The sequence below is a fragment of the Coffea arabica genome, chromosome 1e (assembly GCF_036785885.1).
Source record: "Coffea arabica cultivar ET-39 chromosome 1e, Coffea Arabica ET-39 HiFi, whole genome shotgun sequence".
In the NCBI taxonomy this organism is placed as follows: domain Eukaryota; kingdom Viridiplantae; phylum Streptophyta; class Magnoliopsida; order Gentianales; family Rubiaceae; genus Coffea; species Coffea arabica.
In genome coordinates, this window is record NC_092311.1 from 5,043,223 (window position 1) to 5,115,311 (window position 72,089).

Sequence of the window (72,089 nt, forward strand, 5' to 3'; positions counted from 1 at the left end):
TTTGATTATAAATGTCCACAACTTGTTGGAATGACAATTGTCGTAAGATTTTCGACTCTGTATAAGGAAATATTTGACAAGAATGCTTGGAAGGAACTTAAGTTTGCACCTATTTCATACCAAAATCAATAAAAAAAAACTAGATTTTTTTTTCTACTCTGGGCTCTAAGAATTGAATTAAGGGGCATTAGAAAGGTACAGTGTCAGATGAAAATCTATTCTTACAACATGACCAATTAACTTACTTTAGTGGGCAGTTATTAATGCACTTAATTTATATCCAAGTTAATATTAAATGCGAACATTCAAGTTAATTACATTACACTTGAATTTAAATAATTTACCAATTTAATTTCACATGTACAAATACATTTGATAATAAAAAATAGAATATCTAAACAAAACTTGATAATGAAGCGACACTAAATTTTCTAAACAAAATTTGATCTAAAAAATAAGTGATAACCTATTCCCTTATCACTTAATGTGATATACACTCAAATATATCACATTTAGTAATTAATAGTTAAGTAATTTAACAAATTTAGACTTCAGATTTCATATTTCATGTTTCAATTTTTAGACTTTAATTTTATCAAATGCACCCTAATTAAGACCCCTCTTAATCAGTGACTTTAAATAATTTACCAATTTAACTTCACGTTATAAAAATACTGACTGAGGCCCTTCTTAATCACTGATGGCTGAACAAAGACTCACTAGTTTCCGTGTTTTACATTGCCCCCACGCTAGGGCCGTGAAAGTTGCTTTAAAAACTTGCAATACCAATAATTTTATTTAGGGAAAATCGTTCAAAATGTCTCATATATTTTGCTAATTAATTTTTTCATTCTTTACTTTTAAATATTAATTTTACATCCTTACAAATTCAAATTAGCAAAATTTAATCCCAATCTAAGTTTTCGATCACTTTTTATTCTAAAATCACTATGCTATCCAATACAACCATTTTTTATTTACAAAAAGGTCAAATTTCATTTTTTAATAGTAAAAATGAATATAGATTGAGTCAGATGTCACTTTTTTAGGAGAAAAAATGAATATAGTTCTAGTTAGATCTTACCTATTTAAGAACAAGATGAATAAAAATCGAATCATTTGTTTAACTATAATAAGATTTAACATTTTTACCGCCAAAACAAAGGATCATATGTGAGTCACGTAATTGATTTAGAGTAAAATGTAGTCAAAAACTTAGGTTGGGATTAAGTTTTGCTAACTTGAATTTATAAGGAATTTAAAGTTAAAACTTTAAAAATAAAGGATGAAAAAATTCATGTGGCCAAATGTGAATGACGGTTTGAATAATTTTTCCTTCTTGCTTAACATATTGTTTGCTTGCAAAAATAGATTATTTTACTATTTTGTTCGTATTTGTGTCGCAAACTAAGACTTTGGCATTGACCCATGATTAAAAAGTTAAATGTGCAATATGCCCATTTGACCATAGTAGCAGATAATTTGGGGCACGCACGATTATACATCCGATGGGCAAACTAAAGTCAGGAATATTAATTGAATTATTGAAAGGTCAAAGTAGCAACATAAAATGGATGGAGACTTATTATCAAAAAAAAAAAAAAAATGGATGGAGACTTTTCTTTTCTTTTTTTCCGGTGATTGGTTTAGGTGAGAAGAGAAAACTGAATGACAAATTGCATGGGCCGGCCATAATGGTGCATTTCGTTTGTCAACTTTCTTCACTGCTTCCAAGGGGCCTTCTCTTTTGATGTTTCTTATCTTTGTCCTTAAATAAAGAAATTAATTTATGAAATCACCGTTTTGGCTGATCAAGTCCAGTCCAATATTTCTTTCTCTGCATTTTCAATTCAAAATATCTTGTTGAAATTTCTGGTACTTGGACCAATCGGTGACAAAATATCAGTCAAGTCTTCTTTTTTATTATTTTTATTATGTGCATAATGCGGCTAGCCAATCATGCTTTGATCTTTGTGTTAGAAATGACGGAGAGTGAGTTCGATTCCAACCGCATGAAGAAAAGGATTTTTGTCTGCCTAAGTATACTACAAATTCCACAACGATGTTGGTGTTAGTTATGCATTAATTAGAGGTGGCAAAATGGGCGGGATTTGCTTGGGTTTGAGATGGAACCGAGTCATATGGGTTTGGGCCCAACCTTACCCATATGTGTTTTGGGACTAACTTGGGCGGGATCATTTTGGGATGGGTTTAGATTGATCCCGCCCAATACCCAAATCCATTTTCTACATATTTTTTTTCCTTTAATTCATTTTTTATTTTTATATAATTTTAATATTTTTTATTTATTAAATTTCTTTTAGTTTTATTAAATAAACATGCAAGTGCTTTATACTCAAGATTCCCACCAAAAATTGGATTAACAAATAAAGGAAAAGATAAATATACAGCCATATTCCAACATTTATCAAGATGGCCAAGGTCCTTAGGATGTTGAATATTTATCCTTATCATTGTCCAAGGATGACAGGTCTAAACTAACTGAAATGCTGAAAATTCTTGTGGATAATGACTAGGAAGACTACTAGATTATATTCGCTGGTATGACTATAAAAATTGTTAAAGATAATTTTTGAATCTAAGATTCCGTTTGGATTGACTTTTTTTTCAAAAAATAAGTTTTTCAAATACAATGTTACAGTAATATACAATAACTCAAGAAACATCCCATCCATATTAATATATCAAATATTTCAAAAAAATTTTATAGTAAAAATTTTTCATATACACTGCTACAATAAAATATTTCAAAAACACCTACCAAAAACAGCTAATCCAAACGGAGCCCTTGCCATTTGAGCCCAATGGGTACCCAAGTATTTCTCATCCTTTCCCATTCATTAATGGGTATAGTTGGGATGTGTCCCAACTTAAACCCAATACCAAATTATAATACCCATCCCGCCCAAAGTTCCTTTGGGCATGGGTAGCCCATTGGGACTTGGGACAAATTGCCAGCTCTAGCATTAATGATTGTCACAATATATGTGGGATTGCACCTTATACTGGAATTATTTTTAAAAATATAGTATAAAAAAGTAATGGGGTTGGGTAGTCCATTGAATAGGGCTACCCTTTCTTCCTTTCCATTCAACATGTAACTGTTTTACGTTATTGTTCCATCGCAGTGGGAAGAAGATGACATGAAAAATGTCAGTTTCTGATGCACAACTTGTAATAGAAAATGGGTCGTTTAGACAAAAATGTCTTTTTGTTGGTTATTACTAGAAGGTCATTTTGTCAAACGCATGTAGCGGACAATCTAGACAGATGTGGAATCAAAAGAGGAACGTGGCAATAGTTGCTTTTTTTTTTTTTTTACTTCTTTGGTAAATGAAAATCATCTATTTTCGTCCTTCACATGTACAAGTTGAAGCAAAGTGGCGACTGATCTAAATTCGCAAATAGCTAGTTACAAACCTGTATGAGGCATGAAAAAAATTTTCAACTAAAAAAAATATGCATAGGTACATGTATTTAAATTATTCTTCACCAATTTATAAACCACTACTAAGTTCATGATTCAAATTTTGGTCTTAACAGTTAGAGCTGAGAAGGCTGGCAGGACAGATGTGAGGATAAAAAAAAATGATAATGACAAAGTGCTACGCAATGAACCATTTCTGCTGGAATTATGAATTACAGCTGCGTATTTATTGCACAAGCCTAAATATGGCCAGGCACGTAAAGAGAGAAACAGTCATATGAACATGAGCAATCAATTGGTAACACTATGAAAAACTATTGTAAGCAAAAGAATTATCAAAAGCATGAAGTATTGGATTTGGGTCTGCACAAAAACATTAGTTTGTAATTCCACAGTGATATTAGTGTTAGCATTATTAATGCTCGTCACAAATGTTCATATGTGGGATCATTCTAAACAAAACTAACAAATAACTATAGGTTAGGTAGTCGATAGCAAACGTTTTAGGATATATTATACTTACCCTCTTTATGATTTATTGTTTTTTTTTTCATAATTTTCCTATGATTTTAAAAGATATACATAATCCTTCAAAGGTAGAGTTTGTATGATGAATTATTCCTCACTTTCCATTAAAAATTGAAACTATTTTCCGTCATTCTTCTAATGCTATCAAAAATGTTTTTAAACCCAAATCGGGAAATGAATCAAAAGAGCTTTTAGTTCGTGGTTCGATCAGTTTGGCCAGTTCAATTTCGATTCAAAGGTTTAATAAGTTTTATTTATTTTAATGTTAAATAATGTGAGTAAAGCTAAATTATTTATTCTAAAGAATAAAAAAGTTAGTAAATTTGGTTGAACCACCCAACTTTTATTGATTTTTATTGGTTTGATCGATTCAATTAAACTTTTAAATCAACTATTAAACTGAACCGAAAACATGGCCTTAGCTAGTCAAACCAACTGGTCCAGCTTGGTCTTCAAAACACTAACAAGAAGAAGACGAAAAAATGGTGGTGTCCCCCAAAGGTCTTCTTAAATTTTGATTTTACCTATTTCTTTCTTTTCCCCGTTTATCACTTTAAATTTGGTGAAAATGAAAACTATAGAAGCAGTTATGGGCTCAGTGATTTCTTTATAGACCAAATAGCTGAATCTATATAACCTGGAGTCTGGTCCATTGTTGGCTGTCCACACACCTGTACGAGTAGCCTTGGGCCTATGGCAGCCCATCATCCTTTTTCGTCCTACACTTTAACTCTGCTTTGCTTCTTAGGCAGCGAGCTTACGGGCTTCTAAGTCCAGGAACCACTACAGGGCCCTTTGCATTCAGAAATCTGCCCAAAACTAATTCAAAAATGTCCTTACATTCATTAAATTCGTGGGTCTATTTGTGAGGCCGAATGGCTAAGAAACCTACTTTTAGGTATCAAGTTGTGGCCAAAATCGATGCCAGCCATTTCTTTGTATTGTAATAGTGAAGCCATTATGTCTGGAGCGCTAAATAGAATATATAACGGCAAATTTAGACATACAAGTTTAAGACATGAATATGTTAGACAACTATTGAATAATGACAATGTCACAGTGGTGTATGTTATTTAATTCAACAACTTGGCAGATCCATTCACTAAAGCTCTCTCAAGAGATGTAGTGAAAGCAACGTCGTTGGGAATAGGATTAAAACCCTTTGTCTAGAACCACTAGTAATGGTTTCTTTTGTAAATGATCATGAATCTAAGATGGAGCATAGGCCAATAAAAGTGCTAAATCATTTCGTGAACTATTCTACGAAAGGGATATAATCTTGTGTGTGCTATTTGTATTTTAACTTTAAAGTCATGGTTTAAGCTATGTAGCCACCTGACTTGTTAGAACAAGTGAAATATTTGCACTAAGAAAAGGGTTTAAGTTCACAAACACCTTTCTCTATGCAAGACAATGTCAGTGCTGATTTAATTTCATTACAAACTAAGTGGGGGATTGTTGGTAATAGTTTGTAAAGAGAAAGTTGAAGTTCATTGTTCCACATTGAAAGAGGATAGAGTGCTCATTGTTTAAATATGTCTTTGTCTTCTTTCTTTAACAAATTTGTTTCAAATATTAGTTTGGAGGAAAAGTTTGGTGGAAAAGTTATTTCAATTTATATTTCATTCACTTGAATATAAATTGAAAGATATATAAAACGTCTTGACAAGGGCACTTGGGGCTTTCTGATTAGGGAGGGGTGCTAATTGATTGTCTGAAATATTTATTTTAGGTAATTAATTAGAGGTAGTTAATGACAATTACATTTAACAGATACATCTGTTAAATGGTTAACTACCTAGACAACTCTTCATTAAGAGTTGCATCTTTAATGGTGTCTTGAATAGGTGCTTCAATTCTTTAAAATTGTAGAACTTTGACAGAATTAAACTACTTTTATTGATAGTTCTTAAACTTTGTTGTATCCTAGAGGTAATTTGTCTAGTATAGAAGCCAATAACACTTTAAGGAAAGTGTTTTTTTTTCACGCCTCAAAGTCTCAACGTCTGCTTAGTTTAAATCAGATCTTTACAATATTTCTATCATGTCTTCCTTAGAGATCGCCACTATTATTCCAACCTCATGAACTGGTGATTTGAGGTATTGATCTTGGGAATGAAGGGGAAAACATGGCAACTTTGAAAGTGGAGAATTAAATTAGATGCCACGTGATGAATGCAGGGTCCAGGATTAGCACCAATACCATTAAATAATGTAGTTTCAAGGAATAAATGTACGCATAGGATCTGTATTGCTGCTTTGGGATCCTCTGTACCACTATTTGGTCCAATGTCAAATTCAGTGTCAATCTTACTTATCACGTGAGAGTAGAAGAAATTTAAATAAATTGCATATGACAAGTTAAATAAACAGGACATTTGGCATAAATATAAAAATGTCACGGAGTTGCCACTGAAAAGTGACACCAAGAATCCCATATGGGGATTTGATACCATAATGCACCGGTACATCTCATCTAATTACTTAAGGGAAATTGAAGTTTTGATCCCAATGTTTGGCTTGGCATAATTAAAATGATTTAAGATTAATATAATTAAAGTTCCATAATAAAAATAATTTAAAATTAAATACTAAAAAAAAATAACAAAATTCTTGCATAATTTAAATTTCACATTTATTACAATTTTGGATACTTTATATTTGTTAAAGCATTAGTTCCAATTGGTCGTCAAAAAGATTTAAAAAAAAGGAATATATTAAGCTACCGTGTTTGTACGACAAACAAAAAATTTGAAACGAGCACCCATTGCGTGCTTCTTTTTATTAATTTGTCAGCGGGCTCTTTTTATTAATTGGTCCCTGCCAGCAGACTCAAACACGACGAGTTTTATTAATTTGTTAGCGGCCTCTTTTTATTGGCAGGGACCAATTTGTAATTAGAGTCCACTATGTTCCTCAAACACTGCGAGTTTCCTTTTTTTAACAAAAGAAAATCCAACTAATAAAATAGTCCGATGTGTGTCAGAGACACGACAAACATAGACAGAGAAACAAACTTTTTCTCAGCTACATTTTTGGAGTTTTTAATTTTTAGACAATATTTTCAAGAAATTTGCCCATATGCAGGCTATAAATTGAATGGATTCGTAAGATTAGGTATTTTTGAAATATTTTGCAAAAAAATTTACTATAATGGTGTATGTTAATCACATTTTTGTGTTGATAGTCCATTTAAATTAGGTGTTTTTAAAGATATATTTTCAAATATTTTTAAAATTTTATTAGGATATTTTTAAAAATTTATTAAATTTTCATCACCACTACCTACCACTGCCCCTCTCTCCTCCACCGTCACCATCTTTTTTCCCTCTCCTTTCTCCTCTCCTTCTCCCTCCTCCTTTCTCCTCCCTTCATATTCCCCTCCAACACACCCCCCCTCCCTCTCTCTCTTTGGTTGAGCGAGCCATAGGTGTGGAGGAAGCAAAGAGGAATTGTGTGATGCAGAGAATGGGAGGAAAAGGAAAATGGTGGAGGGGAAAGAAGAGCAAGAAGGAGGAAAAGGGAAGAGAAAGAAGGAATGAACAGTTGACGGCAGTGGAGGGAGGAAGAGACGGCAGTGGGTGGTGGTTAGGGGAAAAGAAAGAGGTGGTAGATTTATTTTATTAATTTTATTGTGTTTTTGGAGTTCTTTTAGGACATATAAATGTATACTCGCAAATTCACAATCGACCATGGTCAAAACAAATTTTATCCAATAAAATTCGATACATCCATTTCTTGAAAAGACACATTCTTCAATGACTACATCTTGCTCATCTTTCATCAAGAAAGCATTCTCTTGAAGTAAATGCTTATTAACTGAAATCAGATGGCGTTTGCAATAACATTTAACACTCGAAAATTTTGAATTCTTAAACGATCTAATAATTTCATACCCATCTCCCAATTGACTAGAGAGGCTGATAGGATATCCACCTTCCAAACATGGATCTACATTCCGCTGGCTTTTCATATGGAGCAACATGGCCTGCTCCCTGAAAAAAATGAAGCAAGATATACAGTCAAATCTAACAGTGTTCTTAACTTAATACAACCTGAAAACCTACACTAAAGCAAGAGAAAGAGGGATTTCTTGCCTTTACAGTTGCAAATGTCATCTTATTTGCATAAGTCCTTGTATAACTGTATGTAGAAAAGAGAATAAATTTGTTAACTTCATGTTAAAGGTAACTAGGAGAAATCTTCAATTTACAACCAACCCTGCAACTTGGCCTTGATGAATCCATTGTCTCCAATCATCAATAATTGGGTAATTTAGAGATCTTATCCATTCTTCAGTTCCCAAATATGGTGAGATCATATCATAGTCACCACTGAAATTAATACAAATATTGTGCTTTCAACATATATAACCACTATTAATCCGCAAGTTTGATGACATAAGCTCTACAATACGAATATTTTGTTACCAAACCTGTATATTAGGGATCTGTAACCTTTAGTGCTGAGGTTTGCGTGATATGGTACAACGCTCCCTGCATCTCTTGTGTATGGTAGGCTATGGTTGCATCCAACCCACACTTTAATAGTCCCCTGTCATGTAATCAAACAAAATATATGCAGAACCACATGAAGACAACAAGAATATTTAGAGAATTATGGTAGGTACAGTTGTGTTAGGTGCAATTATTTCTTGATATTGTATTTGTTACAAGTTTTGATGTACACTTACATTACTTTGTTAAACATATATATTTTGCTTTATGTAACTGTACATCAATTATTGTAAAAACTACAATAATCAGATACAATTGCACCAAATCATAACTGTACCTGTTCGTGCCCAATTTAGGGAAGCTGGCTTCAAATGGAAAATCAAATTTTGACATGCCTTTCCCACATGGAGGGCCTCTTGGACACTCATGTCATTAGCCCAGTAGTCTATAAGCTCTTCTCCGGTTGCATCCTACGATAACCATGTGGGCAACAATTCATCACAATGTTGTGTTTGGATAGAAAATCATTTACATAAATTTATCTACTGAAATTAAAACACATTTTTCAATCATTGTTTTATCTTATATATATGATATCAAAAAGTGTTATAATATATTTTTAAAAAATTTATTCCGAATAATCTCCTATCCAAATTTATTGCTTTACACGCGATTTCGGAAAGATAATAGCAGTATCTTACACGACATTCAACTGGATTAAATTCCAAAACGTCAAGCTCCTCAAACTTCTTATATAACGTTTCAACAGTTGATCTCCTGCCACTGAATAAGTTATTTGGTTTTGGTGAAACATCAGGACAAGTGGGCTTCAGCACATGCTCAGGGTTGATGCTATCAATCAGCTGCAGAAGCACATATTTTACCAAATTATTTTAACAGTATAAGTGTATATATCGTCAATATATAGAAGATTAATCGTTCTTTTTTTAATTTTTTTCCAACCTTTGTAGGAGGCATAGGCGCTTTAATTTATAAAGTAGGATAATAGTTTACAGAAACACAGAGGAGAGAAGGATTGCTGACCTTATTGTATGCCTGGATATTCTTCAAGCAGGGCGCATTGCTGGGGTCTATATTTACATATTCTCCTTTACAGGTAACTTTCAAGGACTGTAAAATTATAATATAGGTTAGTTAGCAAATCAAGGGTAATTGTACAGTAAAAAAATGTGTGACAGAATGTTTTAAAAGATCGTCATTCAGCTCAGCAGCGTGTAATTAAAGAATATTCAACCTCATAGAGTTCATCAGAGATTAGCGCCGTCCTATGAGCAAATGGGATTGCATGGTTTCCATCGCCTTGAGTGGTCGGTGCTGGGTTTCCAAGTATGTATCCCTGAAGCCATTGATCTTGAGAGCCGTGAGTGACATGTTATCAGTGAAGCATAAATATGAACAATCTAAAAAGTGATTATCAGACCAGGATTAAAAATGATATTTTGTCCAAGTATGTAATGATCTAGCTAGGTAGACTACAAAGAGAGAAGATTATGAAAGTTACAGGACCTTGAGATGAATATGCGGCTCAATCCCAGCATCATTTCCTACAAGGACACCAGATTATGGAAGTTTTAGGGTCAAGAATTCTTGGAAATTAATCTTTCCTGTAGTTTTTACCTTGTCGCAGAACGCTCTGAACCATTAAGGTCCAACTTGAGAGAGTAATGCCATCATGAGCACTTGTTCATCAAATATAACAAGGAAATGGAAAAAGGAATATATTTCTCTTAGAATTAATATAACCTAGAATTCCAAAGCAACAGTTTCTTTCTTTATTCCCCAAGCATCTTGGAGTTAATATACTCACAGAAAAGAATAAAAAGCCTGCAAAACTTGAAGGAATCTTTGTATTTGTTCCTCTTAATGCTCAACCTATTTGGAGTAAGCGGGCAAGACCCCTAGCTAAAGGGGCTTCAGTTGCAAGATTATGGAAGGCAATTGTAATATATACAATTTGCTTACAAAGGCGTTGGCAATCTCCACTATCAGATTATAGCATTCGCAGGAAACTTGCCTAAATAAAGAACAACTTCATACCATTTGAGACGAGTTGAGCTAAAATTGGAACAGTAATGCCTGAATAGGAGTCTCCTCCAATGTAGAATGAATTGGATATGTACTCGGGGTTATCATGTAGCCACTGCAACACAATCAACAATTAAAAGCAATCTTATGAAAGGTAATAATCTCTCTTATGATTTTTTTTTCTATTTAAAGTTGAAAGTCCCAGGTCCTTTCCTTTTTTTTACTAATAAATGAGCTATGGTTGACAGTTTAGCTTTGTTTTTTGTGTAGGCTAGGTCTATGGGTGGGCCTGTAGGCGAAGCAGTCCACAATTTACCACATCATCATAAGTGCATTGAATATTCATAGATCTAAACTCTTATTTTCTTTTGTTTCCTATTTTTGCTTTGGTCTTTTACTACTATTAAGTATCAAAGAGTTTTCCCTTTGCAACCATATTCATGCTGTACCAAGTCATTGGAACTGATTCTTAAGGACGCAACTCTGTAGGAACAAAATGGTGGCACTTCCATTTTCCTTTTAAACAAAGAAAGCAGGCGAAAATGGAAAAAGAAATAAACTCTGGGTAGGAAATTTTGGGAGAGGAAAAGAGGAAGAAAACCCATCCCTGTTCACTTCTATCTTTCTTTGATTTTTACATCTACTAGAAAAAATCCACTTAACATGCTAAATTAAATCAAGTGAGACCCTTATATATTCATGTGCAACTTTTTCATTGGTCTAGAAACAACTATTAGACATGCCTAGTAGTTGTTTCGGACATGCCTAGTAGTTGTTTCGGACCGATATAAAATTTTCTATTCCGCACACCCCATAATGGAGGCAGATTTGTTGGGTTAGAGTTATGCAGAATCCTAGATACAAAAGGAAAAGAATTAGTGAGACTATAAACCAATGATCAATTTGCTAAAAAGGGTTTGTCGACAAATATAGCAGTTTTCTAGTTCGTTTTAAGGATCAATTTTTCTATAAAACTACCAGGTTTGGATGTATTGTATCTGTGACATCCATACAAATTTGCTAGCATATATGAACACAAAGCCTTCTGATTCATTAATTAGCTGAGTAACGGTACATGTGTACCTTCCTAAGAAATTCATAGTTGTGTTCAGAAGCTTGCAAATCTGTAGACTGAGAGCCTTTAGCAGTCCTGGCATAAGAAAAGCCAGTTCCCGCCGGCGAATCCAGGAAGATCATGCTTGCAACCTAACAAATGATAACAAATTATTCTGAATCTTGCACTCAATTAGGTTCTTAAATCTTGGAAATTACACAAATGAAACACTTCTGTGAGCTATGATATACCCTGTCAATTTAAACCTCTGTTTGCCTTACAAAAATAACATAAAGAAAAAAAAAACTCAATTATTGTGTACCTTGGTCCAAGAATAGGGATTTGTCACCAACTCGGTCAATGTCTCATTATACGGTACTGGCTGGAATTTCACTGGCCCTGCAAAAACTCACAAATCAGTGATTTGGTTGAATCCCGCTCCAGTTCATCATCTATTCATCACTTGAAGATTTGAGACGAACAAGGTTAGCATAAAACTTCGTCAAAACTATAGAAAATCAAGATCAAAATGCAAAGGAGGTGAACTTGGGGGAAGGGAGTTGACACGTAAATGCAAAGGCTGAGGCATAAAAGCCAACCTATCCCAGAAGCGAGCCCACGAATTGAAGAGCAGCCAGGGCCTCCAGTTAACCAAATCAAAAGGGGATCTGTTTGAGGATTTGACTCTGACTTGACAAAGTAGTAGAAGAATTGCACATCCTCTGATTCACCAACTCCAATGTACCTGGAAATGTCAGAGAATGAATCGACTGTTTCTTGTAAATTTGATCAACATTAGTTCAGTATCAGTGAGCTGCATATCATGTTATCCTTAGCGACTCACCCTGTTTCGAGCTCAAACGGTAGAGGGCCTTCAAATCCTGGAAGAAACTTAACCACGGAACCAGCCACAGCAAGGTTTGGACGTACTAAAACAAGAACAAGCAGCAAGAAAAGGTTGCCGCAGAAAGAACTGAAGAGCCCACGCACCTTATCCATTGTCTTGGCAAATAATCAGAGCACCTAATTGGTTGTTTGGGTGATTTGCCGTGCATAATATGAAGAGCAAAAGGGACAGCCTTTTTGGCAGCCATCCCTTTGACCGTACCTACCATAGGCACCCGGTTCACGTTTGACACGTGTCCGAAAGATTGTCAGTGTGGACCATGCGAGGCAAAATGCACGTGGAGAGTCCCTCGCGCATGAAATCCATTTTACCGCGCATCGAATCCATTCTACCGCTTCTTTTTTTTTTTTTTTTCTTTTCATTTGAACAAAATTTGGATTTCACTAAATCACTCCTTCCAGCACAATTTATGACAAAGTTTTTGTTTCTCTAATTTATTTCAAGTATAAATGTTAGTATTATAATATTATTTATTATTTTTATGACACGAAAATAAAAACGTTCGTTATGCTTCCAAAACTTGAAAAATTTGTGCAACTCCATCACACAATTTTTATTCAACTTATAATTGTTGTTGTTGCAAATGTTAAAACCTATGAATAATTATAGAGTAAAAAAAAAAAAAGCTCCCTATGGTAAGTCTAATATACAGAAAAGCCCCCTATGGTTTCAAAATATACAATACAACATCTTATACTTGAAACTAAATTGTAAAGGTGACGGAATCCGTTAAACTTAACGGAAATGATTTATTGGAACCTAAAAAAAAATTATACATAATTTTTATCAAATATACCTATTCTACCCCTTAACCCTCAATTCTCTCTATTTAGAGAATAAAACAAATGATTTTTTTGAACTGTCTTTTGCTTAATTATATCAGGACATTTTGGTCATGTCGTCCATTTCCATTAAATTTAACGAATTCTGTCACTTTTACAATTTAGTTCAAAGTATGAGAAGTCGCGTTGTATATTTTGAAACCATAGAGACTTTTTTGTATATTAACTTTTTCATAGGAAACATTTTTGTTTTTTACCCATAATTACATTGTGCCGTTGACCCAATCCAATGTGAGCAGGTCCCCGTCCGTCTTACTTATCATTTAATTTTTTTGAAAAAAAGATTTATAGGTTTTGCGTTTGCCTGTAAATTTGGAGATTTGTGTGTCCGTTTATTAATGTTTGGAGGCTTTCTTGTAATTTTGACCACGTTTGTGCCCTTTTATTGTTCTTTTCCGGACATCAAAAAGCTGCCAAAAGTTTCGTTTTCTTCTCTTTTTTTTATTCTCATTCATTTCTTATGTTACAATTAATAATGATATCTATCTACAATACATAAAAGGGGGAAGGGGGAAGGGGGTTTAGCTACAGTGCGGCCATGGCCCGGTTTCGATGGTAATTCAGATGACTTCATGGGGTATTTTGGTCTTTCTAACGTGGCACAAAAGTGAAATTTGCGGCTCCTGAATTTTCTGATATTGACTTTGCATTTTCTTTCTCTATAATGCCCTTGGTGGTCCGGTTTTGCCAGTAAATTTGGAGATTGTGTGTCCGTTTATTAATGTTTGGTTAGGCTTTCTTGTAATTTTGACCATGTTTGTGCCCTTTTATTGTTCTTTTCCTTAACGTTATCGGCATTAGGACACCTTATGGGATGGAGACCGAGGAATCAGAAATGCCCACTTTTCTTCTCTTTTCTTTATTGTTGTCTCACTCTTCACCTCATCTTCCCTTCAATCATCCTCTTATTTGTCTCATCTTCTTGCTCTTTTCTTTTCTTGGGTTTTTTTTACGATTCTGACCGAGAGCAACAACAAGAACAATAATGGTCTGGACTTTTTTTTCCTTGTAAGACTGTTTTTCTTTCTCATCATCAAGACTTCTCTAGCCTTTTGGATTTTTTGGAGGGTTTACCAGTCGAATTTTAACATATAATATGTATATATTTGTGATGTTGCAAGTCCAAAAATTTGGAAATGTCTTCCAACAGTCAGCATCCTCATGAGAGTCAGATTGTGTAAATTTTTTCCCCCGGTGTAGAAGAAATTAGAGTATTACGGGTCTCCTCTGGCCTCAAGAGGGTTAAGGTTGGACTTGCATTTTTTCTCTCTCGACTTTCTTCTCTATATTTTTTTTGGGTTTTTTTCTTTCCTGTCATTTTGGCCATGTCTGTGGCACTTATATTGTTCCTTTCATTTTCTTTATCGTAATAATACATCCAACCAACTCGATATAGAAAATGGCAAAAAAAAGCACGAGAACGGAAAGCCAGCGGTCCAAGCAGAAAAGATGTTTGTTTTTAAAAAAAAAAGAAAAAAGAAGAGAGAGGATACGAGGCTATGATTTCACTTTGAAAGTGTGAGAGCATTATAATTCATAGCATCAGTGGTGCAGAAGAAATCAGAGTATCAAGAGTCTCCTCCGGCCTCAAGATCCTTAAGGTTGGAGCTAGATTTTCTGTTTCTTAGCTGTCGCCTCTATATTCTTTTTTCCATTTTTTTCCCGGCAGAAGCATCAATCTATGTTGTTTGCTTTCATCAGAAAGGTGGAGCATCAAAAGTTTTTTCCCTTTAATAATCAGTTCCTAAATTTTTCCTTGAATTCTTTCCTTGCCATCTTTTTTTTTTAAATAAATATCATTCTGTATATATTGGCTTTCTGGATTTATTTTTAGAAGTGTAGTTGAAAATTTAGATATATGTTCCCTTCAAGTGCAATCTTGGAAATTTTTTTTTTCAGAAATGTGCCAAATGGAGCTTTTACAGTCCCCAAAAAAAACGCAGAATCGCTGAAGATGCACATATGGTAAAATTATAAGTATCAAAGAACAAAAAATAGAGAAATGACCACAAAAATAAATGAAATTATTGTTCTTGACATGTTCAAAAGAAGAAAGAATGCGTTAGATTTATTAGAAAACAAAGGAAAGTCGATCCAAAAGAGGAGGACACATTTTTGGGATTATGGTAAATCTTTCACTTGCTTATACGATATGCAGGCGTAGAATTGCTGAGCATGTAAACCACAGAAAAAGAATTCTAAAGATAGGATAAAAACCCAAGTCAATTTGTTTTCAAAGTTTCATTTGCAGTTTGTCGTAGAAGTGTTTGGATATGTTAATACTAATTATGTTTTCAACCATGTTAATACTGTTTGTGCAGAGTGCTTAAATAATTAAGAGAAATGTTAGCACAACCCCTCCTTACTTTTATCTCCTGTCAAGGGATTTTTTTTTAAATTCCTGTACCCAGATTATCTGATTTGATTTTTTTTTTTTGTGGATAAATAAGGTGGAAGAAGAGGATGCCTGGAGCAAGTGATAAGTGATTATGATATAGGCTTTGAGATTCATTTCTGATAACACTTCAGTATTTGTGTTCACTTGTAGCTTTTCTAATATTGTTTGATTTATAATTGTAGTAATACTCTCTCATATTACAGCAATTATTTGAAAATTAAGTTCATGGCATTTTGTAGTCTGATTCATGTCTCACAAGCTAGGACATATTTGTTGAAGGACGCATCTAAGATCAGCTCATACTATCGTATTTCTAGCTAAAACAAAATGTCAATATACAATCGCTATATTTAGAAACGCTTTTGTAGAAAGGATCTACCTTAGAACCTGCTGTCATCACATTTAATTGAATAAAAAATCCATGTATATCTTTTTTTCCAACAAACGATACCAATTTTATATATATTAACACTTGAAATTACAAGAGTTAATTACAAAACGGGCTAACTATCCCCATATCTTTCCTAGCTAGGTCTGATAACCAAGATGGGAATGATCCCTCCCATTCAATTATCCTAATTGACTTAACAGCAAATTGAGCCAAAGCATGGCTACAAGTATTAGCAGTCCTGGGAATAAACAAAAACACACAACAGTCAAAGTTCTTCAAGTCTTCAAGTCAAAAAATCCATGTATATCTACAACTATGCAATTTGCAATTCTCCAGATAGACATTTGCGCATAAAAAATATAAGCCCTAAACGTCTAACTCCCTTGCTTCGTCATAGGCTACCAGCGCGGGGGCCAAAAACTAGTCATTTATTAAACTAGCTTGATTTTGTATCAACATTACTATCGTGATTTAACGTGTTTTGATTATCTATCAATATATAATGTAACTTGATTGTGCAATAATTGCTGATCGAACATTTGTAATTGTGGACCAAGCTTGACAAGCTATCTAACCAAAGATTGTTTGACTTTGCTTTACTTGATTGAGGCACAATCAATCACTAACCTCATATTTAGAGCTTGAATCAATTGTGGATGTCTAAAATTTCACACTACATTAAGAGAGTTAAATTTGTGCTCCCTCCGAGCCATTATTAAAACTGTACTGTTCTTTTCTCTTTTTAGTGCAAAATATTTTTGGTCCCCTCCTCTGGTACAAAATATTTTTGGTCCATGTCGTTGGATTGGACTGAGATCTTGTCACATTTGTATAATTACGTGTAACTCTGTATGTATTGTTAGTGTATTTTATTCTAAATAATTTTTTAAACTCTAAAGTCTAAATTTGTAACGCTTACGTCAATATGAGATTTCCTAAAAGGAATATGTTGGAGAAAATATAATGATGTAGAAAACCGAAGGAAGCTAAATCAATAACTGAATAAAAAGTCAAGGCAGAGGAAGTCCTATCAATGTTTTTAAACTCGGACCGGCCAGTGAACCGGAGAGGGGTTGGTTCGCAATGCGATTGGTCAAATCAGTTCCCAACTGGCCGATTCACCGGTTCTCTTTTTTTTTTTTTTTTTTTTTTTTGGGGCAACTTCAATGCTAAATACTTCACATCTTCACTCTACACTTGGACTTGACAGTTGATACACAATCTAACATGGTTATTGATAACTTAAGTCCATAAAATGTATTTACCAACATAATTTAAAACTAAATTTAAGTTGAGATAATAATAAATTTTCTAAAAGTTATACACGAAACCTGGAATGATAAAAAGAAACATACATAATCCCAATTAGTTTCCATTGATACTAGTCCTAAGCGAAATCTACATAACAATTACTACAAGCTAGGCACCAAAGACGAAAAAGGAAAAATCTTATTACAACTCCAAAAAATTGTAAAATTATAGTAGTAGATAATACAATTATTACAAGACAAACGGCATCTCTGTCATGGAATAGTTGAAAATTTTCTTTTGATTAAAATTTTCAAATATTTGTACTGAATCATTTGCAAATGGAAATAGAAAACAAAAACCTTGAAAAGGAAAAAATTAAACTCACCAAGATGGAAAAACTCTTATGAAAGTTGAAGCTTCCAACTTGCTTATAAATTAGCTAAGATATTAGCTTGATAATCATGAAGAAGGCTTGAGAAGATTTTGTCATAGGTATTTGATTTGGAGGTGGAAAGATTACAAAGAAAAAATGAAAAAAAAAAAAACCGAGAGAAGACGCAAAGACAAGAGAACCGAGAATTGAGGAAGTGAAGCAAAAGCCAAAAGGTGCTGTACGGTGTCTACCGTGTCTCAGTGCTAGGGTTTCCTATTTTTTAATTAGATTTTTAGTTTTGCACTTAAGATAAGTAGCCTTCTACACAAAAAAAGTTTGTCTTGTGAATGTAGTCTAGTGGTAACAAGTCTTTGTTGTGACTGTAGAGACTTGATGTAGACACCAAAATTTCACCATTTTATTTTTCTTATTTTCCTTCATTTTATTCCTATTTTTGTTCATTTTAGTTAAATTTTATTTATTTTAATTTATTTTGTTTCATTTTCTATTTCTTGAGAAAAATCATTATAGAAAAATCGGAAAAAGAAAAGAAAAGAAAACAGAAATCAGAAATCAGTTTTGTTAAAAAAATAAAAAACCTCCTTCACTGCACACATGCATCTTCTCCCTTGAGCTGGTACAAAAACCAGCAACGAGCCATGGTACCAAATTTGCAGCTGGCAATTTGAACCCATTCCACTCTTTTTTGTTGTTTTCTTTTTTCCCCTAATCCTTTGCCACCTTAGCCTCTTGATTTCTACTAGAAAAATCTAGAAGCCTAGCCAATCTAATGGCTTAAAATGGCCACAAAAATGCAGCAAAACCTCCACACTTGATCCTAGGTTTTGGGGAGGATTTAAGGCTATAAAAGGGATAAAAAACACAGCCTTAAAGAAAAAAAAAGGAGGAAGAGTGAGAGGCAGCGGAAGAAAGAAAAACAGAGAGAAAATAAGAAAGAAAAGAGAGAAAAAAAAAGAAGAAGAAGAGGACACAAAATTTCCGTCAAAAATGTGAGCCAGGGTTGGTAATTGAGTCACCTTCCCTGTCTCATTCCGATCTCGGTAGAAACTCTTTGGAGAAAGTATCTAACTTCTGGGGAATCTATGATGATTAAGGAAGAAGTTTCATGTTTGAAATTTTTGGAGAAAACCTCAGAAACGTCTTCAAATCAAGGGTCGAATTTGATGCCTTCACATTCCTTAAAAAGCTGCAAAAGAAAGTTCTTGCTACTTTCTAGCACTTTCGGGAAAAGATTTCACGTTTTCCCAAGTTGATTTCATCTCCAACCATTTATAGGTAACAATAACTTCCCTTACTAGCTGCCCCAACAAAACCACAAGCTTGCTTCTTCCTGTCCTTTGCTGCGTTTTCCTGTTTGGTTTCCTTGTTGGTTCTTCCAAAGATAGGCAATCATGTTTCGGTGCTGTTAATAATGATGGGTTGAAGTTTCTGTTGGGTTTTTGCTGATGAATCCACGAAGTTTGCTTGAGTTCATGGCTGGTTTTTCGTGTGCTGAATAAGTTTTCTGGGTTGCTGCGGAAGAAAGGTTGTAGAAGATGCTTTCCTTCAAAGCTTTGCATGACAATTTCTGCAATTTTCCTTTCCCCCCTCCCCAACTTTTGCCTAATTTCACTATGGCCCAAAATCTGGAAAAAAAATCAATTTTACCCCTATTAAGTTTTAATCCTCTTTTTCATGCATTAAGTAGGTTTTTGGATAGAATAATTCTAGACTTTAGGGCATAAATAAAGCTTAATGATTTTTTTGTGATTTAATATGTTGGTTGGATTTTGTAAGAAAGTGAGTTTTTGGGATTAGGGTTATTTTGGTTGGGTTTGACAAGTGGATTTTAGTTTATTTTTATGGGTTCTGGTAATGGATTTTGGTTATTATTTTTTTTTGTTATAAAACCCATGTTTTTTTAGTTTGGTTAAAATGACAGGTTAGCCCGCTTCTTGCCTTAGGGCTTTTGGGTGGGCTAGAGGGATTTTAGCCCAAGACAAGAAATAAATAGCCCAATGGCCTTTTTACCAAAAAAGTTTGATACGAAAATTGCATTCCAGTCCCTCAACCTTTGAGTTATTTTATTGTGTTCCTCTAAAATTTTTAATTTCTTTCATTTAGGTCCTTAATTTAATTACAATTTGGTCCCTAATCTGTATTTTTCTTTGATTCTGACCTCTCATCTTTATAATAATTATAATTTGACTTCAAAAACTTTCTTATTTTTGCAATTAGATCCCTAATTGTTTTGATTGCTTAAATATAAGTGATTTATCTTCTTTAATTGTTAATTATACTTCATTTAAGTACTTTAGTTGGTAGATTTCATGATTACTTTTATTTTTATAATTAAATTGGTGTTTTGATTATTTTGTTGATTTTGGACTATAAATAGGGCAAATCCAATCTCAATTAACCACAACTTCAAGAGAGATATCTTCTTTTATTATTTTAAACTCTCTTATATGCTCCAATGTGTTTCTTATATGTAATTGCATGTTTTTGGTTCTTTTTATTTTTAATTACTCATTTTATTCATTTTAAGTTTCATTTATTCTATTTAATTTTGATGATTATTTGTGAGGTATTTAAATGCCAAGTTGTAATAGATAGGTGCTCAAGACATGTATTTAACTAACCTATGTAATAGATAGGTTTTTATTCCCCCCTTAGATTGTAGTTAGGGCCCTAAATGTAATAGTTAGGCTTTTATTTGCCTTTTTTTGCTTGTGTGCTTGCATGCTTGTGCGCTTATGTGTTTATTCGTTTTCTTTAGGGCTTTTGCATCTAGATATCATGTCTACATGTTATATGATCTATGTGTTTACTTGTTTTAATTATACTTTATATTATTTATTTAGTTATAATAAATGCATAACATCATCACACTAGTCCAATGCTAATTGTGGCATTTCTCCCTGATTTCTCACTAGTCCAACACTAGTGAAAACTTGAAAAAATGAGCTAGTTCAATGCTAAACCTTTTAGGCCGTCCACGCGCTATAATCACATGCTTGCGTGACATTTATTGCATTTAATGCATATTTTTCATTTTTAGGATTTTTTCATATCTTGCATGATATTTCTTCTATATATATTATCCCCTTTATCCCCATGTGCGCGAAACATGACATTTAGACTTACATCCCATTTAGGAGAATATAAATAGGTTAGCCCATTTGCTTGATTAGGTTAGGAAAGTCACCCTTCAAATATGGGAAATGGACGAGTATGGCTTCGTAGCCTTAGCACGCTCGTATCTCCTCTATAAAAAGGAAAATTGAAGTCACGAATCTTAGTCCCCCGTACTCGTTATGTTGCATTCCTCTCTTTTAGGTCACGTATATTTACTATAATTCTTCTTTTTTTCGAGTCTCATTTTTGCGTATTCGTGACCTCTTCTAAAGAATCATTTTTGGGCATCACAATTAATGTGATTCGTACCAATTAAATTTTGAAGAGATATTTCAACCCTCTCGACATCCATTAGGTTTAGATTTGCATTCATATAGTAACATTCAAATGTGATAAGTTTTATAGGTTAAATTAAGAAAATTTTCGACTAAATCTCGAAACTAGTCTTGACTAGGTTGAAAGGGTGCCTTAGATTAAGTCTTTGCCTTCCTTTTCTTCAACTGTGACTCTCGAACTCTTTTCTCCTGTTTTTCGAAGACCTGGAGTCGTCTAAAAAAGGTTTTATCTTTTTTATTAAAAATACATTTTTAGGTGACTTGGTATATCTAAATCGATACCAAGTAGCGACTCCTATTTTTTTTAAAAAATCTTTTTAAACTATTATTTTGTGCCAAAATTGTCATACTTTTAAGTCCTATTTTAGGTCCTTTTTTTTGTTTATTCTATAAAAAACCCATTTTTTCACTCATCATTTTCCAGATAAAAAAAATTCATTTTTCTAACACCCTAAACACTCTTGGATTTTATTTATTCTAAAAATGGGGCGCGACACCTGAGTTCAAATCCTAAGAGCTTCGTTCCTATTATTGTTTTGAATTTAGGGTGAGTGTTTGAAAAATTTAAAAACTGCCGGTTTACGGTCTAAACAATTTTTATCTGTTCATCCGATTTCTAACAATTTTTCATTAACTTGCGGCTTTAGCACTAGACCAGACCAATGACATGTTCGGTTCGCGGTCCAACCAGTCGGACCGGCCGGTCCGGTTCGCTTCTGAAAACATTGAGTCCTATTGCTCTTGAAGGTAATTTCTCCCGCACAAGAATGTGTTTACCATGGGGGATGGATTTGTCGATAATTACTTTCAAACGTACAACGGCTAACCCTGGTTGTGCGCACACACGAGCAAGGTTTGAGTATACTTTAATATTATTTAGACTATGGAGGAAGAAGAGAAAAGGCAAACGATTGAAGAATATTTCAATTGTCCCTAGTATCAAACCCTACACCTATTATGAGGATAAATTGACTTAACTTAAAGAAGAAGTTGCTAATATAACCCAATAGGAAATGAGGTAAAAAGAGGCAATAATTTCAAGGATTCAAGTTTCTCTAAAATTTGTTTGGAAAAAAATTCCTTTATCTCTTCTTTTTTCAGTTATAACCTAGAAACCTTGCCATTTGATAAAAGTTGAGCTATAATCGAAACGGTAATGCCTCGATACGATTTTCCACCAACATAGAATGGACTGAGATGTACTCACTACAGACAAATTTGTTAGGGAGAAACACCTCAAGAAAATCTACTAAAAGCCCAATATGTAAGTGAGGAACCCAACTCTTATCCAAAAGTTTAACCTATTAGGTTTCGGGCCGTTACTTACATATTAAGTGCTCTTTTAAAAAACTTAAACTATTAGGTTTCAAACCCTTACTTATATATTAAGTGCTCTTTTTCTATTTTTCGACTCAATATGGAATCTAATCCTTACTCATGAACCTAGCAAAATTAGGCTTTGATTACTTTTTCTTTTTATGATGTAAAACTGGTTAAAGTCCCATAGCACAAGACTTTCCTGAAGATAATTGGTCCAACAAATGTTCATGGATGAGTGATTCGGTGGGATGTTGCAACTCCAGATTTAGAGAATAAAGACAAATAAAGATTAAGATAATACTTCGTCAACCAGCAAAAAATTTCATTTATCAATTGAGTCTTAGAGACTAGGAAGAGCTGTTTTCAGAGTTTCTAGATTATATGAAATCAAGATCAAAATATGGTTGACTGACCAACTCATAATGGCCACTGCCTGCCAACCGTCAATGTGTTTAGGGTTGGACTGAGATGTTGTCAGATTTATTCACTTGGATGTGACTCTGTGTATGTGTATGTATCAACACATATTTTTAGTGTAAATAATTCTTTAATAAAAATCTGCAAATTCAACACTTACTTCCATATGATAAGATGATATAGGGTTACATCTAAATATTCTTACTAATTTAGCAAGGTCTTTCAAAAGTCATAAATTAAACTTATAAATACTCAATGAACCCTGCTAAAGAATACCACATAATTAACTTATATTCATCCCGACATTATGCATCTAAACCTTGATTTACTTTTCATATTGCCTCACGATTTCATGATTCAAATGTTTTTATTTTAATTAAGATCTCATACCAAGCTTTTTTAATCTTTTTATTTCAATGCAATACATGAGTATCTAGTTGATTGTGAGTTACACTTTCTCGGATTCAAATATAAATTTGCCAAAGTTTGGATATTTATCAGCCTTTGTGTTACGAATTCAAGCTCGAGCCTGCACTCAAGAAATCCTCTAGACTTGATTCAATCACTTCCAATAGTGCAATTAACACCATGTCAAATGGCAAAGAGAAGCTTGACCACCAAAACTACATCACATGGTTCAAAGTGTCAAGGCAGGATGAACCCTAAAAATTTTGGTTGAAAAATGTCACAGCTCGGATTTTCCAGTCAATGGGATTGTTTATGATGCATTTATGCCTCAGGTTCTTCACGTTGTCATTTATTCATGGTTTCGACAGATACCCAAGCATTCTTGAAGCCTTCATGACCAGTCAATTCTCCAATCTTGATGGAGTAGATTGTGTCCTCATGAACACATTCGACAAATTAGAGTGAAAGGTAAGTGTGTGATCCAAATAGTCGTCTCTTGTATTGATCGTGTATTAATTTACCATAAACTATAGGATACTGCCCGTTTTACTACTCTTTCACGAATTATTGTGTTTATCTGAATGATCCACAAACCACAAAGTAGTCCAGACTGGCTTTACATTCTGTGCCTAGAAAAAAAAAAGTGATATCAATACTTCTTGTAATAAAAGAACATTAAGGATTGTAGACATCAAAGTTTTAATTTAATTTAATTTAATTTTTATTTTTATTTAACCAAAGTTCACAAAATGATAGTTAGCTATTTTTATTAAATTAGGTTCATCATATTTTTTTTAAAAAACATTTTTTTGCATTAAATTTCCAAAAAAAAAGAAAATTTTCACAACTAAAAATTTCAATATTTTTAATCTTTTCAAATTCAATTTTTTCAAAATAAAATGAAAATTTGCAAGGCAAATCTCAAATAGGAATTTAACATTTTTGTTTACTCCAAATTTTTGCCTTGAAAAGTAAAAAAAAAAAAAAAGAAATAGGTGGAATGCATGCAAGATAGCTAAGTGGTTTGAGTGAATATTAGCCATGTGTTTTTATTTTTTTGCACATCACAACACTTGCAAGAGATTAGGTGGCAAGGACAATTGTTGAGTTTGGGTAAAAAATCTAGAAAAGAGAGGAGGAAACTAGAGAGATTCGGGCACAAGAAAGAAAGATAAAAGGAAGAGAAAATAGAGAAGAGAGAGGAGAAAAATAAGAGAAAAGAGAAGGAGAAGAAAAGAGAGGAGGAGGAGAGAGAATCTAGGGATAATCAGAGAGGAAAACAAAAAGAAAAATGAGAGGAAAAAGGGAAGCAAAAAAAAAAGAAAACGAGAGAGAAAAAAAGAGAAAAAGTGCAGAAACTTCTTCTACAAAACCCACAACCAGGCTGACAGAGCAACCATGTTCAGAGTGGAATTCCGACCAAATCTCTAGCTTTTAGGAGAATTTCTTTACTTCTGCACCATCTCGAGATGTATTGGAAGAACTTTTGTTCAGAAATCATTTAAGAAAAACACCTCCAAGAAGGCCAAATCGAAGCTCCAAGTTCCGGGTTCATCAGTGCTGAAATTTCGGCAGCGAATTTCTCTTGGTTTCGTCCCAAAGATCAGCATAACTTTCTATAAAACAAGAAAAGAGAAGAAAGACTATATGAATAGTAGCCTGGAAGGGTTTCCGAAAAAATAGGAGAGGAACGACACAGCACCGGTGCTGTCGTAGGGTTAGCTAGGCATTGGCTAGTCGTGCATGGCTACCATGGCCACTCTAAGGCAACCGTTCGGAGGGCAAATTGAGGTAGCTTCTCCTACCTTTAGCAAAAATCTTTCTCGGAATTATTTACTAACGCGGCAATGTCGAAGCCTGCGTTCAATGTCGCTGCCAAGGTGTCTTCCTATCAAGGTGAACCAGCGGTTTTGTTTGCACAAGCAGACTTGGAGATGCTAGCTACGCCATATCAATTTGCTCTGGTGGGAAAATTCTCGAAGGGAAGGGCTAAGATAGAGGACTTGAGGAAGTTTTCCATTCGCTTGATCTGAAAGAGGAAGCTTCGGTTGGCTTGATGGATGCTAGACATATTCTGATTAGGCTGGGTACAGAGGCTGACTTTCATAGACTATGGGCAAGGGGTGTTTGGTATGTTTTTGGGATGCCAATGAGAGTTTTCCGTTGGTCGCCAGAGTTCCATGTAGACCGTGAACCTGCAGTAGTTCCAGTGTGGTTTCAATTGCCCAAGTTACCGATACATTACTTCAACAAGGAATGCTTGTTTCAGATTGTTCGCTGTGTGGGCAAGCCCCTTTTCGTTGATGCAGCCACGGCTTCGGGTTCGCGTCCAAGCGTGGCGAGAGTTTGTGTGGAGGTTGATTTGCTTAAGTCGTTTCCGGGTAGAATATGGATTGGCAATAGGGATTATGGGGGTTTTTAGCAGCAGCTGGTTCCAGAAAATGTCCCCAGGTATTGCTCCCGTTGTTTTCTACAAGGCCATGATCAGGAAGATTGTCGATTCCTCCATCCAGCGCCTCGACCAGCAAAGGTGCAGTCGAAGGACACCTCGCAGCCTAGGATGATAGCCGCGCCTACTGAAGCGGAGAGATAGGCTCCTGATATGGAGCTTACAGTTATACCAGGGACAGCTGCGCCTGTGGGTGTGATGGAACAGCCTGCAACCGTGGGTGAGGGTCTGGTACTGAGCTCGATGGTGAAGGACGGAAGCGAGGAGGCGGCTGGGCATGCAGGGCAGCGTTCGGATGAGTCGCCACGGTCTGCTGCAGGGACAGCTACGGTCCTGCACAGCCAAGATATGCACCATGGGGTGGCGCTGAGGGTGTAGTCCTTCCTGATTGTTGTGCGCTAGATTTGGGAGGCAGGCTGTCGTCTTCTCCCTTAAAGGACCTGACTGTTGCTCAGGAGATGGGTAGAGAGGCGTGTGACTTCACAGTGGAGATGGGTGCAGCGGTGGGGAAGGAAGAGGTGGCTATAGCGAAACAAAGTACTGGAAATCTATCTCCACAAGGTGAGGTTGGGGCGGTGCCGAGGGAGATTGGCTTCTTGGTGGTGGATATATTCAATTTAGATCCTATTATACAGCAAGTTCAGGAAAAGGTGTAGGGAAAGGAGGGAGGGAAGATGATAGCTCAAGCCAAACGTAGAGGTACGCGTGTACCATTCCCTATTGATAGATCTTTACGCTCTAAGGCAAAATTGTCCAATAACTCTTTTGTTGCTTTCTTTGATGACTAATTTCCTTTTTTGGAATATTCGGGGTATCTCGTGTGCCCCAAACTTTCGTCGTTTAAAAAGTTTAATTGCTGAGTCTTGCATTCAGTTAGTTGCTATCTGTGAACCTAAGTTGCCTGTAGGGGGCTTCAATGGATACGGTTAAAATTAACGATGGATAGGTGCATTACTAATAGTGAAGGTTCTATTTGGGTTTTCTATCAAAATTCACTTGTATGTGATCCCTTGGGTGAGTCAAGTCAACATTTGTCGCTTAAAATATAGTCGCATATGGTAGATGGCCCTATGGTGTTCTCGTTTGTGCATGCAAAGTGTAGTGAGTAGGAAAGAAGGTCGCTTTGGTCTATGCTACTGCTTGATAACCCGGTCGATGTACCATGGTTTCTGGCGGGGGATTTTAACGTCATAGTCAGTGAGGAGGAAAAGCGGGGTGGCTTACCTTTTCGACTGGGGGAGGATTTGGATTTTATCCATTTCATAGCTACTGCTAGAATAAGAGATGCTGGATTTTTGGGTTCGAAGTTTACATGGTGTAATAATAGAGGGGAAAGTGCGCGTATTTGGAAGAGGCTAGACAGAATGTTATACAATCAGCATGCGTCTTCTTTAGATTATAATTTTATGGTGCAACATTTGGGGCGGGACCCCTCGGATCACGCTCCCTTGCTTTGATAGCATTGTCTAGGTTGGATAATAAGCCAAAGTCCTTCTGAATGTGTGGACGACTAAACCGGAGTTATTGGGAGTTATTCGACAAGCTTGGGAGGGAACTTTTTTGGCCCCGTCCCTGCAGAGATTGGCTGCTAAGTTGCGAGAGGTAAAACGGCAGGTGCAATTGTGGTCTAGGGATTCGTTTGGAGATATTTTTGAGAGGGTAAGGAAGGCGGGGGAGAGAGGTGCTGAGGTTGGAGGGTATTTTTGATAGTGATCCTTCGGAGTCAAATCTTCTTGCTCTTCAGGAGGCGCGGGCGGGGTTGAGGAACTCACTAATGGTAGAGGAAGGATACTTGAGGCAAAAGGCAAGGGTCAAATGGATTAAGGAGGAGGAAAAAAATTCAAAATATTTCCACTCTATAGTTGCGGAACACAGAGCGAATGCGATAATTCATCGAATCAAAGGTGTGAATGGGGTTTGGATAATAGAGGAGGATCGGATTGCAGCGGAGACGATTGAGTATTTTAAAGCTTTATTTTCGGCTGAGCCATCCTCAGGATCTTGGATACACTGGATGTGGTTCCCCACATGATTTCTCATGCCCTGAATGAGGATTTAGTGCAGGTTTTGGAGGTGGAGGAGATAAGGGAGGTGGTGTTTGGGATGGATGGGGAGAGTGCAGCGGGACCGGATGATTTCACAAGGAGATTTTTTACCTTTGCGTGGGAGGTGGTGGCGGAGGATGTATGTGAGGCGGTGATTAGTTTCTTCTATGGGCAGGAGCTGCCCAGGGTTTTCACGGCGACATGGGTGGTGCTTATCCCCAAGGTTAACTCTCTCCAAGACTTTAGTCGATTCAGACCGATTAGCCTTTGCAATTTTCTTAATAAAGTGATCTCCAAAATTTTAGCGATTCGATTGGCCAAGGTGTTATCTAGTATCCTATCGCCTCAGCAAAGTGGGTTTGTGCAGGATAGACAAATTTTTGATAATGTTCTATTAGCTCAGGAGCTCATAGCAGATATTGGGAAAGCTAGTAGAAGGAGTAATGTTGTATTGAAGATCGATATGGCCAAAGCCTACGACAGGGTTTCTTGGCCATTCTTGATTCAGGTGCTGAGACGGTTCGGATTTTGTGAAGTTTGGATTCATGTGATTTGGAGACTGATCTCGAATGTGTGGTTCTCAGTTATTGTCAATGGAGCGCCCCAAGGTTTCTTTAAATCTAGTCGTGGGATTCGTCAGGGGGATCCTATTTCACCAGACATGTTTGTTTTGTGTGCTGAGGTTCTCTCTCGTCATCTTAAATCCTTGAGTGGGCATCAGGGTTTCGTCCCTTTTAGGGTTCCAAAGGGATGCCCGGTCATCACGCACCTAACTTATGCAGATGATATCATTATTTTCTCGAACGGCATGAAAAGATCGCTTCAGTTGGCGATGCAGGTGTTAAAGGACTATACGTCGATTTTAGGGCAAAAGGTGAACCAACAGAAAGGTGATTTTCTATCCCATTCTAGCCTATCGGAGGTACGGAGACGGGTTGTAGCACAAGTCATGGGATTTCGCTCCCAATCCTTCTCGATGACGTATTTAGGTTGCCCACTTTATTCGGGGAGACGGAGGAAGAGCTATTTCTCTGCGATTGGTACTTCGGTTGCAAGAAGGGTTTTATCGTGGAAGAAGAGACTTTTATCTTCAGGTGGGAAGTTGGTGCTGATACGGAATGTGTTGGCATCCATGTCGATTCACATCTTTGCTGCCTCCAATCTTCCTCGAGGGACGTTTGTCATGTTGGAGCAAATTTTTGCTGATTTCCTATGGGGTTCCTCTGATGTTGGCCCGAGGTTTCATTGGTTTAAATGGAATCAACTATGTAAGCCTTATCCAGAGGGCAGTGTGGGTGTTCGGTCCTTGCAGCATGTGTTTGATGCCTTCTCTTTGAAGTTATGGTGGAACTTTAGGCTGCGCCGGTCTTTATGGGTTGAGTTCATGCACCTGAAGTATTGCCAGGGGTGTGCATCCTTGTTTTTCGGATCTCTCTCTAGAATAGTCGCATACTTGGAAGATGATGTTACACGCCCAAGTGGTAGCGGAAAAGCATATTCGATGGTCACTGGGCAATGGATCTTCAAGCTTTTGGCATGACAACTGGTTGGGAACGGGCCGCTGCATAGACAGGTAGACTCGTTTCAGGAGCACTCGGTTGCAGACTTTGTCGTGGAAGACAGGTGGGATTTGCAAGACTTAAGTAGGGTGCTACCGTCGAAATGGTGTCTCGGGTACTGGGGGTGGCTCCCCCAACAGCGGCGGCGACGAATGAAATGTTCTGGGCCCCTACTAATTCAGGTGAGTTTACTATTGCGTCGGTATATCAGATAGTGCGTCAAGGATGTAACGTTTCCAGACTGTTTGCTTCTTTGTGGCATCAGGCCTGCCATCCAAGATTTCCTTCTTCATGCTGCGATTAATGTATGGTAGGTTGCCGCTGCTGGATGTGTTATACAAGTTTGGGTTTTTGGACCCTTCTAAATGCTTTTGTTGTTCTCTGTGCCTATCTCCAGAAACTATTAACCACATTTTTTGTACAGGAAAGGTGGCTAAGCAGGTTTGGGGTTGCTTTGAGGGTCTCATTGGCGGCTTTAGTGCGGCTCTCACAATTAGACATAAGGTGATGAGTTGGTGGGATAAACCTACTATTAATCCATACCTTGGGTTTGTTCTCCGCACATTGCCATCGTTAATTTGTTGGAATTTATGGAAGATGCAGAATGTGTGGATTTTTTATGGTAAGCTAGACTCGGTAGTACATGTTTGTGATCGGATTTTCTTGGAGCTGAGAGAATGCTTCTGCCTTCAGTTTCGAGAGATATCTCTGCCTTGTAATTTACGGATTGATCTTTTTGAAATGATATCTAAGTTGCGGAGCAAGGTTATCATACAAGAGGTTCGTTGGGGATGTCCGACTCAGTCGATGGTGAAACTGAATGCCGATGGTTGTTCAAGGGGTAATCCGGGGAGGAGTGACGGTGGGGGATTGTTCAGGGATTCGGATGGGAGGTTCCTGCTTGGCTTCTCGTGTTCTTTTGGGGAAGCTACGAGCCTTCATGCGGAGCTGAAAGCGCTTCTCTTTGGTATTCGATTAGGTGTATTCCGTGGCTTAATTAGGTTGCATCTGGAGTCTGACTCACTGGTGTTGGTCCGTATTATGCAGGGGAAGGTTAGGTGTTCTTGACGGTTGCAGAAGGAGCTACTAGAGCTGCAGCAATATGGACGGTATTTTGAAGCCGTGTCTCATTGCTTTCCGGAGGCAAACAAGCCGGCGGACAGGTTGTCTAACGTTAGAGTGGAGGCTGGGTGTACTACAATTTATGAGGGTTATAGTACATTGCCTAGATTGGTGAGGGGGGACATTACCTTGGATGCATACGGGTTGCCAAGTTTTCGTAGATGTCAGCGGTAGGGGGTGGTTGGCGCTGGTCAGGGTGTTTGAGTCTGTACTCCTGGGAATGGGTTGGACCCGATCCGTGTACGTTTGTTGGTTGCATCAATAAAGTTTTTATTTAAAAAAAAAATCAGCATAACTTTCTTGGAGTATCTCACGTTTTCAGGTAAGCATAGTTTTTCCTTTCGTTGCTTTAATGCGATCTTTCATGAAAATTCAAGCCTGTTAAACGTGAATCTTGATTTATTTTTGTTGCTGGGTCAATGAGTTTGTTTCATATTTCCGCTGGGTCTGTTCTTTTTTTTTATGATCTTCTTGAATATGGCTCCTCTCTGTTTGTGTTTAGCTTTGAGTTGTGAAATAAAGTGTACAAATTATAAGATCTTGTTTGTTTGAGATTTTGTCTCAAGTGGTTGCTGGGTAATGGAGAACGAAGTGGACTCTCGAAGTTGCAGGAGAAGAAGATGACTTCGATCAGTTGCATGCAATTTTTTTGAAAATCATAATTTGACCCCTGTATTTTCATATAATTTCAGTGTCGATGCAAATCAAAAGGCATTAATGATATTTCGATGTTTTCAAATAAGTTACAAAATTGGTTTGAATGAAGAACGGACAATTGAAAGCTCAATCGGATGCTTAGGCTGAAAATTTGGGTACTAAATATACGTATAATATATATGTGTGAATCGTTTTCTATTTTAATTTGACGCCCAACCAATATATTCACCTCCCGTTTTTTGTTCTTCCAACTTCTTATCCACCACACGTGGCAAATTTGAAATTATTTTGTGTTATAAATTCGAAACTTTCTTCACACACAATTACATTTACAGGGAATTGTGGCATATTTTCATTCCTTACGGGTTAATTTGCAAATACTGTGTACCTCTGGTTCAATCCTGCAATTATCCCTTCCTCTACTATCTTAAGCGATCAACAGCATACGGTATTCCTTGGTAATTGGATGATTCGCATCCGGTATTTTGGTTCCATTTGTCCACGTGCATTTGCACTTTAACCATCCGGACATGGCATTTTGGTTCCATTTGTCCACGCGCGTTTGTAAATATACAAAACGTCTCCGTTACCATAAAGGGCTTCTGGACCACGTGTCATGCTCTACAAGGCTACTTACGGTAGGAACGGTCAACACCCTTCCTACCATAAAGGTTTCCGTCAAATTCACCAAAAACACTGCAAAATCTGTTCGTAAAAGATGGTCACAGGTAGGGGTTGCAAAATTATCAGCTAATTTGAAAATTCATTATATCCAATCGGATTCGACCCAAAAATTAGGATATCTGATTTATATTATTTGATCGGATCAAAAAAGGGTCGGGTATCCTCTAAGATGCGACGCGGGTTAGGATCACATAATTAAAAATTCGCTGGTACCCGACCCTCTCCGCATATATATATATTTTATTTTTTATTTTTATACACATATTATAAAATAATAATCTAGAATTAAATAAGTAATTTCATTGAACAAATTGTATTACAAATATAAGAGACTATAGTTTATATACAAGATTCATTTGTAGATATCATGAACTTATGTTTTATAGAAAAGATTTTAATTACTGTGGAACATATATTTAAAAAAAATGCGCTACTTGTTTCAAACTTTTATTGATTTTGAATTCTTTTAATTTTTTTCATTTATCATGTATTCTCGTCGCATGCTTGCTTTTTGGTGGGAGACTTTTTTTGAGAAAAAAATCTTTATTAAATTTTAGGTGAATGTGTAAAATATAAAATTAAATTATTATAAATCTTTTTTTCAAAAAAATTAAATGATAAGTAGGGCGGGACAGGTACCTGCTAACATTGGGTCGGGTCAATGGCACAATATAATTATTCATAGGTTTTAACATTTGCAATAACAATAATTATAAGTTGAATAAAAATTTTGTGATGGAGTTGTACAAATTTTTCAAGTTTTGGCAGCATGATGAACGTTTTTATTTTCATGTCATAAAAATAATGAATAATATTATAATACTAACATTTATACTTCAAATAAATTAAAGAAACAAAAACTTTGTCATAAATTATACCGGAAGGAGTGATTTAGTGAAATCCAAATTTTGTTCAAATGAAAGGCAAAAAAAAAAAAGAAGCGATAGAATGGATTCCATGCGCGTGGGACTCTGCATGTGTATTTTGCCTCGCATGGTCCATATTGACAATGTTTCGAACACATGTCGAACGGGAACCGTGTGCCTATGGTAGGCACAGTAAAAGAGGTGCTAAGCGAAAAGACTGAGCAAGCCATTTCACATTATCGGCAACATGCTCTCTAGACTGAAAGTTTACGGGAGTAGCTGCTATCAATTTTTGACATATCCTAGCAGCTTTGACATGTGATGCATGTGATCACTGGTGATAGGTCATAATTTGTTGCTAAATTTATAATTATTTTTTCCTTGATTTTAACAAAATATTGTTTTAATTGTCAGATTCTACTTATATTTGGTGTTTTATGTTAATTGTAGGGCATTGGAGCAAAAAGTACTAAAATGGGTGATTTTCTTGAAGTTGATTGTCAAGTGCAAGTTTTTCAATTCAAGATGGAGTCTACGTAGAGTATTGGTTGAACATTAGGAAACTGCCACTTTTTATTAGATGTCTTATTAGGAAACAATTGGCATTATTCTTGAAGTTATCTTAGTCAATTAGAATTCTAGTCTAAATTTACCAATTATTAGTACTCATTAGGTTGCTTCTCATGACTTTTGGAAGGGAGCCGCCACTTGCTTTTGACTTGTCGGCTGGCCTTTTCATTAGTTTTAGGGAAAAAGACAATTGCAAGCTCCCAACGGATTTTCTTGTAAGCATGGCTTGTTCTCCACTAATGGAGAACTAATTTCATACTTCTAGTCAAGGGGACAACTGAAGATTTGGTTCAATAATAATTGTGAGATCTAAATTATTTTAATTGTTTCTTTCATTCATTGGTATTTGTTTGTTTTCTGTTTTTATTGGCTATAACTATTGTGTATGATTGAATAGTTGCGTAATATTTAAGTATTCACGTAGTCTATTCGCTAATTGGGAGTAGTTGAATTTGTAATTGTTCAATTACTCTCATTCCGGTAGCAACTGATATAATTGGATTTATGTTATGGAAACGTACAATCTAATTTAAATAAACTCTCGTAGCGTGTTTATTGATTAGAGTAGCGTTTCTCTAGTTTCTAATGCAATTGGAGAATTAAATCCTATGGTCGTACTTAGAGTTATTTCTAAATTAGAAAAATAGTCAATAGTCATACCTTGACTATCAAAACAGTAAGGAGAGACTGACTGTCAGATCGTATCGGCAGTTAAAAACCTATTTATTAATGAATGTTGGAATTATATTTGAATCAATGATCAGTTGCATGAAACATCTCTAAAGTGTATTCTTGGCTAGAGTGTTTCCAATTATTTCTCTCTATTAATTATTTTTCGCAGTTGATTAATTTAGTTAATAATTCATTAGCGTTTAATTTTCAAATCCCCCGTTTCGCTTTGACTTGAAAAAGAACGAATTTATCCACAGTCCCTGAGGAGACGACTCTGCTTGCCACTTTCTACGAGATAATAATTTTCTGTCAGCTAATTAATTATGGTATATCGGATTAAGCAAACTCTTCGGAGTTAGGGTGAATCAAGTAACCCATTGCACATCGAGAGTCCCTGCTCCAGTACCTGAAATTGATTGTTGACTGCTTTTGGTGGTAGTTAGGTTTTTATTATTGCACAGACTTGACCCCTGTCAATTTTTGGCGCCGTTGTTGGGGACTAGTGCCTGATTAATTTGTTTCTTTTTGAGTTCATCTTGTTTTCATTTTTTTTGTTTTTCTCTTATTTTTTATATATTGTTTATGGCTTCTAACATTTTATATTTTGGTGATAGACTGAATTTTATTTCTGGAAGGGGTTATGAGACTCATGCTTTTTCTAATGATCAATTGGCTGTTACAAATTGTGAAAGTTATTTTGCCTCAAATCATTCAACCAACATATACCCCGCATTTCAAGATGGTCTAAGTGCTCCAATCGACACTTTTGGAGATTTTTTACCTCAATATCAAACGTGGTATGACCCTTATTCAAACTGGTATGATTAAAGATAGTGGGATAATTCCAATCTTAATTGTGTAAAAGGGCTAATGGGTTTTCAACAGAAAGAGTCTCAACAACCATCATCTATGTCAGGTATATCTCTTGAAAAAATGATTGAATCACTAGCTACTAACACATATCGATTTCATCAGGAGACACAAATGAGCATTCGTAACCTGGCGGATCAAGTGAATCAATTGACATTTAGGATAATGAAATTGACTTCTCGAATGCGTGAAAAATTGTCCCCACAGACTAACATCGACCTTAAAGAAGATGAGAGTGCAATTATCCAAACAAATGACATAGAACTGCAAGAGTCTTGATAGGTTGCAATTTTCTCCTTTATTTTATTATTAATTTTCCCTATTACCTGACCTGATGTGGAATAATTGCTATATTCTACTCACTTTTAAGTATTTTGCATTCATTTCAGGGAGTAGAACGAAATTATGATAACAAGTACCAATTTAGCAGAAAAGGAACCCAAGTGATAGAGCTTGTCCTAGGGGCATTTTTGAAAAAGAAGATGTCACGCCCATTTCGGTAATTTCTGCAAAGGAATGACGGACGAAGGGCTTCTTTCTCCTGGTGTGCCGCCGCAATTAAAAGGGGAGCAATAAACTAGAATTGGGGGGCAGAGGACTAGCTGATCACTTTTTTGTTGACTTTTTCCTTTCGACTTTTTTCTTGGGCTTTTGGGACTTAGGAATGCCAGGAACTTAGCCATTCTTGGCTTTGACTTTTCTTCCTCAGTTGCTTTTAGTAGTCTTTTTCCTTCTTGTGCGGGGGACGAAGTGAAAACAATGAATAGCCTTCTGTAGTTTTTCTATCTATTCAATATTCAGAGGAGTTAGATTCTCCAAATATCAACGGACGATGGCCGCTGCTCCCTCTGCAATTTTGTTTGGGTTTTGTTCATCAAATATGAACTAATTCCCTCACTCTAGTCAAAGGACAACGGAGGCTTTCGTTCGTCTAAAATTGTGAGATCGATTTAATTTAATATATATTTTTTATTTATTGGTATTCGCATATTCCTTGATTGCTATACTTATGATTATTCAATTAATTGATTGTCGTGGATCCAGATAATTAATTGATTTGGTAATCTTTTGTCAATTAGGGCATTAAATCCGTAATTGTTGTCCTGAAATAGTGACAACTGGCACGATTAGATTCGTGCCAGTGGGATACGCGGGCTAATCTGAAATAACCCTGGTAGTGCGTTATTTGGTTAGAATAGGGCTCCTCTCACATGTAAGGCAATTGGGGCATTAAATCTTACGGGCGTACCTAGGATTATTTTCTAATTAGAGTAGTAATTAACGGTCGCACCTTAATCACTGACCCAGTAAGGAGGGGTTGACTGCCATCGCTTGTTTAGTAGTTATAACCTATTTATTGATAAATAATCGAAATTGCCTTTGCTTCGATGATCAATTAGGTGAACCATTGTTGAAGCTATTTCTTGGCTAGATCTTTAATTAATATTACCTTGATTTTAGTGAATTGCCATTTGACTTTTAGTTGCCTACTTTATTTTATTTTTAATTGTTTACTTGTTTTAATTAATTTAGGCCTTTAATTATTGTTACTCTGAGTTCAGTGAATTGTTGTTTAATTTTCTAGTTAGTTATTTATTTTTTATTTTCTTATTTACATTTATTTGATTGTCGTCGTTTCTACAAAATCACCCCCTGTGTTACTTTGGATTTCTAAAGAGACAAATATACCCAACCCCTGAGGATACGACCCTACTTGCCCTGTTTACAAATTCATAATTATTTGTGAAAAAAAATCATCCCATTCGGGTATATCAGATCAAACAAACTCTTCGAGAACAGGCTGAATCAAGTAACCCATTGCACACCTAGAGTCCCTGCTCCAGTACTTGGAATTGGATTTTGGTCATTTTAACTGTCAATTAGGTTTAATTTTATTATTGTACAGGTTTCGACAACCTATCAATTTTTGGCGCGCTGCCGGGGACTGACGTTATTATTTGTTTCTTTTTTTTAAAATTCATTTTTGTTCTAACTTTCTGGTGCTTTTCAAGTGTATGCCTCGTTCTTCTCGTACAAATGAATTAATTTTCGACCCCGAGGTAGAGAAGACTGCGCGTAGGATAAGAAAAGAGACCAGACAGCTCAGAGAGGAGCACTCCAGTGCTGCATCTCAGAGACCTGAGTCAGAAGTTGAACCAACAGATTCATTTGGTGACATTTCGAGTGACTCTGACCAGGAGGAAGGCACAATGACTAATGCACGAATATTAAGGGAGTTGGCTGCTCCTGATTTAAATCAGCAGCCTTTATGCATTACCTTCCCCACCTTAAATGACAACACTCCATTTGAACTAAAATCTGGTCTAATTCATCTTCTACCATTTTTTCATGATTTACCAGATGAGGAGCCTTATAAGCATTTGCAAGAGTTTGATGTTGTGTGCAACAGTATGAAATCCCCGGGCATTACAGAAGAGCAAATAAAAATGAGGTCATTCCCTTTTTTCTTGAAAGATTCTGCAAAGGACTGGCTGTACTACTTGCCACTAGGTAGTATCACCACGTGGGACCAATTAAAGAAAAAATTTTTAGATAAATATTTTCCTGCGTCCAGGGCTGCAAGTCTAAGGAAAGAAATTTGCGGGATCAAGTAGCACCCAGGGGAGTCAGTTTATGAGTATTGGGAGCGGTTCAAGAAGTTGTGCATCAAGTGCCCCCAGCACCAGATTAGTGAGCAGTTGCTTATACGGTATTTTTATGCGGGGCGCCTTTTCAGGGACAGGAGCATAATTGATACTACAAATGGAGGGGCATTGGTGAACAAAACCCCTCGGGAAGCATGGGAGTTAATTGAGGGAATGACAGAGAATTCACAACAATTCGGTACGAGGGAGGATGTTCCAATACGCAAGGTAAATGAGGTAGAGACATCCTCTATCCAGCAGCAGCTAAGTGAGTTGACATCCTTCGTTAGGCAACTGGCTGTGGAAAATGGATCACAAGCCAAGATATGTGGGGTTTGCACTGGTATGGGTCACTCTACAGACATGTGCCCAATGATTCAGGAAGAAACTGCAGAACAGGTGAACATGGCTGGTCACGCGCCCGCGCCAAGAAAGCAATACGACCCTTACTCAAGCACCTACAATCCCAGTTGGAGAGAGCATCCCAACCTCAGTTATGGAGGGAATAGGCAGTCCAACTTCGTACCAAATAGGCAGCAAGGGTACCAGCAGCAGTACCAGCCTCACCAACCACCACCCCCTTCGAACTCGAGGCCGTCCATGGAAGAGATGATGAAGCAGTTACTTGCGAACCAACAAAAGACGGATTCAAACCTGCAAATCATGAGGAATCAACTAGGACAAGTGCCATCATTGCAAAATCAAGTAAATCAAATGGCTATCACGATCAACCGTTTGGAGTCCCAAATTCAAGGGAAGCTGCCATCTCAACCTGAGTTGAACCCGAAGAATGTGAGCGCCATGACCTTGAGAAGTGGCAAGGAGATTCAAGGTCCTGAGCCTGTGATCCCTAAGGACAAGGATGAGGAAAAGATTGAAAATGAGCTTGAAAAGGAGGACAGCAGTGGCACAAATCCTCAGGTACTTCTAGATCAAGTCATTACAGTTAAAACTAACCCGCCTCCCTTTCCTAGCAGGTTAGAAAAATTGAAAAAGCAGGATAAGGAGAAGGAGATCCTGGAGGTGTTTCGTAAGGTAGAGATTAATATCCCCCTCTTAGACGCAATCAAACAAGTACCAAAATATGTCAAGTTCCTAAGGGACTTGTGTGTCAATCGAAGGCGGTTGAGGGGAGATGAAAGGGTCATTGTTGGAGAAAATATGTCAGCGGTCCTGCAGAGAAAGCTTCCACCAAAGTGCGGGGACCCAGGTATGTTTACTATTCCCTGTAGGATAGGCAATACTGTGATTAGGAAGGCCATGTTGGATCTAGGGACATCAATTAATGTAATGCCTAAGTCTATCTATGCTTCTCTGAACCTAGATCCATTAAAGAAACTGGAATAATCACAATTAGCTGACCGAACTAATGCATATCCTGATGGGTTGGTTGAAGATGTGTTGGTAAAGATTAATGATTTGGTGTTTCCAGCTGACTTTTATGTACTTGATATGGATGATGACCACTCCCCCGATCCCTCACCTTTGTTATTAGGTAGATCCTTTTTGAGTACAGCACAAACAAAAATTGATGTTAATAAGGGTACCTTATCCATGAAATTTGATGGAGAAATTGTATATTTTAATATTTTTGATACTATGAAATACCCCTCAAACTCAAATTTCAGCTCTATTTTCTCTATAAGTACTATTGACCCTGCGATGCAGGAAGTGTTTGAAACTGTTGGCAGGGATGAGTTGGAGAGATTGTTTTAACCAAGCACCTCGAGTTGGAGACAACTCCTGAGGTGGAGTGGAGTGAAGATTTAAAATGCACGATAGGAGCATTACACTCATTGCCAACCTCCACAAAAAGGTACGAAATTTCACCTATATTCATTCCCGAACCTCACCAGAGGGTATTGCCATCTGTGGTGCAGGCACCTATTTTGGAGTTGAATCCCCTACCAGAGCACCTGAAGTATGCGTATCTGGGTGACAACGAAACACTTCCGGTAATTATCTCATCGGAACTGTCAAAAACTCAGGAGGAGAAACTGATCCGAGTCCTTAGAGAGCATAAAGAGGCGATAGGTTAGACAATTGCATACATTAAGGGGATCAGCCCGGCCATCTGTATGCATCGGATTAAATTGGAAGAGATTGCTGAACCTGTTCGGCAGGCTCAAAGGAGGCTCAACCCCCTCATGATGGAAGTTGTAAAGAAAAAAATTTTAAAATTGCTAGATGTGGGGATCATTTTTGCAATATCAGATAGCCATTGGGTGAGCCCGGTCCAGGTAGTCCCAAAGAAGACAGGAGTGACGGTAGAGGCCAACCAAACAGGTGAGCTCGTGCCAGTGTGCAAACCCACTGAATGAAGGCAGTGTATTGACTACCGTAGGCTAAACGCCGTCACCAAAAAAGACCATTTCCCTCTCCCTTTCATTGACCAAATGGTTGAACGTTTGGCTTGTAGAGTTTACTATTACTTTTTGGATGTATTTTCAGGATATTTTCAGATAGCAATTGTACCAGAGGACCAAGAGAAGACGACCTTCACGTGCCCGTTCGGGACCTTTGCCTATAGACGAATGTCATTTGGGTTGTGCAATGCACCTGCAACTTTTCAAAGATGTATGGTAAGCATCTTTTCTGAGTATGTTGAGAAAATAATTGAGATTTTCATGGACGATTTCAGTGTGTATGGTGATAGTTTTGATACATGTCTAGATAACCTGAAATTGATCCTGATAAGGTGTATAGAGACTAATCTTGTACTTAATTGGAAAAAATGTCATTTTATGGTTGACCACGGGATAGTCTTAGGTCATGTTGTGTCGTCTAAGGGTATTGAAGTTGATAGGGCGAAAATAGATGTTATATCTGCTTTACCTTACTCCGCGAGTGTGCAGGAGGTGCGCTCTTTTTTTGGACATGCAGGATTTTACCGAAGATTTATCAGGGATTTCTCGAAGGTTGGAGCCCCGTTGTTCCAATGTTTACAAAAGGATATAGCCTTCGAGTTTGATGACAAGTGTGAGAGAGCCTTCGACAAGTTGAAGGAATTGTTGACCTCACCACCAATCATCCAACTCCCTGACTGGAGTTTTCCATTTGAGATCATGTGCGATGCCAGTGATCATGTTGTAGGGGCTGTGTTGGGGCAAAGAGTAGGAAAGACAGCTCACGTTATCTACTATGCATCTCGAGCTTTGAATGGGGCCCAATTGAATTATTCCACTACTGAAAAGGAGCTTCTTGCAGTAATTTTTGCTTTAGAGAAATTCAGGTCATATTTGTTAGGTGCTAAAGTAATTGTATTCTCTGATCATGCAACATTAAGGTACCTAATGATCAAGAAAGATGCAAAATTGAGGCTTATCAGGTGGATATTGCTACTACAGGAATTTGACCTGGAGATAAGGGATAAAAAAGGCTCAGAGAATCTAGTAGCCGACCATTTGAGTCGCATACCAGTTGGGGAGGAGAACGAGCCATTGAAGGATGCATTTCCTGAAGAGCATTTATTTTCTCTAAATTCTCAATTGCCTTGGTATGCCGATTTAGTCAATTATCTAGTAACAGGTAATTTCCCTGCAGGTTGGCCAAAATCGAAGAGAGAAAAATTGAAAAACGATGCCAAGTATTTCATCTGGGATGACCCGTACCTGTGGAAGAGATGTGCAGATCAAGTGATGAGACGATGTGTAAGTGAGGGTGAATTTCAACCAATTTTAACCTTTTGTCATACTCTTGCATGTGGAGGTCATTTTGGACCCAAGAGAACTGCTCATAAGGTATTAAAAAGTGGATTTTATTGGCCTTCATTGTTTAAGGATGCTTATGTGTTTTGTAAGTCATGTGATCGCCGTCAAAGGGTAGGTAATATAGCTCGTAGAGATCATATGCCCTAAGTCCCGTTGATTTTTGTCGAAATTTTTGATGTCTGGGGTATAGATTTCATGGGGCCTTTTCCTACTTCATTTGGTTTTATATATATTTTGCTGGCAGTTGATTATATGTCTAAATGGGTGGAGGCTAAGGCCACTCGAACTAATGACTCGAAAGTAGTTGCAGATTTTATCAGATCAAATATTTTTGTGCAATTTGGACTGCCAAGAGCTATTGTCAGTGATAGGGGAACACACTTCTGTTATAAAATCATAGCTGCGTTATTTTGCAAGTATGGTGTACTCCACAGGGTCTCAACGTCGTATCACCCTCAAACTAATGGTCAAGCGGAGGTATGAATCGGGAGATTAAGTCCATTTTGGAGAAAATGGTGCGCCCCGATAGGAAAGATTGGAGTCAACGGTTGGAAGATGCACTATGGGCCTATCGGACGGCGTACAAAACCCCCATAACGATGTCACCGTACAGATTGGTATTTGGGAAGCCGTGTCACCTTCCAGTGGAGTTCGAATACAAGGCTTTTTGGGCGATAAAACAATGCAACATGAACTTAGAAGAGGCCGGTGCCCAACAAAAGTTGGATTTGCAAGAATTGGAGGAGATCCGGAATGAAACCTACGAAAATGCACTAATTTACAAGGAGAGGAGTCGGGCATTTTATGACCAAGAAATCTCTAGAAAAACCTTTGAAGTTGGTCAGAAGGTCCTCCTGTACCAATCTAGGCTTAAGCTCTTCCCAGGTAAGCTACGTTCCCGTTGGATTGGACCTTTTATTGTTACTCACGTGTTTCCATATGGTGCAGTTGAAATCCAAAGTGCTAAAACAGACAACAAATTTGTGGTGAATGGACACCGTCTCAAACATTATTACGAAAGTTTTTCAAGTGGAGAAGTGGAGACAATAAATCTAGATGCACCACCGTGTCCTAATCAGTGACACTTTACCATGTCTAGCCAAAGACATTAAAGAAAGACGCTCATTGGGAGGCAACCCAATTGTTGCTTTTAATTGTTTGTTTGATTTCGTGTGATAGTTTAAATATGTTTTCCTTGAATTTGAATGATTTCGGGTTTCAATTTTCGATTTTGATGATTTTGTAGGTGTCTTGGAGAGCTCACGGTCAGAATCGTCAGAAGAAGTTCTTGCCCTCATGACGTGCCCGCGTCATGACCCATGAAGAGCTCAAGGTCAGAGAGCTCCCATGTCCTCATTCCGTGCTTTCGTCAGAGAGCTCAATGTTGAGTTTTGTAATAATTAAAAAAAAATCAAAAATTTTTTTTAATTGACACAAAAATAAAAAAATATAATAATAAGATATATAAAAAGAAAAAAATGAGAAATTTTTTTTTTCTTCATCGTAGCTTAAATCTTAAAAAAAAAAAAATCTTTCTTTTTCATTTTCCTTCTTTTCTTTTCTTTCTTTCTTTTTCTTTCTTTTTTCTTCTTCTTCTTTCTTCTTTCTTCTCCGCCGCTTCCTCCCTCAACCCACCCCCGCTGCCCCCCTTCCCTCTGTGCACGCCGACGCCGCGATTGCCGCCGCCCGTTGCGCACCGCCGCTGTTCTTCCTCCGAATCTCGCTCTCTCTCCGCGCGAGTAGCCCACCTCCACCCCAGCTCTACCTCGCGCGCAACCCAGCTTCTCAGCCGCACAAGACAGCCAGCCCCACCACGCCGCCGCTGCTCTGCGCACGCCGCTCTGCAACCCGCACGCCGAGCTCCACCAGGGACGACCAGCCGGCGCGCCGCCGTTCCTCCTTGGCCGCGACCCGAAGCCCTCGCGCGAGCTCTCCTCTCTTCGATTCACCACCGCACGTCACTGCCTCTGCCCCGGCTCATCTCCAGCGTACGCCAACCCCGCGTTGTGCTCCACCTCGTCGCCGCCGGAGCTCCGACCGGCAGCTCACGCCTTCTCTCTCTCGATCTCTCTGTTCGCTACCACCAGTCCGCCTTCTTCAAAAATCCGACAGTGGGGTATTTGTAACTCATTTCCCAACTCCTTATTTTTATTTGCATTCGTTGGAAGTGTTCATTAATGTGGGTCTGTTGTTGACATTGTGTCATCCCCTGTGTGTGTATTTCGACTACACTGGGTTATTTCTCCTTTATTGACTGACTGATTGGAAGCTGGGGGTTTGAGATTAAGTTGTTACTGTCGGATTTCTACACTATTATTGCTTGAATTGTTGACTTCATTCGACGAGATAGATGGTTGCCTGCTAATGGGTTGGGATTGTTGTAATTAAATTTCTGAATTACTCTTGTGGGTTTTGGGGTATTTTTGGGAGCTCTTGCTACGGGTTCACTGCTGGGGACATTTGTTTAATTTTTGAAGTGGAATTGTCTAGTTTTTGGATGGGTTGGAATATTACAATTGTCTGTGATAATTGGAAGAAAACTCGGCCAGGGTAGTGACTGTTGAAATTCTGGTTGAATTGATTCGGCAATTGCATTCCTTGTTGGCATTAGTAGTGTTTTATCGACTTCTTGATAACATCCTGAGTGCTGTGTTCGATTTCTGAATTGGAGGGGCTCTATCTGTGTTTTCGCTCTACTCAATTGTGCCAGTTGCTGTCCCGATTGACTCACTATTTGGCACTGGGTATTCATATTTGTTGGTGGTTGAGTACATATTCAGGGACTACTGCTTTGCTATTACCCTGCCCGTGCTACTTGCTTTGTGTGCTAGCAACTCTATAGTTGGGTTTTTATTGGTTTGCAGTTATTATTAGAAGAAATGGTGAGACCAAAATCTTCCTCTAGGTCTAGATCCTCTCAGTCTCAACCCCCACCTCAAGCCTCCATTCCTGTGAATACACCTACCAACCTACCCTCTTCTTCTAGTGTCCGAACCCGTTTGGGTAGGGGTAGGGGTGCTCAGGTAGATACCCCCGCTCACTTTGGGGGGCATTTGACCTTCACCAGACCCACCGATCAGTAGAGATACGCTAAGGTCTGTGAGAAGCGTATCATATCCTGTAAATCTTGTGATAGACTCTCTCTGACTACCCTCGGTATACGGGAGGAGGTTGATCAGATGTTCACCGCCATTGGGTGGCGCCCGTATTTTGATATTTCTTGCCCCGCTTTTGTTGAGCTGATTCGGGAGTTTTACTCCACCTTTGAGTTCGAGTTGCCTACGAGGTATACCGTTGAAACACCGAATGTCATTCATTTCCATCTAATGGGTCGGGAGTTCAACTTCTCCATTATCCAGTTCAATTTGGCATTTGGATTTATTACTAGAGAGTTTGCTGAGACTAGGGAGTATGCGGAGAGTGCCTGTGATTACATAGAGCCATTTCTCTCCCACTACCATGATGTGTGGGAGGACATGTCCGTCGATCGGCACCGCTACGACTCTTCTAGATCTAGGAGCTCATTTTTTAAGGATCCTAGTGCCCGATTCTTAGCCTACAGCTACTCGAGGCGCAAGGACAACTCCGGTATACTCTCTCGACCTGAGTTTTTCTTCATCTGGAGTATGAATAACAATATCAAGGTCAACTTGGGGTGTTGGTTGGCGGCACAATTCAAGACTGTTTTGACCAAAAAGAACAAATCTCTGATCCTTGGGTCCTACATCACCCACTTGGCGACCCAGTTGGGAGTTCTTAATCTGGATGACCACGACCTACATTTGGCATTCGAGATGGAGCGCCTGGACGTGGACTGCTTAGAGAAAATGGGAGTCGTCGAGCGCCTGCCCAATGGTTTCTACCAGTTTACTCCTCCGGGACCAGTTCGAGCTCAGGGTACGCAGCTTTTGACACAGGCGGGGCCCTCTTCATTCCCTGGGTCGGCCGAGGACACCGCTGGACCGTCTACCTCCGCCCCACCCCCTCCACCACCTGGGGCTCCTGAATGGCAACAACTCTGGGAGCAGGTTCAGAATTTGGAGGCTCGGATGCTCAACATCGACCTCAATGTAGCCGGCATAGCGCAGAATTTGGCGCAATTTTTGCATCGTGCGGGTTTCCCTCCTCCATTTCCGGCCCGCCCACCACTTTGACCCGACTTCAGGGAAGTTTTGCTGCCCTTTCTCCCACTTTTGATGTTTATTTGTCACATTGAGGACATTGTGTCTTATAGGTGTGGGGGGGTCTAATGGGGTGCCTGTTTTTTTTCTTTAGTTTTTAGTTTCTAGTAGTTTCTAGTTTTATTTCTAGTTCGTGACTTGTCTATCTTTCATTCATTTTCGTTCTTTCTTGATTGGTGTTTAGTTCTCATGTGAATACCAGGATTTGGTGTTGGGGTATTGCCTCTAATTCTACTTTTGCCAAGTTTTTAAATAAAAGTGTATCGAGTTAATGTGATTGAGTCCAAAACATCTCTTTGGTGAATATCGGACTGCTTGATTCTTTTGGTTTCTTTGTTAACTTTTCTAGGCATAGGGAATGACTGTTGGCGTTTTAATGCGAATTGGTCCAATATTGACTCTAGCTCTCCATGTTTGGCAATAATGAGGCAAGCTGCTCCTATTTTTGGTTTTTAGTGTTGTTATTTTGCGATTTTGCATTGTTTGGCTGTGAATAAGTTTGACTGTACTCCGCTATTAGTTACTACTGAGTAACCGGGGATCTGCACCTAAAAGTGTCGATTCTCGCGTCAAAAAGTAGTACTTTCTATGAGTACGTGGTCGTATAGCGGTAGGAGCTGAATAACCGGGCTCTTTCATCTAAAAATGTTGGAGTTCGAGTCAAAAGGCTCCCATGGCTAGACACTAAGTCTTTTTGTGTTATTATTATAAAAAAAAAGGGGCATGGGAAAAAGAAGAAGAAAAAAAAAGAGGGAGAATGAAAAAATGAAAAAAAATAATAAAAAAAGAGAAAAGAGAAAAGTGCAGGTTGTGTTAATGCGTGTTAGAGGTTAGTTCGCCGTTTTATGGACTTAATATGGAGACTTTGGTTAATATTTGGACTGGTTGCTGATAAATGTTGTGCGTCATTCCTTTTTCTTAGATTAGTTAATTTAGAATTGGAGGAGTTTGGAGTTTCGAGGCTAACTGGGGGGATGCTTCTCGGATTTTAATCACTAGTACTCGATATATGATTTTTCTTGATATCTTGGCAATTCGGTAGATAGAGCAATGACCATTGTCAAATTTTAGTGTCTGTGTACTTTTCTTATGCTTGAGGGCAAGTATGGTTTAGGTGTGGGGGGAATTGATAGGTTATAATTTCCTCCTTTATTTTATTATTAATTTTCCCTATTACCTGACCTGATATGGATTAATTGCTATATTCTACTCACTTTTAAGTATTTTGCATTCATTTCAGGGAGTAGAACGAAATTATGATAACAAGTACCAATTTAGCAGAAAAGGAGCCCAAGTGATAGAGCTTGTCCTAGGGGCATTTTTCGAAAAGAAGATGTCATGCCCATTTCGGTAATTTCTGCAAAGGAATGACGGACGAAGGGCTTCTTTCTCCTGGTGTGCCGCCGCAATTAAAAGGGGAGCAATAAACTAGAATTGGGGGGCAGAGGACTAGCTGAGCACTTTTTTGTTGACTTTTTCCTTTCGACTTTTTTCTTGGCCGTTTGGGACTTACGAATGTCAGGAGTTTAGCCATTCTTGGCTTTGACTTTTCTTCCTTAGTTGCTTTTAGTAGTCTTTTTCCTTCTTGTGCGGGGGACGAAGTGACAACAATGAATTGCCTTCTGCAGTTTTTCTATCTATTCAATATTCGGAGGAGTTAGATTCTCCAAATATCAACGGACGATGGCCGCTGCTCCCTCTGCAATTTTGTTTGGGTTTTGTTCATCAAATATGAACTAATTCCCTCACTCTAGGCAAGGGACAACGGAGGATTTGGTTCGTCTAAAATTATGAGATCGATTTAATTTAATCTTTTCCTTTTATTTATTAGTATTCGCATATTCCTTGATTGCTATGCTTATGGTTATTCAATTAATTGATTGTCGTGGATCCAAATAATTAATTGATTTGGTAATCTTTTGTCAATTAGGGCATTAAATCCGTAATTGTTTAATTGTCCTGAAATAGTGACAACTGGCACGATTAGATTCGTGCCAGGGGGATACGCGGGCTAATCTAAAATAACTCTGGTGGTGCGTTAATTGGTTAGAATAGGGCTCCTCTTACACGTAAGGTAATTGGGGAATTAAATCTTACGGGCGTACCTAAGATTATTTCCTAATTAGAGCAGTGATTAACGGGCGTACCTTAATCACCGACCCAATAAGGAGGTGTTGACTGCCATCGCTTGTTTGGTAGTTATAACCTATTTATTGATAAATAATCGGAATTGCCTTTGTTTCAATGATCAATTAGGTGAACCATTGCTGAAACTATTTCTTGGCTAGATCTTTAATTAATATTACCTTGATTTTAGTGAATTGCCATTTGACTTTTAGTTGCCTACTTTATTTTATTTTTAATTGTTTACTTGTTTTAATTAGTTTAGGCCTTTAATTATTGTTACTCTGAGTTCAGTGAATTGTTGTTTAATTTCTAGTTAGTTATTTATTTTTTATTTTCTTATTTACATTTATTTGATTGTCGTCGTTCCTACAAAATCACCTCCTGTGTTACTTTGGATTTCTAAAGAGACAAATATACCCAATCCCTGAGGATACGACCCTACTTGCCCTGTTTACAAATTCATAATTATTTGTGAAAAAAAACCATCCCATTCGGGTATATCGGATCAAGCAAACTCTTCGAAAACAGGGTGAATCAAGTAACCCATTGCACACCTAGAGTCCCTGCTCCAGTACTTGAAATTGGATTTTGGTCATTTTAACTGGCAATTAGGTTTAATTTTATTATTGTACAGGCTTCGACAACCTGTCAAGTCTTAAGAAAACGGATCTAAAGATGTAGTTGAAAAGAAAATTGAAGTGTAAGAAATGAGACCCCAACATCAAATTGTTCAAGTGAATGAAACCAATGAACAATCTCCAAATGCGGTAACATCTTCTCCATTCCCTAATCAATATTCTCCTAACTCTTGTTCTTTAATCCCTGTTAGTAAAATTGACTTTATTATACTAGATGATTTTGAATTTTATGATAGGAATAGGTTAAGAGTTGCGTTGGTAAAATATTTTGAACCAGCAAGAACGCACGATGGAGAAGTGAGTGAAGAATTAAAGTCATTAGTTGTTTGTTTGGCACCATCTACTAATCCATGGAAGACCGTATCTCGTGTGTTCAATGATTACTCTATTTATGAGGGATATCATGACTACATAGAAGATGAAACACTGAAACGAGTTACACGATTTTATCCTCCATGAATAAAAATGACAATGTCTAGCCAAAGACATTAAAGAAAGGCGCTTATTGGGAGGCAACCCAATCCATTTTTTTTAGTTGTTTGTTAATTTTTTTTATGTATTCTTTATTATGTGTTTCAATATGTTTCTCTTAGACTTTTCATATTTGATGGCTTAATTTTTCATTATTGATGATTCGCGGGCTTCCTACTAATTAGGCGTGCCCACACCAATTAGGCACGTCTAAGGAAGGCAATTTTCGTCTGCGGACAGAACACTCTTCAGTAGTTAAACGTACCCACGCCAATTAGGCACGCTTAAGGAAGGCAATTTTCGTCTGCGGACAGAAGACTCTTCAGTAGTTGCGGGCAGAAGATTTTTCTGTAGTTAGACATGTCCATGCCAAGTGATCACGCCTAAGGCATGAATTTTCGTCATTTCGGCAAAAGGTTCAGCATTAGTTAGACATGCCCACGTCATGCGGTTATGCTTAAGGAACTTAATTTCTGAAAGTTGGTCAGAAGATTCAAGGGCAATTAGGCGTGCCCACGTCTAATGTAGTGATAAATTTTTTTTTCTCTCTTTTCTTTTTTCTTCCTTTTCCTTTCTTTTTCTTTCTTTCTTTCTCTCTTCTTTCTCTTTCTTCTTTCTTTCTTTCTTCCATCCTTCTCCATCCAAACTCCACCACCGCCAACCATCAACATACGTCAAGTTTCACAATCAATTGCCCCTCACTCGTAGCTGTCCACGACCCCCTCGGTTATCAGGAAAGTTTTGTTATTCTTATTACTTTTCTTTTATTCTTTATTTTATATTGAAGACAATGTAAGATTTAGGTATGGGGAGATAGCATATGATAGTATATTGGAAAAGTACAAGTGTAGGTATTTTTATTGGAATTTTTTGTTTGATTTCGTCGAATTTATCCAATTTTTGCCTATCTCTATGCATACTTGTGGTTGTTCCTGATAAACGATGGTTAAATATCTCAAAATTTTCTATTACTAAATTTTATACTCTAAAGGTGTTAAGTATGACATGGTTAAATCTAAAAATATCTCTTTGGTGAATATTCGAGATTTTGTGACTTTTGCACTTTTTGGTTAACTTCTCTAAATATTGTAAATATTTGTCTAGCATTTTTTTATGCAAATTGGTTCAACTATTAATCTTAGTTCTCTATGTTTAAGAAATGAAGTGGGTTTGTGTAATCTTTAATTTTAATTTGGTACTTATTTAGGAATAGTATTCAGCTATACTCCACTAGTATCATTGTCTAGTAATCGGAGGTCTTCACCATAAGTGTCGATTTTCGCGTCAAAAAGTGACGATAGTTATGACTATGTGATTTTTAAGCAATAATGGCTGAGTAACTGGGCTCCTTCATTTGGCCAATGTCAGAATTCGCGTCAAAACGTTTAAATGGCTAAAGACTAAGCATTTTTCCTGAAAAAAAATCAATCAAGTGTGAGGATATTTTAGAAAAAATGTGAAAGTGTTTGAATGAATTATCAGCCCGCTGATCCATGAATTTTAATGTTGAGATTTTGCTTAATAGTCAAATCATTTGCTAATGGATGCTGGTTGAATATTTTATATTCTTAGATTAGTTAGTCATAAATTGAAAGAGCCCTTGATCTTGAAAGCTAACTGGAGAGATATTTCTTAAAACTTGCCACTAATACTTGACATATGTTTTAATTGTATATTGACAATAGAAAATTTGAATAATAACCATTGTTTGAATTTGATTGCTTGATTTGTGTTCTCATGCTTGAGAACAAGCATGGTTTAGATGTGGGGGAAATTGATAGGTCATAATTTGTTGTTAAATTTATAATTATTTTTCCCTTGATTTTAACCAAATATTATTTTAATTGTCAAATTCTACTTATATTTGGTGTTTTATGTTAATTGTAGGGTATTGGAATAAAAAGTGCTAAAATGAGTGATTTTCTTGGAGTTGATTGTCAAGCGCAAGTTTTCCAATTCAAGATAGAGTCTACGTGGAATATTGGTTGAAAATTAGGAAACTGCCAGTTTTTATTAGATGTCTTATTAGGAAACAATTGGCATTATTCTTGAAGTTATCTTAGTCAATTAGAATTCTAGTCTCGGTTTACCAATTAATTAGTAGTCATTAGGTTTCTTCTCATGACTTTTGGAAGGGAGCCGCCACTTGCTTTTGGCTTGTCGGCTGGCCCTTTCATTAGTTTTAGGGAAAAAGACATTTGCAAACTCCCAACGGATTTTCTTGTAAGCATGGCTTGTTCTCCACCAATGGAGAACTAATTTCATACTTCTAGTCAAGGGAACAACTGAAGATTTGGTTCAACAATAACTGTGAGATCTAAATTATTTTAATTGTTTCTTTCATTCATTAGTATTTGTATGTTTTCTGCTTTTATTGGCTATAACTATTGTGTATAATTGAATAGTTACGCAATATATAATTATTCACGTAGTCTATTCGCTAATTAGGGGTAGTTGAATCCGTAACTGTTCGATTACTCTCATCTTGGCAGCAACTAACATAATTGGGTTTATGTTAGGGAAACGTATAATCTAATTTAAATAAACTCTCGTAGCGTGTTTATTGATTAGAGTAGCGTTTCTCTAGTTTCTAATGCAATTGGAGAATTAAATCCTATGGTCGTACCTAGAGTTATTCCTAAATTAGGGAAATAATCAATGGTCATACCTTGACTATCGAGACAATAAGGAGAGACTGACTGTCAGATCGTATCGGCAGCTAAAAACCTACTTATTAATGAATGTAGGAATTATATTTGAATCAATGATCAGTTGCATGAACCATCTCTGAAGTGTATCCTTGGTTAGAGTTTTTTCAATTATTTTTCTCTATTAATTATTTTTCGCAGTTGATTAATTTAGTTAACAATTCATTAGCATTTAATTTTCGGACCCCCCGTTTCGCCTTGACTTGAAAAGGAACGAATTTATCCACAGTTCCTGAGGAGACGACCCTGCTTGCCACTATGTACGAATTAATAATTTTCTGTCGGCTAATTAATTATGGTATATCGGATTAAGCAAACTCTTCGGAGTCAGGGTGAATCAAGTAACCTATTGCACATCCAGATTTCCTGCTCCAGTACCTGGAATTGATTGTTGACTGCTTTTGGTGGTAGTTAGGTTTTTATTATTGTACAGGCTCGACACCTGTCAACTGGCAGCTTTGACATATCATCACGCCATCAAATTCATGATTAAAGAAACAACAAATAGCGCTTTTCTGACCACACAAGAGAAAGTTTCAACAAGCGGTTTAAATAATAAAAAAATGAGTTTCAGCAAGTGGTTTGGAGCAAACAAAGTGGGAGCGACACAAAATATGCAAGACGCGAAAGTCAAAGCAACTAAAAACTTGAAAATGTTGACATGCATTTGGCATTTTAGCATATGATTTCCCCTGAATTGTGATCCTTTGTCACACTTGTCCAATCACTGATGGTTGATGGATCTCCTAAATACATTTATATTACAATTTTGAATATTAATTAGTTGATGGATTTGTTTCAATGATGGCTACATTATCTTGCTTTTAAATACTTTTCTATTAACAGAATTTTTCTCAAAACTGCACCTGAAATCCTTTTTAACACAGACACTAGTTAATTAAATTGTCAATTCAAATATAGGCAGAGTAGGTCATTGAAGATGTTAACAAGCAAAATAATCCAATAGAAGATGTACCCGAAGCTCCATGAATGATTTACATGGCATGCCAAAGAAATGAAAAGGCCCTTTAGGCATTGTTTTAAAAATCGGATCGGATCGATCAGTTTGACTAGTCGGACCGCGAACCGGTCATAGGTCCGGTCCGATTCATATCTTGGTTTGATTGGATTTAAAAATCGGTAAGAAGCGTTTGAACCGTGTAAACCGTTGAACTGGCGATTTTTTTGTATTTGTCTATTAAATTGAAAAAAAATATATTAAAAAAAGATTAGGTTTTTTAACCCTAAAGACTAATTATTAAATGCCATATCCACTCACTTTCTTCTCATTTTTTATCTCTTATCAAGTTTGCATCTTTATTTTCTATTTCCTAACTTCCTCTAAACTCAAAACTTTTTTTTTAAAGTTGCAATTTCTAAATCCCAAAAACGTGAATTAAAAATTTAAATTCAGAATGTCTAATTCCCATGAATGTGAATTTTGTGATAATTTTAGAATATTGTGGCATTTTTGGGTTGGGTTTAAGATTATTTTTTCGTGGATACAATCAATATTGAGATAAAATTTATTTGTTGCAACTTATAATTTAAAATTTTTATTTGTAAAAATCCAAGTTCTTTGAAAATATTAAACTTTTCATCATATAAAGTTTTAAATTAGTCCATTGCATGTCTTATTTTGTACATATATATTTAGATAAATTATTTTTAAAAAATTCATTGAACTAGGTTTAAACCGGTCAGATCAGTTGAATTTTGATCCCAACATCTCGCCAATTCAATTAATGGTCCGAGTTTCAAAACAATGCCTTTAGGAGATGGACGAAAAACTTACCAAAAGTGAAACCAAAGTCCTTTTTATTATATATGTAGGATACCTGAATAATTCCATTCATGAGTTGGTAGGGCAGCAAACATGCTGGTGACCTATGCATCATGTTCACAAAAGTTTCTTCTCTTTTTCTCTAGTTGGTTGAATCTCATATGCAATTTACAAAATGTTTCATTGTCTCTGAAGTGCTTAATTGAGATTGTGCACTCAAATGATAAGAACAATTTAGGTGTACAATGAGATTAGGAATTGTTACAAGAATCATAATTGATGAAATCATGCCATAATTATTCGAAGGATCCACTTGAACATAATACAGCATTACAAATCGGGCGGAGATAGTCAATTAATTCAATACAATCTATGAAGAAATCATTAGCTGTCGGTGTTGTGTTTTGATAAAAGTATATACTCCCTCCGTCCCACTTTGATAGTCATGTACTCCTTTTTCATCTGTCCCAAATTGTAGTCCACTTTCCAATTGAAGAATGTAGTTGTATTTTAAATTTTCTAAAATACCCTTATTCAATGTAAGTAGTTGTTACTATAAACCTATTCCATTTAATGAGAGTTGATCCTTTTTTTACCATCAATTCAAATTCCCATAAAATTATACCATATTTAATGTGAGGGTATTTTAGAAAAATAGCAATCTAAATTTACTTTTCCAACAAAATTAACTACTTTTTCTTAAACTGTGTGAAAAAAGAAATAGGACTATCAAAGTGGGATGGGGGGAGTAGCATTTTACAGTGCGTTGCTCAGCTGTGTTAGGTGTGATGTCGGTGTTGTCCACATATGAATGTTGATTAATGTACAATTGTTTATGTGTGCATTTTTTTTGGTGGGTCAACAGTTTGGGCTCCACTTTAAATGACTTTAGTTTTAACATTTCTGTAGCAGTGAGAGCAGAGCAATTCTCTACTTCTCTGAGTCAAAGCTCCTTCAAATTCTCAAAAATTTGATTGTTTGGTAATTTTATCAATCACAATCACTATGATTTTGATTAATTAATTAGTTAATGATAAAAAAATTGTTACCGAAACTTATAAAGTATTTAGGAATTAAAACTCAAATATAGATTTTGAATTAATTTTATATACACTAACAATGCATACATTAGTATCTTTATATGCACATCATTTAATTAAATTTTATATTTGAAGTTGATTATTTTACACATATAGCATGTATTCAATAGTGATAATATATACATTAGTAGTGTATACAATATTGAACCTAAGTTTTACCATTTTTTTTGTGTTTGCTCTTCTCTTTCTTCTATCTTTTCTCGGTCTTTCTATTGCACATATACTCTTTTTTATTTTTTTTTTAAAAAAAGAATCAATAGTACATCTTCACTTATCCCTTTGATAACTCAAACCTGTCACCTATCAAGTAAATATTGATTCTTTAAAAGAAGAAAAAAGAAAGCAATTAAATAGCGACCCCTTTCAAAGTTTATCAATCCCCAATAACTTATCCCGAATAACTCAAGTCTGAATTTTGGATTTAATTTTGTAAACATTAATAGTGCGTACATTAGCACCTTTAGATACATGTCATTTAATTAAATTTTATAGTTGAAGTTGATTATTTTACACATACAACATATATTTAATAGTTATAATGTATACATTGATAGTGTAAATAACATTGATTGTAAGTTTTAATTTTTTTTCCTCTTGTCTTTCTCCTATCTATTCATCACTTTCTCTATTTCATTTAGTATTATTTTAATTAAAACTAAAAGATATAAGGGCAAATAAACATATTTTTTCATTTTGTAATTTTTAAAAAAAGAAGTAATAGTAGTTCCTCACTTATCCTTTTGATGGTTCACACCTGTCACCTATCAAGTAAATATTGATTCTTTTAAAAAAAAAATAAAGTAGTTAATAGCAACCTCTTTAAAAAGTTTATCATATCCAATTACTTATCTCGAGTAACTTTCGTGAAACTATGAATATCACTATATTTAATTTTGAAATTCATTCCGTAGTACAAAACTCACTTCCAAACACCCCTATTTTCTTGAGTGTGCCTTGAAAACCTTCTTTCAGTTGCATAAATACTGAGGCAACATTGTTGGCTCTTCAGTTCATTTAGCATCTTGTGATTCCTAAAGGCAAAAAAATCGAAGAAACCAAAAAAAAAAAAAGATAGAGAAGAAGATGTCAGAAAAATCTGAATCCTATAATCTACCTACTTGGATTCAGAAGGATGAATTGCCTGAAGATTTCAGAACCCTTCTCTCAACTCTACCCAGAGAAGAGGGATGGGGTGAGCCTTATGTGAGAACCCGTAAAATTTTCTTATTTTATATCATTTTATTCTAGTTCTTTTCATGCATGGAGTCAAAAGCCAAACTAAGGCAATTTTTTTTATAGTTTTAATACCCTTATACTGAAGCAAATATTGATAGAATGCGGTCTTAGGGTTTTGAAACCCTTTAAAATTTTGCCTTCGAGTTTTAACATTTCTTAACCCCATACTTGACCCCATTACAAAAACCATGAAATCCCGGCCTCCGCTTTAGTAATATTTCTAATGAAAATCCCTTAATCAAATGGTAAATGATGTCAATACACCTTCACTAATTTTACAAGGGAAGGATTGTCACACTGATACCATTATTTCTTAAAACACATTTCTGAATTGATAAAGACTAGCGACAAGATTTGTTCCTTAGGTGAAAACCTGAAAGGGCGCCTTTTTTAAAAAAATAAAAATAAAAAATAAAAATAAAAAGAAAAAAAAAGGAGGGAGAAAAAGAAGAAAGAAAAACAACAGAAAATAAAAGCAAATAAAATAAAATAAAATAAAATGGGTGGGGACAACCTTGGTGAAAACTTGAAAGGGCGCTAAGGTAGGGTTCCTGAATTATCGATCGAATTAGGAATGGAAAGTTGAGATCCGACTGTTGAGAAGCTGGTGGCTAGGTTTGTCTGGGTTTCTCCCCATATTGAGGTCCTTCTGACGATACTGATTTCTAGAAACGTGATATCTGAAGGGGTCAAATGTGACGTTTTTTTTATCATAGAAGGGCTATTCGAATTTGCATTCCGAGTCTTCGAGTTGTTCCGTAAACTTCATAAGAGTCATTTTTTTATCGTTGGAGAATTATTTTACTCCATTTGGTGTCCGTGTCCGTGCATGAAATAATTTGGTCTAAAACTTTTATTTGCTTCCATTTAACTCGACCAAGACACAACTCTGTAATTTATCGTAATTGGTGTATAAACATATTCTCTTATGATTTGTGCACAATTGGCTAAATACAGATGCTAGCGGATCAAGAAAGGGCTACACAAGATTTTTGAATCGAACAGTTGTGAGACATTGAAAGAATCAGTTTTCTCAAGATTCGAGGGACCGCATGGTGGAGGCATCATATTTCGTTATAATTATTTCTCTTTTGTAGGATTGAACTACACACGTTTCTTGAAAGAACGAAAAATCAGCAATCATCCAGTCAAGTTTGATCTACACTGGGGCAGTTTTACCACAAAGGTGATATCTGATCATTTAAAGTGAATCTGATATTTATTTAGAAAAAATGATAAAAAAATCACTTTCACTTTTTGATTCAAACACATTTTTTTATTTATTTTTTATTTTATTTTGTTGGGATTGAATTTTATCCCACCAATCTCGGCAGGTTTGGATTTTATCCCACTAACAATTTTTATTTTATTGGATTTAGATTTTATCCCACCAATCGGATTTTATCCCATCAACCCCGACAGGTTTGAATTTTATCCCACTGACCTTTTTATTTTATTGGATTTGGTTTTATCCCACCAATCTCGGCAGATTTGAATTTTATCCCACTGACCGTCTTTATTTTGTTGGATTTGAATTTTATCTCACCAACCCTGGTAGGTTTGAATTTTACCCCACTGACCTTTTTATTTTGTTGGATTTGGATTTTATCCCATCAATCTTGGCAGGCTTGGGTTTTATCCCGCTGATCCTTTTTATTTTTGTTGGGTTTGAATTTTATCTCACCAATCTCGGCAGGCTTGAATTTTATCCCATTGACTGTTTTTATTTTGTTGGGATTGAGTTTTATCCCACCAATCTCGACAGATTTGGATTTTATCATACTATCCATTTTTAATTTGTTGGATTTGGGTTTTATCTCACCAATCTCAGTAGGTTTGGATTTTATCCCGCTGACCTTTTTTTTTTATTTCTGTTGGTTTTGGATTTTATCCCACTAATTTTGGTAGGTTTGGATTTTATCCCACTGACTGTTTTTTATTTTTGTTGGGTTTGGATTTTATCCTACCAACCTTGGCAGATTTTGATTTTATTCTACTGACCGTTTTTATATTTTATCGGGTTTGGGTTTTATCCCACCAATCTCGACAGATTTGGGTTTTACCCAATGACCATTTTTTTATTTTGTTGGATTTGGATTTTATCCCACCAATCTCGGCGGGTTTGGGTTTTATCCCACCGATCGTTTTCATTTTTTCGGGTTTGAATTTTATCTTACTGACTGTTATTTTGTTAGGTTTGGGTTATCCCACCACTCCTTTTATTTTTTAGATTTAAATAATTAAGTTTTGATTGTAGTTGAGTCAGATAGATAAATAATTTGGTGTCTACGTTTTTGTCTTGAGTTTCTGCGAAATTCAGACAAAGAGAGGTAAGCTATAGACACAAAAAATTCTACCATTTTATTTTCTTCATTTTATTCCTATTTTTGTTCTTTTTTTGTTAAATTTTATTTATTCTTGTTTCACTTCTATTTCTTGAGAAAATTTATTTTTTAGAAAAATCAAAAAGGAAGGAAAAGAAAAGAAACACAAAAAAAGCAAAATCAGTTTTGGTAAAAAAAAAAAAAAAATTCCTTCCCACTGCTTGCGCGCCATTTCTTCAACCTTGGTACGAAAATTTCAGTACAGAAATGGAAATTGCAGAGGCCATTTCTTGGCCTTCAATTCCACTCATTTTGGTTTTTCTTCTTTCCCTAACCATTTGCCACCTCATGCCCTTAATCCATATCAAAATCTTTCTAGAAAAATGCCATCTAATGGCTCAAATTTTTTGAAAAAAAACCCAGCCTTCATCGTCACCTTTGAGTTGAGGGTTTTGGGCTTGTGGGTTCCTATAAAAGGGATAGAAACGAAGCCAAAACAAGAGAGAACAACGAGGAGGTGGCGGATGAAGAAAATAACAGTAAGAAGGAGAGAAAATCGAGAAAAGAAGAGGAAAAGAGAGTAGAAAAATTCTGGTGAGGAACTTGAGCCAGGTTTGGAGAGCTGTCGAATTTGCTACCAAAATTCGACCCCGAATCTAAGTCTTTTAGGCATTCTTTTGTCATCTGCACTATCTACACTTGCAGTAGTGTAATTTTGTTAAGAAAATTTCCCCAAAATTTTTTTTTAAATTCCTTGAATTTGAGCCTGAAATGGAGTGATCGTCAGTTCTGGGGAAGAAATTTGCAGCAAAGGCGGAGTTTTTCGGTTTCAATTGCTCTTCCTGATTTCATTTCCTTTGCAGATCTGAGGTTGCGTCTCACCTTTTAGGTGCAAAAAGGTAGTTTCTTTTTCCATTTTTTTATGCATATAACATCATATCCGCATCAGAAAGGTTGAAACTTTTGTTCCAGTGCTTCTTGTCGGTTTTCTTCCATTTTTTCTTCAACTTTGCAGATCTGGTGGGGGGTTTGAATTATAGTTTTACATTGTGATTACGTTATTTGCTTTCATCCCAAAATGGGGAAGGAAAATCTGTGAATGCTTTGGTTAGAGCAGTTCTTTCATCAACCACGCAAGTTTGTTTCTTTTTTTGTTCTATCCTAGTCCTCGCTCAAGAAAGGTTGCATGATTCTAGTATGAAGCTCTGTATGTTTAGATATTGGAGTTTTTGTGTAGAGAATGAGTTTTCATAATCTTTTACTTTGATCCAAATTTTAATGGTTGGCCGGAACATGCGTAGTTGTCTGATAAGGATACTGCGACATGAATGAACCCAGAACTGCATAAGAAAGCTTCGAACAATCTGGATGGTTTTTTAAAATTTTCAATCTGACCCCTTAACTTTTGCATAATTACACTACGACCCAAAACTTCTACAAACAAACCATTTGGATCCCTTTTAATTTTTAATCATCTTTAGCATATTTTAGACATGTTTTGGACAAATTAATTTTGGATTTTAGGGTATAAATAAACCTTGATAATTTTAATTGATTTTTATCATTGATTGGGTTTTAATGAAATAAGTAGTTTGGGTTAGAGGTTTATTTGGCTAGGTTTGGCTAATGGGTTGTCGGCTTATTTTCTGGGTTTTTGACTTGGGTTTAGAAAGTTAAAATCCAACACTGTTGGTTGGGTTTTAGGACTAGGTTTTGATTAATTTGGTTGGGTTTTAAACCTAGATTTAACAAACTCAAACCCAGCATTTTTGGTTGGGTTAATTGGTAAAAAAGTGGGTTGACTCGCTTCATTTTCTTGGACTTCCAATCGGGCCAAGTGGTCTTGGCCCAAGGAGAAATCAGGCAATGGCCCAATAGCGTATTACCCAAGAACATCTGGTAACAAATTTTATGTTTTGACCCCTGGACTTTTGATTAATTATACTAAGGCCCTTAAACTTTGATTTCTTTTAATTAGGTCCCTATTTTAATTTTAATTTGGTCCCTAAACTTTATTTTTCTTTCATTTTGACCCCTAAATTTATAATAATTATAATTAGGTCCTAAAAACTTTCTTATTTTTGTAATTAGGTCCCTAATGGTAATATGGATAAATGGTTCATAATTGGTTTTGACTTAATGGATAGTGAATAAAATTTATCCAATCCATTTAAATCCATTTAATAAATGGATCTAAATGGATTAAATAAGAACCAATTATCCATTTATAATCTATTTAAATAATTCTATCAAGACCAAAGCAGATCAAAATAAGCATGGTGAACACAAATTCCTACAAATCACTTGCTCACTAAAGTACAAGTTAGATAGCTTCAGAATTCTGTTTTAAGAGTATTCTGCTTGATACTCTTAAGATCACACTGAACGCAACTAAAGAACCAACCACTTAAAATGGATTTACATATTTACACAGGGGCCAAAAAAAACATAATTCCAGGCAAATAGGAGTCTAGCTCAAACCCAAATTTCAAATCCCAAAACCATTGGAGAAAATGATGATAGCCATGCACGATATTAAATATTTCTCACTAGCCATTGCGTCTAAATAGAGTTAGCAGATGTTCGACAGACAGAACAAGAAGCCGTCTGTAGCAACCACGAGTCTATGCACTGAACATGGAAGCTGTGGTTGCAAATGGGCAGCAATATGCAAACTTCATGGATCTTGAAGCCCTCCAAGTACACAGCACATTCCTTGCGAGGGTTTTCTTCCTTGTACAGGAAGATCAGTATTTATAGAAATGTCACATGCGTATCAACTATTTGTGAGAATGATTGTTTGAAAGATGAGTTTTTATAGTTTGGTTCTTTGTCTGGGATTGAGTTGAAAAACATGCAACAATAAATATATGGTTTTTAATCATTTCCTTTCCGTTTCATTTATTTGATTTTTAAGTAAATGGATATATATGGTTTTTGTGGATAATCCATATAAATCCATTTAATTTAATGGTTTTACTTTGGTCAACCATTTAAAACCAATACTATAAATGGATAGTCCAAATCCATTTAATTATGGATTATATTGATGGATAAATGGATTTCAATCCAAATTACCACCTCTACTGATAGTTTTGATTTCTTAAATAACAAGTTGCTTTTCTTCTTTAATTATTAATTATACTTCATTTAAGTACTTTAATTGGTAGATTTCATGATTATTTCCATTTATTCACAGTTAAATTGGTGCCTTGATTATTTTGTTGATTTTGGAGTATAAATAGGGCAAATTTTACCCCATTTAGTCACCATTTCAAGGGAGGTAACCTTTTTATTATTTTAAATCCCCTTATGTGCTCCAATGTGTTTTTACTTGTTTTAATTACTTATTAAAAGTAATTACTTATTACTTATTTTAATTACTTATTTTATCCATTTTTAAATTTTATTTGTTTTATTTAATTTTGATAATTATTTGTGAGGCATTTAAATGCCAAATTGTAATAGATAGGTACACAAGACATGTATTTAGTTAGTCTATTTAATAGATAGGTTTAATTTTGCTAAAAATGTATTTAGTTAGATAGATGTAATAGTTAGGTTATTATTATTTTAATTTCCCCCCTAGATTGTAGTTAGGGCCCCAAATGTAGGTCCTTATGTGTTTATTTGCTTGTGTGCTTGCATGTTTATGTGCTTATGTGTTTACTCGCTTTCTTAGGATCTTTGTATCTAGATATTATACTTATGTGTTATGTGTTTTATGTATTTACGTGTATACTTGTTTTAATTATGTTTTATATGATTTATTTAGTTATGATAAATGCATGACGTCACCACACTAGTCCAACACTAGTTGTGGTCATTCCCCCAGATTTCTCACTAGTCCAACGCTAGTGAAAACTTATAGACATGAGGTAGTCCAATGCTAGACCCTTTAGACCGTTCATATGCTAGAATCACATGTTTACGTGAAAATCACTACATTTCATGCATATTTTCTATTTTTTAGAAACCTTACCATTTTGCATGATATTTTTTCTATATGTATATCCCTTATCCCTATGTGCGAAACATAATATTTAGACTTGCATTCCATTTAAGAAATTAGACATAGGTTAGTTCATTTGTTTGACTAGGATTAGGAGAGTTACCCTTCAAATATGGGAAATGGACGAGTATGGCTTCTTACCCTTAGCACGCTCGTATCTCCTCTATAAGAAGGAAAATTGAATCACGAATCTTAGTCCCCCGTACCCGTTATGTTGCATTCCTCTTTTAGGTCACGTATACTTATATATTATAATTTTTCATTTTCTTCGAGTTTCACTCTTTGCATATTTATGACCTCTTCTAAGAATCATTTTGGGCATCACAATTAATGTGATTCGTACTAATTAAACTTTGAAGAGATATTTCAACCTTCCCGATATCCATTAGGTCTAGGTTTGTATCCATATAGTAACATCTAAATGTGATAAATTTTATAGGTTAAATTAAGAAAATTTTCAACTAAATCACGCAACTAGTTTTGGTTAGGTTGAAAGGGTGCCTTGGATTTTATCCTTATCTTCTCTTTCTTCAACCGTAACTCCCGAGTCCTTTTCTCTTGTTTTTCGAAGATTTGGAGTCGTCAAAAAAGGGTTTTCTTTATTTTTTTATTTTAAAATTCATTTTTAGGTGATTTGGTACACCTTAACTCAATACCAAGTGGCGACTCCTATTTTTCTTAAAAACTCTTTTTAGGATATTATTTTGAGTCAAAATCGTCGCATTTTTTAAGTCCCATTTTAGACTCTTTTTCTTTATTTATTCTCTAAAAATCAAAAACCCATTTTCCCTCAAAATTAATCAAAAAATCATTTTTACAACTTGTAATTTTAGTTTTTCAAAAATGGGGCACGACACATATAACTTGCAATTATTTCAAAATACAATCTTACAATCTTTAGTGAAGGCTAGATGAGACAGTTCAAAACATTCATTTTCTATCTCTATTAGTACCGGATACATTAAAGGTATTACATATATCTTTCACGTAATATTTTTAAGATAAGAATTTCTTATTATCCAAAATATGAAAGAAGTTATTATCTATATACAAATCAAATACACGTTATTCCCACTAATCTTAATGTATAATAATTTACTAATATCATTCTTCTTAAAACAATATGAAGAATATATTAGTAAAAATTAAATCATTAATGGGATATCAATTTGGTTTAGATAAAGATTCTCTATCACTTGTAATCAATAGGCTATACTCTCTTTTACACGAACATAAGGTAGACATTTGTTATAGAGATATATAAATCACATCTACTTTAACATAGCTCCAAACATAATGAACTACAAGTGCCACAACCAATATTAGCAAACACTCTTATTAACATTATAAGAGATTTACTATATTTGTACTCTTTAAGTTGAATAAGTCACTAACATGTGTATCATTATATCATTTAACACTACCAATATATCTTAATGATCATGATAGACCATGCATTATCTGCAGTTTCGAACAATATTTTCTATTGTAGCACCAAATTTAAATGTAGTTGTGAAAATAGATTTATAACAATTAAACCTAAAAGCACACATAAACTCTTGAATTTAAAAACATAGATATTAGCAAGTTTACTTGAATTGAGAATTTCCTGACTCCCACTATTTCCTTAATAATTTGACTAGTGGGTTTATAATAGGATGTTCTTTATATGATCTCTCAACTGGAGTCATGTTGAGACAATTGTTGAAATTTTGGCTTTATAACAATTAAACCTAAAAACACACATAAACTCTTGAATTTATAAACATAGATATTAGCAAGTTCACTTGAATTGAGAATTTCCTGACTCCCACTATTTCCTTAATAATTTGACTAGTGGGTTTATAATAGAATGTTCTTTATATGATCTCTCAACTGGAATCATGTTGAGACAATTGTTGAAATTTTAAATTTCTCTTAAAAAGCAACTAATCTCTTTAACATAATGGTAACTTGCATGATTCATAACGTGCGCGGGGTATACATATACAATAAACTCATCTATAATCAAGTTTTATATTTATAATTCCTAAATACCCCACACGCGATCGCAAGCATACGAATCGTAAGCGAGTACAGGGTATTAAAGGTCGATCCTACAGAAAAGAGTGACAATTACAGGTGTTTTTCGAACTCCTTTATTATCTAGACTACCATAAATATAAAATTAATGAAAATAACACTAGAAAGTTCCTAGAGATATGGAATTCCTTACTACTCTTGCAAATGAGATTATCGGTTAAGTGAATGCTATTATCTTGACTAGTTATGGCATAATTTCCTAATGTATATGAAATCTACTCTCGTAGTGAATCAACTATACTTGTAACTAAACCATACCTACTCTAGTGGTTATGAAATTAACTACAAGTACATTTCTTCTATGAAATTATATGAACAAGTCACTAAAGCCACAAAGGTGCTCTTCTACTCTTGTGAGTGAACTCCCTAGGTTTATCACTTTCTTGAATTAGTGTTAAATTCTAATTCTCATTGCAAACTTAACACTTTTAGATAATCACAACTAATGGGCAGTTAATCATGAATAGAAAAGCAAAAGTGATAAATAACTTGCTTAAAATAATATCATCAAATAACCAAGTAAACATCACTAACAAGATATAGAAAGTTCATCCATACTCTAGGCATAAACTTTAGCAAAACATGAAAATGAGATCCAAATTTGTATTATAGTTAAATATAAAATCAAATACAAAAGAGAAAGTGATAGGAGAGATGTCATCCTTGTTACATGAGTTTCAAACTCTCCATCTTTGCTTCTTCAATCTTCATTCAAATCTAGCTACAAATACAAGATAGATAAACTATACTAACTACTCTATACTACCCTAACTAATGAATTAAGGAAATTTTAGTGAAAGCTACATTTTTGGTGAGTTTCTCTAGCCTTTCAAAGTTGTGAAAATGTTCTCCAAAGGCTTATATATGTAAAGGATTCAAGAGCCAAATAAGTTGTTTCTAGTTGTCATTTTTTACTCTTGAAACTCTCTAAGTTTGCTTCTCAAAGTTTCCATGCATCATTTGATCATTTCCAGCTGGAATCTTTGCAGAAAAAGTGGTCCAAAAGCTTGTGTGAAAAGAGCACAAGTTGCAGAGTAAGTTGCAGCTGGAATCTACTAAAACGCGGGTAGAAAATGCGGCCTATGCTAGCATTTTAAGCCCCTGTTTTTTTCTTTTGTAGGTTTGCTAATTTTGGCCAGATTTCATTCTTGCTCTGTTTTTTGTCCAATTTCTACTGATATTTTCTCTATGTTAGAGCCTGAACTAGCTCTTGTATAAAACATGAAATTGTACGTCTTTGAGTTAACTTTCTTCTAATGCATAAAAAATCATCCAATTTGGAGCTCTGTGGACTACGAAATAACCAAAATACGACGACTGATCAATCCCTTGTTTCAGCTTTCGATCTTGAAATTGCACTTCTATATTTCGACTTTTGACTAGGAAAGCAACTGAACTGGACTTCAATGTCTTCATACCAAATGTAGATCTATCTCTTAGCTTCAAAATGGTATAAAGATCACATCGATCCGATGTGTGTAGCTCAAGATATAGCAAAAATATCACAAGGTGTCAAAGCTGTGAAACTTGCTTCCTTTTATTCTTGATTGCATTTCCTCTTTTGCACTTCATATTCTCTTTTTGTCACTTCAAATCATCATCAATCATGTAATTATCTTCTCAATTTACTCCATTTGATGATTGAATCATTAAACCTACAAAAACATGAAATTTTCACCATTAAAATCCATAGAAATACAATTGTTCACACTTAAACCACAAAATGCATATTTTCACTAGAAACTTAGCTATAAAAGTAGTTAAAATACACCAAAACTAACTAATAAAACACACTTAAATACGTAAAATATATACTTGTCAATTCACCTTACCTTTCAACTCCATTATTTGAGTCAAATCACTTATTCTATTTTCTCAAAATCAAGTATTTCAATGTAAAACACTTTTACAACATATGACAGTATAGTCTATGAAAATAATCATTTTTTTGTACATTTAGCTTCTTTAGGAATTGATTACATATTCCCACATAAGCTAAATCATCTATATATTTTTATTTCAGCTTCCTTAAGTGTTGATAATATATCCCCACGGAAGTTGAAATATCTATCCAATCCATGATATAAATGAAATTCTTGACAATAATGGATGGACACACTAAAAACATATACAATGATATTTTCAAGATTTCACAGTACAAGAGTAAAGAAAAATTCAAGCTGCTATTTATTATGTCCAAAAGTGTTCATTTCTTGATACAAACACATAACTCAAATTTTGTCAATTAAACATTGTGTATTCTTTATCAATGCTATCTATCAAGAATTATACACACACTACATTCAAATTATCCCATTATAACTTTATTTTCTACCTTTTATACGTTTATATCTTTATTTCTTGTACAAATATTTTTGAATACAATAACAAAGACATTAAGTTTGATTGGTTATCAAAATTAGATATATAAATATCTTTAACCACTTCAACTTGGCAGAAAATAATTCACAAAATTTTGTATTATGACTACTAATAGAGTAAGCTCCTTTTGCCATCCATAACAATCTGACTAGTCTACTTTCTATAATGTAGTCTAAACATATGCCATGCTAAAATTTAAAATCGTTAGGTCTTTTATTTTATCTAAATACACTTATGGAGACATATTTCAATCTCCTATGCAAACTTAATGAGTTTTCATGATGCCAACACTGTTACTTAAGACAAATGGAGTTTTGTTCAATTTCATACATCATTTGAAAATCTAGAAATATAAATTTATTATTTTAAAACTACTATTGAATAATCAACATTAAAATTGTATTCAATAGTTATTAATTTAAAATAAGTGAATTCCAAATTGCAATAAAATATATTTTGAAAATAACTTTCTATTATGGGTAAAAATACTCCACTTGTATATTCGTAAAGGCATCATTTTCTATAATAGATGTTTTACCTCAATCAAATATATTTTATTTCTCTTTTGAAACTAAACATACGTTGACAATGTGAATTGTGTGATGTAAGACAATTCATCTAGTGTCATTCATGATCATAAAAATGAGGCATTCCATTAAATTCTTTCAAAATAATTTTCAATCATAAAAACAAATCCTTCAATGTTTTCCTGACTAGATAAGGACAACATATATTTAATATATATCTTCATCCTTTATGAAAACATTATTGTCTCTATTTGTATTTCTACATTTATGAGATACAATATTAACTTTAAGTGTCTTGTCTCTCAAATTTGAACTACTCTTATTCTTTCACATACACATGGTTAAGTGTGAGTAATAACCATATTCTTTAATGTGCATTATAAAAAATTTTTGAGTAGTTCAAAACTTCAAAAAGAGAATTAAAAAATGAAATGCTCAAGAAATTATAAAAAATTCAATCACGGGATTTACCATAATTAAATTAGCAGCTTGCACCTTAAATTCAAGAATTAATTCACACTATTTCAGAGTTAAAACAAAAGGTGTTTTAAGGGTGTTTAGTCAATTATACTATAATTCCACAACCACCTTTATGAAAATTTTGACTTTAATCACTTCAAGGGTAATAACCATATATCTTAATGCGAATACAATATTTAATGAGCATATTAATAATATTAATTGCTCTAACTACTTGTATGCAACCATTATATTAGCACATACACATTAAAGTGAGATTCATACTCACATGTGCTAATTTAATTTTGCACCCAAAATCAAGAGAACAGAATAATATGGCCAGCATAAGGGAATAATTACAAATTTTTAGAATATAATACAAGTTAAAAACAAAAATACTAGCATAAGGCATAAGGATACTGTGAGGACTCGTAAAATTCTTATTTTAAAACCCTATTTCTAGCTCATTTAATTATTTATTTGGATATTTGCCCTGAATATTATTTTCTATCCTTATTAGACATAAATACATGGAATTATAGCTTCATTATATTTTTAAAGTGACATGTTTCAAAAATTACTTTTTGGAAGCTTGTTTAATGAAAATAGTGAAAACGTGTTTGAAAATTTTAACCGATTGAGGGTACAATAAGTTTGGAAAAAATTGGAGACTTGTATAATGGTCCTAAAATAGGTAATTTTATGTTTAAGTACTCAAGTGATAGTTATTAGTACTATCGTTATAAGAATTTCTTAGAAGTTTCGCGTTATCGCGCTTAAATTGAAAATATGTGTTTTCACACGCGCGATTTAATTAAGAGACTTTAGACCCTTATTTTGGGATAATAAAGAGTGTATAATATTTATATGAATATAAGTGTATTAGAGGTTTAGTGTACTCGCGAGAGGAATCGAGCACGAAACGCGCGCGTACGCGCACTATTGGAGAGTTGACTTTTGCTTCATTTTGCACCACACATTTAAGCTTCCTTGAAAAGCTTTATTAGCAGCAAAAACTCCTTCTTTCAGCTTCATTTCCAGCGTGCAACCCACAAGGAAGAACACCCAAGAGTTTTTCAATTTTTATCACCAAAATCTCACTCAAATCTCCTCTAATTCACTTCAAATTTCACACACACATAGCTTAGCACTTGGAGATCACATTAAGCTACAAAGGAGAGCTGCAATCCACTGTTTTCTTGGACAAGGAGAGGGCCGAAATTCTGCCTTTGATTCATCACACAAGTAGGTGATGATCAACCTCTCAATTCTTGGCTTATGGAAGTAATATAGCATTTATAAACCCTTGCATGCTTATGGGTAGCTTGTTTATGATGAAAATTTGGTTGTGTGGGCTCTATAAACTCCCACTTTGGTTGATGGACAATTTTGGTGGTTGATGATGATAATTATGTTGGTTTAGTGCTTAAATTAGTGGTATAATGTTGGGTTATTGTTAGAAACTCCAAGATGGTGCAATGGCCAAAAGTGACCATTTTACCCCTGCCTTATTCGACTACTTTTGTGCAAAATTTGAAGTTCTAATGGCTTGTTTATATTGTTTACATGTTATATTGGTTGTGTAAAAAGTTTCATTGAAAAATAACTTGATTTGGTCACTCAAATGTTAGACTTTTGAAAGGTTAGAAAACTGGAATTTTAATCCCGTCACTGCCCAGGCAGTCTTCTTGTTTCGGCCATAACTCATTGCTCCGATGTCGGAATCGAGTGCCGTTTGTGGCACTGGAAACTGGACATTCCTATCTTTCCGTTGGTATGAATGCATGTCCTGGTTCCACTTGAGCTAGCCAAACCATTCATTTGAATTCCACTGTCCTGTTTCGTTGCTTCCTGGAAGGTAGCTCATGAGCTGCAACTTAATGCTCATGATCGAGCTGGTTATGGACAGATTTTAAAAATTGTTTCTTTTGATAAAATGTAGCCTTATGAGTCTATTTTCCAAATCTACCAACCACGCTCAATTCCGAGTTGAATTGAGTGATTTATGATCAAAACTCGAATCTGGTCTGGTGAAGGAATACCTTACATTTGGACAGATTTGAACTAGCAATGATTTGGGACTTGTTATCCGAAATTTCTTGGTGTAAATCACCTATCAAATGTACCTTGGACATATTTTAGACATTACCTACTGGAATGAATCATGTTTGAGTCATTTCTTGGCCAAATGTTTGGAAAACGGCAAACCGGAAGCTCAAAGGCAGTTTAGCCTTATAACTTCTTGCGATTTCAACGGTTTTGATAACCGACTTCCCGTTCATATTTTTCTATGAAATTTGGCAAGGGAGTGGCCCTTATATGGTAGTATATTCATACCAAATTTGGTACCGTTCCGAGTCCATTTCGCTACCAAACTAAAGTCCCAAAGTTTGGAACTCAAATCTGGAAACTAGCTTAACAGTTTCGTTTTTCCTCCAACTTTGAGCGATCGTATCTCGGTGCTCAAAACTCCGATTCTTGATCCGCTTATTCTGTCCTAAACTTTACTTGCAACTCTAATTGTGTTATAAATTTTGGAGGCTGGTTTGCAACGTATGAATTTTACCGAATTTTCAAATTTAGCGAAAAACCAACCCCGGCTCAACCCTAAGTAACCTGAAACTGTAACTTTAAGCCTATTTTTGAATGCCTTCCACTTAGATTCATGGAAAAATATCTTCTAAGAACTTTTAGTACTTTCAAAGAGGTTTCCAACGGTACCAAGTTTTCCAATTTTGAACTTGCAAAGAGTGAGATACGATTTTTCAAAGATTCGTATCAAAACAGAAATTTTCGAATCTTAAGGAAATGGAGTTTTTCAAATTCTCCTTATTCCTTCGATATTACTTGAACGTTTTATACTTGATTTCAAAGACGAAAACTCGATTACTCTTGTGTTTGAAACCTCATCTTTAAACCTCGATTTACGAGTGATTGGGGTTCGTTTTTATGAGATTTTCTTAGATTGTGCACTAAGTACAATCTTTTCAATATTTGGGAATTTTTGAGTGATAAATCATTGTTAACTGCTCAGGCACATAAGGGGAACTTCAAGAGGATCCCATGGTAGACACTTGAACTTCGAGTGCTATCTCTTCTTGTCTACTTGGTGAGTGTCAAGTGCATAACTAGTTGCTAAATACTTGAAAAGTATCTAATTCAATACTTGAATTTAACTTGTCGAGACGAGTGTGTGCACTTTATCCCACTCGCTCTCTTTACTTGACGTGTTACTCTACTTACTTGACTTGTTATTCGATTTACTTGACTAGTACTCGACTTACTCATGATTGAAACTATACTTGTACATGACTTGACGTCGATTGGAGCGTTGTCTCATCGACCAATCCTACTCGTTGGGACGTCCTAGTTCCCTCTCTTCTAATTACGTGATACTTGTTACATGAATACATATGATTAGTAATTGTATATGAACATGTTTAACTTGTGAGCCCTGAGCGGAAGCATGTACCACACCGATTTGGGTGGTAGGTGCCTCTCATACCGTCTCAGTGCTAAAATCGATTCCCTGAGCGATAGCATATACCACACCGATTTGGGTGGGAGGTACCTCTCATGTCAACTCCGAATCATAAACAAAGCCTAAGTCGATTGGAGCGATGTCTCATCGACCACTGAGCGATAGTATGTACCACACCAATTTGGGTGGAAGCTACCTCTCATTCGACTCAGAATTATAAGCAAAGCATAAGTCGATTGGAGCGATGTCTCATCGACCACTGAGCGATAGTATGTACCATACCGATTCGGGTGGGAGGTACCTCTCATGTCAACTCAGAACTATAAACGTACAATCGACCACTGAGCGATAGTATGTACCACACCGATTCGGGTGGGAGGTACCTCTCATTCGACTCAGACTCATAAATGGAATAAGTAAAGTTGTACGGACTATTAGATGGAACTTTGGTGAAACAAATGGAAGTGAGCTCCTAAGAGCTCCAGTATCCTTCTGGAATGTGTCTTGTGAATATTCGAGATTTACTTGAATGTTATTGCTTTATCTCTCATGTCAGCTTTATTGTTACTTGAATTACTTGCTTGCATGATTTTTTTTTCTTTTTTTCTTGGCCTCACGAGCATCCGCTCACCCCGTTAGACTTGCTTTCTTTAACAGGAACTGAAATGGAAGGAATTATGGAGAGGTCAACTTGATGGCCTCTGATTAGAAGTTTGAATGTATTCATTTAGATAATTTTGGAAGCTGTATATTTTGGGATGGTACAATATTTTGGTAACTTATGATGTAAGACTTGAACAATTATTAAGGAATTGACCTTCCTTTGTATCTTTGATTTTTAGTATCGATTGGTTATTCATAAGTTTGAATTGAAATTGTACCGAGTCCTGGCGAGAACTGGGCAGGCGTCCCACAGATACTCTCGGGTTCCCCCTTGGGAGAAGTGAGGGCGTCACAGATGCTATTTCGTCTTACTGTAAAATAGTAAATCTAAACTCATATGCTAAAACAATAAATTAAAGAAATAGTCCTAACCTTTGGGCATAGAAAAATTTCCTAATTTATTGTCTAGCAAACCAACTTATTTAATAGATTTACTAAATAATTGAACATTAGGTGAGTAATCCACTGTATCATCGTATCCTACCTTTGGGTTGAATAACGACATGCCAGCGGTTCACTCCATAAGTGAGAACAATTATTCACTTATAAAATCATAATAGAAATATTATATTCAATTGGGCAATTTTACAAGTGAGTGACAATTTTTCACTTGCATAAGAGAAGTTATATACCTTTGGGTAATATAACAACTACTTCATGAATATAGAAATATAATACCTTTGGGCAAATTATAATTCTATAACCATGATTTCACATGAATATAAATAACCATTTAATAAACTTTATCATAAT

General features: G+C 35.7%; 1 protein-coding gene and 1 long non-coding RNA gene across 2 annotated transcripts; one reads left to right on the top strand and one right to left on the bottom strand.

Annotated features, from left to right (window-relative positions):
- Positions 1–7,669: 7,669 nt before the first annotated feature.
- Positions 7,670–12,598, bottom strand: LOC113698494 (serine carboxypeptidase-like 2). Its single transcript, XM_027218335.2, has 14 exons — positions 12,378–12,598; positions 12,133–12,278; positions 11,856–11,932; positions 11,563–11,685; positions 10,492–10,594; positions 9,961–9,998; positions 9,689–9,790; positions 9,478–9,564; positions 9,135–9,296; positions 8,829–8,903; positions 8,412–8,530; positions 8,197–8,310; positions 8,074–8,119; positions 7,670–7,971 (listed from the first exon to the last, which is right to left on the bottom strand). Exons 1-14 carry the CDS (start codon positions 12,530–12,532, stop codon positions 7,888–7,890), a joined length of 1,431 nt encoding a protein of 476 aa, XP_027074136.2. The 5' UTR covers positions 12,533–12,598; the 3' UTR covers positions 7,670–7,887.
- Positions 12,599–14,145: 1,547 nt separating this feature from the next.
- LOC140021162 (uncharacterized) lies at positions 14,146–15,901 on the top strand. The gene is made up of 2 exons (XR_011825110.1): positions 14,146–14,883; positions 15,733–15,901. It is a non-coding gene; the product is annotated as an uncharacterized lncRNA (long non-coding RNA).
- Positions 15,902–72,089: the final 56,188 nt, after the last annotated feature.

Excerpts from the sequence above, each read along its gene's own strand:
- LOC113698494 (XM_027218335.2), bottom strand. The coding sequence starts at position 12,532 with ATGGATAAGGTGCGTGGGCTCTTCAGTTCTTTCTGCGGCAACCTTTTC. Across the intron at positions 9,999-10,491 it reads AGCTCAACTCGTCTCAAATG|GAAATGATGCTGGGATTGAG; the intron begins GTATGAAGTTGT and ends GTGTCCTTGTAG. Across the intron at positions 8,311-8,411 it reads TACAGATCCCTAATATACAG|TGGTGACTATGATATGATCT; the intron begins GTTTGGTAACAA and ends TATTAATTTCAG.